This window comes from Cryptomeria japonica, chromosome 1 (assembly GCF_030272615.1).
Source record: "Cryptomeria japonica chromosome 1, Sugi_1.0, whole genome shotgun sequence".
Taxonomy (NCBI): Eukaryota; Viridiplantae; Streptophyta; class Pinopsida; order Cupressales; family Cupressaceae; genus Cryptomeria; species Cryptomeria japonica.
The window spans coordinates 583,604,296-583,676,384 of record NC_081405.1 but is presented as its reverse complement, the minus strand read 5'-3'; the positions used below and the strand labels follow the sequence as shown (position 1 = coordinate 583,676,384).

At 35.9% G+C, this 72,089-nt stretch overlaps 1 protein-coding gene across 1 annotated transcript; it reads left to right on the top strand.

Annotated features, from left to right (window-relative positions):
• The first annotated feature begins 55,917 nt into the window (after window positions 1–55,917).
• On the top strand, window positions 55,918–57,795 carry LOC131028030 (alpha-amylase). The gene is made up of 4 exons (XM_057958151.2): window positions 55,918–56,229; window positions 56,307–56,442; window positions 56,594–57,405; window positions 57,508–57,795. The coding sequence occupies exons 1-4, from the start codon at window positions 56,095–56,097 to the stop codon at window positions 57,763–57,765; spliced, it is 1,341 nt and encodes a 446-aa protein (XP_057814134.2). The 5' UTR covers window positions 55,918–56,094; the 3' UTR covers window positions 57,766–57,795.
• The last annotated feature ends 14,294 nt before the right edge of the window (window positions 57,796–72,089 follow it).

Sequence of the window (72,089 nt, the reverse complement as noted above, 5' to 3'; positions counted from 1 at the left end):
AAGTGAATAGGGTGTAGCTCCTGTAGGTGTGTGGATGCTTGTGCGGTAAGCCCAAAGTGCGGGATTAAGTTGGATATGCCAATTACGGCCAGCGTCGTCGACTGTCTTTTTCAAGATTTTAAGGATTGTTTTATTAGATGCCTCAACTTGACCATTACCTTGGGGGTAATATGGTGTGGAGAAACAATGGTAATATGGAAGTGGTCACAGAGTTCACGAACATCCTAATTTTTGAAGGGACGCCCGTTATCAGTGATGATGGAAATAGGAATACCGTATCGACAAATGATATAGTTGAGAATGAATGCAGCAATTTTTTTTCTAGTGACTTGTGTAAGACGCACCACTTCGATCCATTTTGTGAAATACTCTGTGGCAGTGATGATGAATTTATGACTGTTGGAAGATGGAGGGTGAATCTTGCCTATGAGATCGAGTCCCCACTGACAAAAGGGCCAAGGAGTCGCAATTGGTTGAAGTTCTTGTGCTGGTGCATGGATGAGATCTCCATGAAGTTGAAACTACTTACATTTCTTGACAAACTGATATGAGCCTTATTCCATGTTGGGCCAATAATATCTAGTCTTGATGAGTTTCTTGGCTAAGGTAGGACCACTAGAATGTGGACCACATATACCTTCATGTACTTCACGTAATGCAATCTGAGCTTCATTGCTTTCTAAACATCTAAGAAGAATGCCATATAGACCTCGATGGTATAGGATATCGGCTAAAATGACGTATCGAGAAGATTGGCAAATGAAAGTGTGCGACGTTGGTTATTGCATAGGTCAGGAGGTAGGATATTGTCATGCAGGTATGCGAAAATGGCACCATATAACTAGGACTTGAGACCAACAATACATATCATCTCGCTAGGAGTGATTTCATATGAGGGAACCAAAAGGTTATCCACCAAGAACTCATAGCAGGTCTCATTCAGTGGTAGATCAATTAGTGAAGCAATTGTAGCCATGGCATCCGCGGCTCAATTTTGCTCTCTTGGTATCTGCTCAAAGTCTATCTTCATGAACTGTTCTTTCAAGTCATCCACCATTCTTTTATAGGGAATTAATTTCTCATCCTTTGTTTGGTAGTCATTAGTTTCTTGACGAATTATAAGTTGAGAGTCCCCAAAAACATGAAGTTCCTTGATCTTCCACTGAACTGCAATCCATAATCCAGTTGTTAATGCCTCATATTCCGCTATGTTATTAGTGCAGGGAAATGATAATCGATATGATTTTGGTATAGAATCCCCTTGAGGAGTTATGAAGATGATGCCAGCTCCTACCCCATTCTGTGTGTATGAGCTGTCAAAGTATAGTTGCCAAGGCTTTACATGTGACACTGTTAAAATGGATTCATCTAGAAATTCTAAAATTAGAGGAACATCATCTAACATGGGAGCGTCTTCTAACTAATCTGCGATAGCTTGTCCTTTTATTTCTTTTCTGTCCACATACTCGATGTTGAATTCACTCAGGAGCATCACCCATTTGGCTAGTCACCCAGTAAGTGTTGCTTTATTGAGAAGGTATTTCAATGGATCGATCCTTGCAACCAACTTAGTCTTATGAGTTAGCATGTAATGTCATAATTTCTATGAAGCAAAGACCACAGTGAGACATGCACGCTCAGTTGGTGTGTAGTTTAGCTCATATCCCACCAATGTGCAACTAATATAGTATACTGCCTTTTCTTTGCCCTCAACAACTTGTTGTGCTAAGAGTGCCCCTAGTGATATTGAAGTAGCTGATATGTATAGTAATAGAGGTTGATCTGGAACTGGTGGCATCAAAACTAGTGGATTCAGAAGATAATCTTTGAGTGTCTGGAAAGCTTGTTGACAATTATCATCCCATTTGAATTTGATGTTTTTACGTAGCAAGTGCTGAAAAGGATTACACTTATCTGCAAGTTGTGCTATGAATCTTCGTATGGACTGGAGTCTCCCTTGCAAAGATCGAAGTTGATTGATATTTCTTGGCGGTTGCATCTCTAGGATGGCCTTGACTTTTGCTGGATCGGTTTTGATTCCTCTTTTTGATACAATGAATCCCAGGAGCTTCCCGGAGGTTACTCCAAAGACACATTTCTTGGGGTTTAATCTAACTTTATACTTTTCCAACCAATCAAAGATGACTGAAAGTATGTACAAAAGTGTATCTCTATCTATTGATTTACCCAAGAGTTCATCAACATAATCTTCCACAGTAACATGCATGAGATCATGAAAGATAGTAGTCATGGCTCTTTGATATGTAGCGCCTGCATTTTTTAGCCCAAAGGGCATGACATTCTAGCAGAAGGTTCCCCAAGGACAAGTAAATGTCATTTTGTGTTGATCCTTGGATGCAATTTTTATTTGATTGTAACCAGAGAATCCATCCATCAAAGATAACATCGCATGACCTACTGTGAGATCGACAATCAAGTCAATATTTGGTAATGGAAAATCGTCCTTAGGACAAGCTTTCTTGATGTCTCTGAAATCTGTACATATTCTGATACTACGATCTGGATTACTGACAAGCACTAAGTTGGAGATCCATTCAGGATAATCAATTGGGCGTATGAATCCAACATCCAATAATTTCTCAGGCTCTGCTTTGACTAATAATGCCACTTGTGGATGCATCTTTCTTAATTTTTGTTTCATTGGTTTTGCCCTCGGTTTAACTGTCAAATGATGCATTACCAAATCCAGATCCAATCCAGGCATATCAGTGTATGACCATGCAAAGTTGATTTGTGGTTTTGTGAAGAAACTTATGAACTTTGACCTTTCTGACTTTGTCAAAGATTGAGCCAGGAATATGTTGTGCGGAACTTCTTCAGTGTAAATTTTTGTTTTGATAGTCTCCTCTACCAACATGGATGACTTTTCTTCATATGATGTTGGGAGAATGTCGAGCCTTCCATATTTGGGTGCCTCAAAGAGGTTTTTGCCCTTAGATACGTCCTTTCTTTTTACTTTTTTGGGGTCAGACAGTGCCACAATGTGGTTTTTTCCATAAGGCCCTTGATTTGCTTTTATTTTTATATTTTTGCCATTGGAAGGCCTGACACCCTCACCAAAATATGCCACGCCATTGAGTTCTATAGTGTATCCCACTTTATGGTCCCTAGGGGGAAGATCATCTCGTATGCCAGGATAGTCGATAAAAGCTTCATCATTTTGGAATGTGTCAAACTATGCAGGTCCTTCATGGTCCCAGTCAATAAGTTGGTGGTGAACAAGGGGAAGGCCTTTGATGTCTTCGAAGTTAGCAGGGCTAAGGGTGAAGATGCAGTTATATTCAGGTATGTCAAGGTAGTTATCAAGGTCATCGTTGGCACTCTCCTCATCAGTCTTGATCATGAACAAATCCAAATTGTCATCACTAGTAGCGCATTCTGGGACAGGTTTTCTCATTCTATGTGATTTCAACCTGGAACCTAGAGGCAAGGACTGTTTGGGATCCTCTAAGATTTTTTCGTGACCAACTTTCAATTTTCTATAAAATTCATCTTCTTCTGTGGGTTCACCTGGTTCTCTAAATGTCTCAACGAGCTCATAGTCACTGGAGGATTTGTCTGAACCCCATTCCCATTCATTGGACTCCGTGGAATAGCTATTCTCTTGTTGAATTTTGGCAGCTTTGATTTGTAATGCTTCTTCTATCTTTTGAGTGTGGACCTTGGAAGTCATGAAACCAAGTCCCTTCGAGCATTCCTTTTTGAATGTCAATTCAGGTTGTAAAGGTTCAATTATGCCTTCCTTTCTTAAGCCAAGAGGGATTTTGCCATCATACCCAAATTTTTATAGGATCTTGAACCCTTTGCCATACTTTTCACATGGTATGCTAATGTGATCTTTTGTATCATTTTTAGGGTCTTTGTAAAGAATTTTGTATAACTCTTCCTCTTCCAGTTCATCCCATCTTTGAAAGATAGTAGGGTCCCATTTGATTATAATGATAGATACCTACTTATTAGGATGTGGTCTTCCATATTCTTTTGGTGAACTCATAACTTGTTGTAAGAACATGGTTTGATTCAAAGTGTATTCACCCATGCCCTTGTCCTAAAATTTCCCTTTAAGCTCACCTTGTTTTGAGGTCGAAGGTTTTAATGATTCAGGATCAATGTATGGAGAAGAAGGGACAACTTCCCTATTACTTGGAATAATCATCTCAGTTTTCGGTCTCAAGTTATTGCAGTATATGAATGGATTAGGGTCACCATTAACTGTTATCTCAACCCCATTGTGAGGAAACTTAATGCATTGGTGATATGTAGATGGGATTGCCCTCATTTCATGAATCCAAGGGCATCCTAGTAATATATTGTATGCGAGATCTAGGTCTAGGACTTGACAAACCACATCCTTCATAACTAGCCCAACTCTAAGAGGTAAGGTGACTGTGCCCTTGGATGAACATTCTTCATCATCATATGCCTTGATGGTAATTTTGTTTGTAGAATTCACAGCTTTATCAGAATATCCCAATTGTTTAATAGCACTCAATGTACAAATGTTTAGATTTTCTCCTCCATCTATCAGGACTTATTTTATTCGATGTTTGTGTATGAAGGCTTCAATGTGTAAAGGTGCATAATGTGGCTGACTTACAAAGGTGTCATCGATTTCTGTGAATGTAAGGGAGTGTGGAACAAAAAGGTATCCCACCATGGCTTGAAACTGGTCCACATTCAGATCAGTAGGGACAACAGTGTCTCTCAAGATTTTGTCAAGGATAGCTATATGCATGGGGGATATGCGTAAGAGCTCAAGGATGGAGATGAGCGTGGGTGTCTTCCCTAACTGCTCTACAATGTCATACTTAGGCTTGGTTGTCGAGGAAGTGGTGTTTTTAGCTAGAGCACCTTGCAAAGTGAATTTACCTCGATGAGTTGTAACATTACATTCAGAGGTAGGTTCAGTAGAAGATCCAATGCCTTTTAGGACAATCTTGGGTCTTTGGGTAGAATTCTTAGGCGTTTTGTCCTTGATGATAATGGTAGAGACATAATTATCCATCAAAATGTGATTGATAGTTGAATCATAGTTATAGGATGCTCTGGTATAGTTGGTTTGGTCATCTGTGGCTTTCGATTTTCCTTTGTCATGCTTTGGGAATGGTTCCTTAAACACCTCATGTTCTTGATTAGATGAGTGTCCTTCAATCTCAATGTCACCTCTATCAATGAGATCTTGTATGATGTTCTTCAGTCGATGACAATTACCTATTTTATGTCCTTTGCTCTTATGAAATTCACAATATTCATCATCATTCCACCAATTTGGTTTGACCTTTGGCTCATATGGAGGAAAATCTGGAATTGTGATTATCTTGTTTGCCACTAGCTTCTTGAAAACTGACTCTAGTGGTTCTCCCAATGGAGTGTACTTCCTTTGTGACTTTGAAGTTGTTTGAGTATTCACTTGATTGTTTGTAGAGCTTGATCCAGAAAAAACAATTTTAGGTCACATTGTATTGGCATCCACAACACCATCATTGACTGTGTTCTTGTTTTTATTCCAAAATCTTGGCCTATCTTTTCCTTTAAAGTCGTCTTTGTTTTCTTTGAATATCTTAATGACTCCTTGTTCAATTAGGACTTTCTCTGTTGCTAAGCCTTTTTCAATGACATCCTTGAAGGTGGACAAACAAGCTTTCCTTAGATCATAGCCAATGTCTTTGTTAACATTTTGGGTGAACATTTCTACCATTTGTTTTTGTGTAATTTCACAAGAGCATTTGCTGGCTAGATTCCTCCATCTTTGTAAAAATGATGAAAAAGATTCTCCATCCTTTTGCTTGGTGTTGCACAAGGTAGTGACTGATATGTCTGTCTCTATGCTGTATGAGAAATGTTGAATAAATGCCTCTGCTAAGTCACCCCATGACTTAATTCCAAGTGGAAGTTGGGAGAACCATTCCATAGCTTGATCACCTAAGCTTTGTGGGAATAATCTCATCAAATATGTCTCTTCTGCTGCTACCTCAATGAAAGCTATGAAAAACTATCTTATGTGTGCCTTAGGACCCCCTTTGCCTCTGTATTTATCAAACTTAGGCATCACAAAGTGTGTAGGAAATGGAGGCATTGGAATGCTTTTGTCAAATGGATAGGGACATATGTCTCTCATTGTGTAAGATAGCTTCGGTGTATTTATGTCCTCCATTTTCTTTTGTAAATCCTTGATTTGGTGTTCCAAATTGTTCTTAGGTGGAGACCGACTTCTTGGACCATACCCCATGCTTGAACCACCGGGTGGAGGAGGAGCATATTGCATATATGGATGATATTGATCATACACATGTTCATATGGAGGAGGTCTATAATGATGTTGTGTATATGGACCACTTGGTATAGAGTCATGATGAGGAATGGAATATCTGCTTTGTCCATGTATACCATACTCTATAGGCATGTCATGAGTTTTTTCTAATGTGTTGCCCCCAAATTTGACACAGGGTTTCCTTGTGTCCAAATTTTGAGAATGCCTTTGGATATCCAATTTCTTTGGTGGTTGATCCTTAGCATTGGTATGTGATTGAGTATATTTTTCTGCATAAGAATTCCATAATGGTCTGTGAAGGTGAGTATCATATGCTTGACCATGTGTGTATGGGACCTCCGATTTTTGAAACAAAGATTATGGTGATTCAGGAAAAAGATGTGGTCCTCTATTGCCTCCACTATTAGGCCTCCTTTGATCCATGTTGGAGTGAGTTTGTTGCAAAGGTCTATGTTCCATTATTTGAGACATGTCAAAATCATGAGGGATCTTGGCTCCACTTTGTGCCATCACTTGTAAAAAGTATTGTCTATCTCTCCTCATTATTTCCTCAACCAATCGATTGAAATGGGGATTCATAATGGTGTCTTCCACTTCTTCCGAATGTACTGAAATATTGTCCATATTGTCATTGTGTGTACCATTGTTGTTTGTAGTGTTCATGTTCTCAACATTTGGAATGTTTCTATAGGCATCCATGTCAGGTAATGTAGTATGATCATAATTGAAAAAGATATCATTGTTATATTCATAGGAACTCATGTTTGTGGAATCTTGAGCTTCTTTAGTTTCTCTCCTAGATTTTTGGGAACAGGTTTCAACCATGAACTAGGTATTGAGCAAGATGTGTGAGACTAGATGAATATGGAAAGAGTATGGAAGACCAAGAGTTGGATGGAATGTAAATGAATCTAAAGTTTACTTGCAATGTCCAAAGTGTAAGACCAAGTATGTATGTAGTGGAGTAGGTGTGGCTTCCACAGAGATGATAGTTTCTCTTGATGAGGTAAGTTGACCTTGACTCTAAGTAAGACCAAATTAGACCCGAAGGTGATAGACCTTGATGAGGGACCACTTAGCAAAATGTTGTTGTATGTAGTGTGTTGACAAAGTATGATGAGGACAAGCAAGTGACTTTTTGACTCAAGTTTAGACAAATGTGAATGTAATGTAAGGTGTAAAGCAATGATGGACTTTGTGAGACCTAAAGACAGGTTGAATGCTAGATGGAAACCTAGAGAGATACCTAGAAAGCTCAATAAGTCTAAAACTGACTATTCCTTGTTTGCTGGATTATGAAAGTTTTTAATTTTGAATACAGATGTGCCTGTATACTTCACAGATGCACTTAATAACACAGACACTATTCTATCAGACACAGACGCGTTTCTGAGATGTTGTAAGTGCAATGTTGCTCAAAAGACACAGACGCGTTTCTGACCTTCACAGACGCATTTAGATGACACAAACGTGGTTCTGTCAGACACAAAACGCGTTTTTACAAACTTTGTGCAATTTTTCCAATCTGTGAAGTTTTTTTGTTGTGACCAAATCTGAATGTTTGACTATTTTTCGTGACAAGAGGACACAGTGTTGATGAGGACTCAATGTTTGCAAGTGTTTAGACTCAAATTGACTCAAAGAAAAGTGTGTTGTTTGATGTAAAATTGTTTTTCATACACTTGAAGACACAATGTTTTTGTGTTTGGTCTTGAATATTTGATTGTTTAAAATAAGTCAAGCACAATTCTTATGGTTGGCCAAGACAATAGTTGTTGATCCCACATGGAGTTTCCCCTAAGGCTATGCTATTCAGAGTGGATACTTAGATGCTCAACCCCACTGGCTCCACCCTCGGCACTCACTTCTTGGGGTAGCCAAGCATGAGTCCCCATTAAAACTCCTCGTGGAAAAATTTGTATCTCTACTAAGAACCATATGTGTGTGGGCTGCTACCAGAGGTCCAACCTCCTACCCCAACAACTAGAAGGATTTTGGCTTCTAAAACAAAAAGGTGATAGTAAGGGCATCCGCTCGTGTGGCCATACATGCAGCACTTTCAGCTCTATAAATACAGAAGGCTCCTAGTTGGTAGGGGTTACGCCCTACAACTGATCAAATAAATTTGATCAAACGGGTTTATGGGGAGACATAGTGTCAGTATGAACTAATTAGCACATGTTATCCATAGTTTTCACCATGAATACAGTTATTTATAGTGCTTTGGAAGAAGTTGGCTTTTCTTTTGCTACCACTTGGGTCGTTCTCTCCTCACTAGTAGTCCTAATGACCACACGAGGAGACAGGCCCTCTAAAGATTAAACAAAAAGAGCCTATTTCTCAAGACACAAAAGACAATGGTTCAATTTTAGTGCACCAATTGAAGTGTTTGCTAATCTATGAAAACAAGGCACACAATGAAAGTTCAAAAACCCTTGCCAAGGTCCTGCAACAAAGATCTATTAGTAGTTTGAATTGCTTGAAATAATCACCCCTTCCTGCAAGCACACAAGTTAGGTAAATTTTAGATCCAAAAGACTTTGTGAAATAGGGGCCTTCGACAAAACGATTTTGCTTTCAAGACAAGCTGCACCAATTTCATTAGCTAGATCTGAAGATGTTAGCTCAAAATAAACCAAATCTGAAATCTAAATGACACAAAACCGAATCAAAGAAAACCCAAAATGTAACAAATTCACACAGACATGGTTATTTGAAACACAAATGCTATACAATTTCACAGACATGCTTAAAGCTGACACAGACATGGTTCCAGAACACAAACGCAGCTCCTAGATGGAGACGCACCTGAAAACTCCACAGACGCAACTTTCAGAATCTATAGAAAAATAAAATACTATCGAGGACGTAGATGCGATTCCAGATGTCACGGATGTGGCAGAAAATCAATAACGCGATCTAAAAGTACACAGACATGAAAATATCAAAATGTTGTCGGAAATGTCAGATCTACAACTTCAAAACACAAAATCTGCAACAAAAGATGTTAAATGCAAAAGGGACAAGGGTCCCACCAGGTGTGCCAAAATGTATACGGTGAAAATGGGTAACAACAATAATGTTGAAAGACTAAATGAATTCAACCACAAAACCCTAGCCTAACAATCAACAAAGATCCACCATAACATATGAATATTACCTAAGATAATGCAAATCAAATGAAATCACAAAGATTATACCATCACATGTCCAATAGGGTTTGGATCTCCATTGTTGCTATCTCCATTGATCTTGCTTGATATATTTGCTCTCAAATTTTATTGTGCACAAGAGCTCAACAAAGAACGGAAATGTGGTTGCAAGTAGGATCGCATATGAAAGTGCAAAAGGCGTAGTGTAGTCGAGTGCGTAATTGAGTTAGGGTTTGATAATGAAGGAATCACTCCTTATATAGAAGACACCATAAGAAATGGAGGGATAAGATTGAGAGGTGTAAAAGATAAATGGTCAGCTGTGATTAGAGGGTAGGTAGTGTAGAAATTAAGAGATGAATGACATGTGTCATAGGAGGAAAAGGTTAATGAATTAATTAAATAAATAAAGATTTATTTAATTAATAGAGGAAGTAGGATCAATTAAATAAATAAAAGTATTTATTTAATTTAGGAAAAGGATAATTTAAATAAATAAATGTATTTATTTAAGTGAGAAATAAAGCTAGAAGAGGATAAAAGAATTAATTAAATAAATAAAGATTCATTTAATTAATAGAAGAATTAGGCTTAGATAATTAAATAAGTAAAATATTTATTTAATTAGATAGGACAATTTTAGGTGTCTATAGTTTCCACTTATTCCCTGCCTCCAGACCCCTTTAAAAGTTGCCAAGGATCACTACAACCCTATCGCAGATGTCCACCACATAATAAGATTATTCATTTCATCATACTCCCCAAATCTCAGTCTTCATTTGTTCACTAGGATAGCCACACACTATCTAGGGACAGTCATAAAGTTCTTGATGATTTTCCCTACCCAAGGGCCACAATAGATTGTAAAGGGTTTGCAATAACCCTTTTCACCCCTCACTACCTTCCTCCAAACACCAAGGGGGTCTATCTTGCACTTACAACTTCAAATCTACCCTCGATGCCGCATTAGGTTTGATACATGACCAATATCATACCAACAGTCACCATTTGCACGTGCCAATGAATCTTGGAGACCTACAAAGCATGAAAACATGAAAGCTAATACCAATATACATGTTCCCACCGATTTGGGTGACTTTTCACTAGTGGGGATATGATTTATACATTTATTTTTATGACTAGATACCCTAACAAGGGTTTATGACAGTTTTTAGAAAAACTATGATAACTTGCTCAAATCAAAATGAAATTCAATCAAACCAAAGAAAAATGTTCATGGATTCATTTTTCTCTCATTCCTAGTAGGTTTATAATACCAACAAAAATAATTTCACAACAAAAAAATGATGGAAAATAGATTGTAACGTTTTGAAAAAATAGTGAAAATTGCAGAAAATCTCCAAATTTTATTGACTTTTCCTTCGATACCTCCAACAACTGATCCTATGGTCGATGAAACAAGGATATTTATGTGTCTCATCAACCCTCCAATGTCCATAATCGATATTTGAGTATTAACTAACATTGAAACAAAACTAACACACTTTTTACAACTTTGCAACAAAAGTTGCATTCACATATTTACGGTGATCTCTTGGTGACCACACAAAAATTAGGACAATGATCTCAAACACACTTTTTACCGTTCTCTTGGTCATTGTGCCTAGTTGATTATTTCTTTCTTATGTATGAATCTTGTTCGAATATACAAATCTTAAAACAAAAAGAAATTTTATTATAAAGATACAGAACGTATTACCATGTATACTAATTCATTTAGTTCAACAATTCTATTTTGAAAAGTACTTCTTTATTTTGAAAAATACTTACAACCAAAGGGTTGTAGCTCAATTGGTTGAGCACAATTGGTGAGGGTGATCGTATGTTTCTTGATTATACCATCCAAAAAGGACTCAAAATTAAATGAAAATCTTTTATGGATATAGAAAGCTTACTATTATATATACTAATTCAATAATCCAACAATTTTATTTTGAGAAGTAATTCATTTCTTTAAATATTATTAACAACCAAAGGGTTGTAGTTCAATCAATCAAGCATAATTGGTGTAGGTGATGGTGTGTTTCTTAATTATACCATCCATAAAAGGCTTATACTATTATATATATTAAAAATCAATAATTCAACAATTCTATTTTGAAAAGTACTCCCTTAATTTAAAAATTATTAACAATCAAATGGTTGTACTTAAATCAGTTGAGCATAATTGGTGAGGGTGATGATATGTTTCTTGATTATACCATCCACAAAATGCTCAAAATTAAATGAAAATCTTTTACTCAAATACATCATCGGTGGAAAGCTGCAAAATGTCATTTTCATACATAAGCAAGACATACTCAATTGGGCACAATCACCAAGAGAATAGTAAAAAATGTGTTTGAGATCATTGTCCTAATTGTAGTGTGGTCACCAAGAGATCACCGTAAATTTTTCAACCTTTCCTTCATTTAAACCAAGTAAACCTTTATGTATATGCATATGGATATGTATATGTATATGTATATGATCTTTTATGAATATAGATAGCTGTTGGTGTAAATAATTATTCATCATGGATATTATTACACTTACTTAAGTTTACTTAGGATAATGCATTACATAGTAGTTTGGATATGAGACACTTGGGAGTTTGTGCCTCATTGGGATAGTGTGTGTAGGAGAAATTCCACCTCTTATGGTGTTGATCTTGTTATTACACTATCATATCCACTTATTGTGGAGTGATAATTCCACCTTCGGTGGATGATCCACCTCATGTGGAATATTATATTATTTCTCCTACCTACCCACACCTATTTCCTACCTACCCTTGTTTCTCATTGAGCCACTTGTCATATTTGTGTGCTCATACATCCATATGGCCTTGCCTATATAAGCAGGCCTCTATTCATTGTATTGGTTAATCCAGTTGATCATTTTTACATTGATGAGAATACAGTTTGTTCTTGTCATTCTATTGTCTCTTTTATGCTTTTCATTGTGCCCTTGATCTTGGTAAAATCCAACATGGTATCAGAGCCATTGGGGCTTCGTTGATTAGTTTTTTGGAGACATCATGGAAGGCTTCTATTTTCGGATTTGGGGATCTTCATTTTTTGGAGGCATCTTACAGCGATTTGGACATCACCGTTGAATCCGGGAGGCCATTTCCATAAATTTTGACTATAAAGTCGACCTATTTTGGTGAGGAAAATTTTTTTCCCCAATTTTGCTATATCGTACGGATTTTCGAATTTTATATATATTTTTTTCAAAAAATTTTTTTTTTCATTTTTTCAGAATATTGTTTTGAAAATTCAAAAAATTCAAAAAAAAATCAAAAAAAGAAGTTGAAAAAAATTCGAAAAAAAATCAAAAAGAAAAAAATAAAATCAAAAAAATCAAAAACTTTGGTTTTTGGGGGGTCCGCAGACCCCCCCCGTACGCCCGTGACCTGTAGGTTGTAGGTTAGACAGATCTGCAGTGTACCCTTCGCTGCCGAAGACCCTGTCTGTGCGCCGCGTGTACCCTGTCTGCCGCAGACCGTACCTCGACCCCGGCTTCCGCTCCTGGCTGTACCGTCACCGTCCGCCGCTTGGAACCTGCAGACTCCATTCACCGACGCACCGAAGTCTCGCCGAAGTCTCGCCGGCACCGCTTCCCGGCCCTCCGCCCGCCTCCCGGGTCTCCCTCCCGCACCGCTGCCCGCAGGTTCTCCTCCCGGCCGGCGCCGCTCCGAGCCCGCATTCCTCCGGCAACGTCCGCTCCGGCCTCGGCTTAGTCCTCCCGCCGCTCCGCTGCTCATCCCCGCCACGCGGACACCAGTCCCGAAGACCGAAGGACCGCGCCTGCCACAATTTTATTTTGAGAATTAATTCATTCCTTTAAATATTATGAACAACCAAAGGGTTGTAGTTCAATCAATCGATCATAATTGGTGTAGGTGATGGCATGTTTTTTAATTATACCATCCATAAAAGGCTTATACTATTATATATATAAAAAATCAATAATTCAACAATTCTATTTTGAAAATTACTCCCTTAATTTAAAAATTATTAACAATCAAATGGTTGTACTTAAATCAGTTGAGCATAATTGGTGAGGGTGATGATATGTTTCTTGATTATACCATCCACAAAATGCTCAAAATTAAATGAAAATCTTTTACTCAAATACATCGTTGGTGGAAAGCTGTAAAATGCCTTTTTCATACATAAGCAAAACATACTCAATTGGGCACAATCACCAAGAGAATGGTAAAAAATGTGTTTGAGATCATTGTCCTAATTGTGGTGTCGTCACCAAGAGATCACCGTAAATTTTTCAACCTCTCCTTCATTTAAACCAAGTAAACCTCTATGTATATGTATATGCATATGCATATGCATATGCATCTGCATATGGATATGTATATGTATATGCATATGCATATGCATATGAATATGTATATGTATATGTATATGTATATGTATATGATCTTTTATGAATATACCAAGCTTACTGTTATATATACTAATTCAATAATCTAACAATTTTATTTTGAGAAGTAATTCATTCTTTTAAATATTATTAACAACCAAAGGGTTGTAGTTCAATCAATCGAGCATAATTGGTGTAGGTGATGGCATGTTTCTTAATTATACCATCCATAAAAGGCTTATACTATTATATATATTAAAAATCAATAATTCAACAATTCTATTTTGAAAAGTACTCCCTTAATTTAAAAATTATTAACAATCAAATGGTTGTACTTAAATCAGTTGAGCATAATTGGTGAGGGTAGTGATATGTTTCTTGATTATACCATCCACAAAATGCTCAAAATTAAATGAAAATCTTTAATGAATACACAAAACTATATACATATACATGTGCATATATATATATATATATATATATATATATATATATGTATATATATATATATGTATATATATATATATATATATATATATATATATATATATATATATATATATATATGTATATGTATATGTATATATATATATATATATATATACATATACATATACATACATATCTATATATATATATATAGATATATATACATATACATATACATATACATATACATATACATATACATATGCATATACATCCACAAAATGCTCAAAATTAAATGAAAATATTTAATGAATGCACAAAACTATATACATATGCATATACATAAAGGTTTACTTGGTTTAAATGAAGGAAAGGTTGACAAATTTATGGTGATCTCTTGGTGACCACACCACAATTAGGACAATGATCTCAAACACACTTTTTACCATTCTCTTGGTGATTGTGCCCAATTCTGTATGTCTTACTTATGTATAAAAATGGCATTTTGCGTCTTTCCACCGACGATGTATTTGAGATGTCTTTCATTTAGATATGGCATGATCTTAGTTCTAGAGTGAGAATAGGGAGTTGGATCATCTCAACCATGGTGCATCTGATCATATTAGCTTGAAACCAGTGTGCCTCATATTAGCCTCAAACCTATGCCCCTTATTGGTAGGTGGTGGGGATAGAATATCATTCCCTGTACATATCAATGACTGGATAATAATACTTTTTTTTGATAAAAATATTATTATCATCAGAATTACGATGGATACCAAGCTTTCCACCAACAATGAAATCGTCGGACATACAATGTTCTCATCGGTGCAAAGGTTCTGGAGTCGTGTCACTTCTGAATCAAATTACACAAACATCCGATGAGGATGTTGTACATGCGACAACACTTCGTAGTTGGATGGTCGTCGATGCATATTAATGGACTGGTGACACAAGCATCGGACAAACAACATCATCATCTCTACAAAGTTCTGAACTTTCATCGACTTTTCGACGAATTCTACAGAAGCATCCGATGGGGATGCTACATGTCCGATGACATTTTTGATTGGAAGAGCGATCATGCCCACCATCAGCAAAGTCCATGGGATTATCATATTTCTGACGGTCAGGGGCATTGTCGACAAGTTCGATGATGAGTTTTTGACAACTAATTCTGTCGACACTCCAACGAAAATTAGTCGCAATTCCGACAATCGACCGTCAGAAATTAGCTCCGAATGTACTAGTGAGCTCTAGGCAGTGTGCCTGAATGCATGTGCATTCCCCTTATGTAATATTTTTATACTTCTAATAGAGTATATTATTATTGTGGGTTTAAATATCACCGTGGGTTTTCCCTTAACCGGGTTTCCACATAAAATCTTGGTGTTATGGTGTTAGTGTTAACTACTTTATGTGTTTGCATCTTTCTTTCATTCAGTTGCTTTATATGGATAAAGAATCAAATTGAGAATGTTAAAAATTGCAGAACACTGATTCACCCACCCTCTCAGTGTTCCTTAATTCTAACAATTGGTATCAGAGCCTAGTTGCTCAGAATAAGCCTAAAAACTTGAGGTAGATCCGTGAAAGTGAATCAATGGATTCTAGTAGTCTTTGAGAGAAACTCCTTGTTACACTTGATGATATTGATCAATCCAAAGCAAAGGTCAAGCAATTAAAAGCAAATCTGAAAGATTCTCAAAACTTCATTGAATCATTGAAAGACTAGTTGAACAAGTCAAGGGATACGAGAAAGGAACTTGTTGATAAGCTAAAGGAGAAAGAAAGTCAAAGCACTGATGCAGATGCCCTGAAGTAAAAATCAAAAGAATGTAAAAGACTTTCTAGAACCAATACAGTCAACAAGAATGAGATGGAAACTACTGTGATGAGATTGACAAAAGATATTGAAGAAAGGAAGAAGAATAAGGAGAAGCTTGATCAGTTGTTGAAAGACAAATCTGAAGAATGTTGTAGACTTGAATATGAGAATGGACAGTTGAAGAATGACATACAAGATGCTAGAGAACATGAGGAAGATCTTGGAAAGAAGGTTCTACTTCTCAAATTTGATCTTGATGTTGCAAATGAGTATAAGGAGAAGTTCTGAATCAATTTAGTCAAACTAGATGAGATACTTGAAGTGTGGTTACAATTGAATTAAAATATTAACTTCACATATGTTGACATCAATGACAACATATCAGCCAATATCCAACAATCTCCCCCTTTAGCATTGATGGAAATGTATGAATGTGAAAAATAATCAATGCAAAGAAAGAAAATAATCTCACTCAAAATTACAAGGATCAGCTCCCCCTTTCACCAATAACTCAATATCCTCTGGTCATCACCCAAAATTGCTTCAGGTTTTTTCAAATGCTTCTCTCCCCCTTAGAAATCAATGACAAAGGCACATATAACTTGAATTTCTCCCTCTTATAATTATCACACAAATCTGAATATCTGAATCACAACACTGACCACTCCGCTTGAGTAGCAAATACTACTCATCAATCTAGATCACAAGATATCTCTTTGAAGTTCACTTAACTAATGCAAATCCATGCATCTTAGTTCTCCAAGAGAGGCAATCACCCCTAACTTCTCCTAGAGATACTCAAAAGTATCTTTAGGAAAAGGCTTCGTGAAAATATTTTCAATCTATTCCTTTGTAGATACATACTCTAATCTAACTTCTTCCTCATTCACCTTCTTTCTTAGTAAATGATACTTGATAGATATATGCTTTGTCTTAGAATGCAGTAGCCAATTCTTAGAGATATTAATAGCACTTTAATTGCAACAGTATATAGCAATACGCCCATCATAAATAACTCCTATATCCTTCAACATTTGCTTCATCCAAATTAATTGAGTACAATTGATAGTAGTAGCAATGTATTCAGCCTCTTTAGTAGATATAAAGAGATAACATTCTACTTCTTACCCAAAAAGAATGTACCACTAGTAGTACTTTTTTTATCATCAACATCACCTACCCAATCAGCATTTGTAAAGGCACTTAAGCTAAAGCCATCATTCTTAGGGTACCATAAACCAAAATCAATGGTCCTTTTCAAATATCTAAATATCCATTTAACAACAATAACATGAGATTTCTTAGGATCTGCTTTAAATCTAGTAACAAGACATACAACATGCATAATATCTAGTCTAGTCCGAGTCAAATACAACAAATCACCAATCATAGATCTATATATGGTCTAATTAGATTTCAGAAAGTCATCTTCTTTCATTAGCTTACATCCGATCATCATGGGTGTACCAATAGGATTTGAGTCATCCAAACAAAATTTCTTCAATAAATCCTTCACATACTTGCTCTAAGATATGAAGATATCTTTATCCAACTGAGTAATTTGCAAACCCAAAAAGAATTTCATTTCACCAATCATAGACATATCAAATTCATTTGGCATATCTTCAACAAATTTCTTACACAAGCAATAATTTCCTCCAAAAAAAATGTCATCAACAAAAACTTCAACAATCAAAATTTAATCCTAATCAATTTTGAAATACAAATTACTATCAGCAGGACCTTTATTAAATTTAAGATTCATCAAGTACTTATCCAATCTGGCATACCAGGCTCTAGGGGCTTGCTTCAATCCATATAATGCTTTCTTTAATTGGTAAACCATGTCCTATTCATCTGTCAATTGAAATCCATCAGGTTGTTCAATGTAGACCTCTTCTTCCAACTCACCATTAAGAAAGGCACATTTGATATCCATTTGATTAAACATTGAAATAATTATGAGCAACATATGAAAGAAATAGTCTAACAACTTCAATTTTAGCTACTAGAGCAAAAGTCTCCACATAATCAATTTCTTCTTCTTGAGAGTATCCCTTACACACAAGTCTAGCTTTGTTTCCAACAACTTCACCCTGTTCCTTCAGCTTATTCCGAAAAACCCAGTTTGTACCAATTACATTTCTATCCTTAAGTCTAGGAACAAGTTCCCATGTCTCATTATTCTCAATTTGATTCAATTATTCTTTCATAGGTTTAATCCAATTTTCATCTTTACATGCTTCATCAATATTTTTAGGCTCAATCTTAGAAATCAGACAAATTTCTTCTACAAGTCTTTTCTTATCCATCATACCTCTATTCTTATCACCAATAATTTGATTCTCTGAATTATTCAATCTCACATACCTCAGAGTTTTAGGATTTCCTTGATTTTTAGGCTCTTGAACTCTTTCATTATTTGCAAGTTCTCCTTGATTCTTATTATTTTTCAGATCAATCTGAACTTGATTTTGTATCTGCACTTGCTTTCCTTTATCTGTACTGACATCTTCATCATCTAAATCATATTCGCAAGGTCTCACCTATCTCATATTTACTTCATCAACCTTCACATTAGTATTTTCAATAATTTTTCTCAACCTTTTGTTAAAACACTGGTAGGATTTACTCTTAGGAGAATAACCAAGAAAAATTCCTTCATCACATCTAGCATCAAATTTTCCAAGATCTTCATCTTTTTTAATGTAACATTTACTTCCATAAATTCTAAAATATCTAACAATATAGAGAATGACCAAACCATAAATCACAAGGAGTCTTACTAGTATGACCTTTGATATTTACCTAGTTAAGAGTGTATACTATAGTTCTCACAACTTCTCTCCAATACACATGTGACACATTTCCCTCAATCATCATGGTTCTAGTAGCTTCTTGAACTATTATATTCTTCCTCTCCACAACATCATTCTACTGTGGTGTTCTAGGAGTAGATAACTATCTCTTACGCCATGTTCTTGACAATATGTATTAAACTCACCAGAAGTGAATTCTCCACCTCTATAAGATCTCAAACATTTCAACTTCAGTCCAGTCTTTGTCTCAACCATAGCTTTGAAAATCTTGAACTTCTCCAATGCTTCAGATTTCTTCCTTATGAAGGTAACCCACGTCATCCTTGAATAGTCATCAATCAACAACATGAAATATCTATCACCCTACAAGATTTTCACTCTATAAGGACCACACAAATCAGTATGCACAAGATCCAACAATCCATTAGAATTATACTATTTGGTCTTATATGTAACTTTTGTCTGCTTACCTAATTTACATTCCCTACATACCAGAATAGAAGGCTTCATCAACTTAGGTAGATCTCTCACTACTTGATTGGAACTTATCTAAACCATACTATCAAAATTTACATGACACATTCTTCTATGCCATAACCAACTTTCAACAAACAAGCAACTTTTACCACCAGCATTGAAGTGAAAGATATTACCTTTATTCTTAGTACTTGATTCAATTTCAATTCTGAAGCTACTCAAGATTTTAGATTTGCCATTTTTGAATTGCAAGTTATATCCCTTATCAACCATCTGACCAACACTCAAAAGATTATGCTTCAAACTTGTTAGTTCCCCAAAACACACTTGGCAGGGTTTTTACAGTGCCCCTAGGAGCATAAACCAAGTTGAGCCCTCGAATCAAGCATGAAGGGGCTATCCTCTAGACCATTTAGGATACTTAGGGACTTGGACCAACAATATAACAAGGATTTTATTATTATCCTTCTACAATTTGGGCTCTGCAAAACCCGGGAGGGTGTTCCCTTAATGCTTATGCAATCTCCACGCCACACTTGTAGTTGGCATTAAAAAAAAGAAGATGGTCTCACTCCAAAAAGGGGGCTCAAACAAAGAGGGAGTATGCTACAGAGTGGCTAGCTCTTAGTGATCCTCAACTAGCTTTGGAGTGTGCGACAACTTTTGGACAAACAACATCATGTAGAGAAAATGAAAAGATATTATCATATTATCATAGCTATAGCAAGTTGTCGATGAGTTATGAGTAAGGAAATGTCATAGAAAAATGACTGGAAGCAATGATCAGTGTCTTATCCATTGGGCAACTGAAATTGCAGAATGTAAAGATAATTATGAAACAAAAACCTTAATCTAATAGCCAAAGATATCGAGATAAGACTTCCTTATAATGTATCTCATATGTCTATCCCAACTCAGAATACTTATGAAAATCCCTGTATGAGCCCTATTAGTCTACAAATCCTATCTAAGCAGTTTAACTGACCCCTTAGGTTAGAGCATAAGATAGAAGAAACATGCATCACAACAATGTAACAAATGAGAAAAACTCTTGATCTTACTCATTTAGAAACATAACAGAGTTATACATTGGAGAAAATGATTTTAGACAATATTTTCATTTATTTCATAAGCTATTTTCTATTACAAATTATATTACATATAACTCCTTCAAGAACCTAAAACAAACTAAGACACAAAACCTTCTAGACCAAATTTCTTGACCTCTATCTCATGGCCCTAATTTCCCTTTTATAGAAACAAAGGAGCAACAAGCTTCAAGCCAGAGGAAACACCTATCACAAGCTTATAGGATCATTGTTTACTTGGTTACAAAATATTCCTCATAGTCTCCCAAAAGAATTTCCATGCTGGCGGTTATGATGAAGTAGAACCAAAATTCCTAACTACATTTGGGTAGAAACAAAAATCTTTGAATTGTGCCACTATCTCTGTAGATGCTTCCAAATGGATTGTGAGATGCATCATATTTTCTCTATAGAGAATTTCCCTTTGGAAAAGGAAATTAAATCCTACCAAGAAGTAAAATAGCCCCTAAACTAGAGGAGGATCTCCAAACTTCATGACCATGATCAGAGAAAATGGAAAGAGGAGCTCTCAGAGGAAAAAAAAGTGATGGGAAGGTGTTGCATCTTCCATTCCCATTCTGAGATGATTGGCTGACACCCCAATCCCAATCTTGTTATGATCCTTCTCCTCTGTAAGGCTTCTCTTATAGCCCTTTGCCAATAAGTGATAGAGGAGTGATGGATAATGAATCCTGCAGGGCGTGTTCTGATAAGAAACTGATTTCAAGCCTCCATTGACTATCCTCCTCATTTTCAAGACTCCATTAACTATAAGCATACTCCCTCCCAGGAGGGATCCATCTGGTATCACAAAGCCTAGTATAACTCCTGGCACGATACTACTCAAAGATCATTTTCATCTTGTTCAAAACCTTCTGAGAAGATAATGAATTCTTTGTTCTTTCTACCAACTGGAGACACAAACGAGTTGTGTTTATATAGGAAATACTTCTCTTAGCGGTGTTTATGCATGGAAAAATCACCTTTCCAATGCTTTTCTACTCATCCTACCAACAAATGGAGTCAGGAAACTATATCCATAAAATCAAGAAATCGTGAGACTTAAACTACCAATTCAATGCTTTTCTGACCAAGTTCACCTTACGTGAACGATCTTGTTTCTAATCTCTTGATTTCTTGATTTTCTGTCTAACTATGAGAATCTCTGATAGTATGCATCCTATGATTTTGTTGAAAAGTCCTTGATCATCTCACTTATAGCTCAAAAAGAATCATCCTTATTCATTTCATCTTTCTAAAAAAATTGATTTTCTCTCTGTGGTGGCAATGAAAACATGCAGATGTTGCCACCTCAAGTGTTGCCAACTTTGTCTTGCAAATACAACTCGACTTAACAAAACACCCTTTAAAATGACATTTTGAAAATTAGTCCGTATCCACTTGTCTCAATTTGTCTTTGTTTTCCATGTCGGCATACCTACTTCCTTTGTCTCTATTTTCCCATGTGAATGAGGAATAAATAGCCTCATTTCACCTCTTTTAAAATATGTTCTATATCCATCATAGATATATCTAGCATGGCACATCACACGATCACCATCAGTCAATGTTGATATTGACCCTCCTACATAGCAAGTGGGCCCCTTTAAAACTTGACAAAGCATAGCCAAATCATCTTGGAATCTTCGCTCTGTCAGCTACCCTATTATTTGACTTGCTCAGCCCGCTTGGGACATGTGGCATCATCCCATGATGCCACGGTCCATAACCTCCCCACATCTTTCATCATGCTTTTGTGAGAGTCATCTGATCTGTTTGCTCATTATATGTCGCTTACACAGTCCGCTCAACATTCACCGTTATTCCCCGAGCATCGTTTCTACTTAAGTCAAAACATCTCCATCATTTTGAAACTCATGCAAATTCATGGGACCATTAGTTTCTCAACATTTAATCAAGGAAATAAAACCTGAAATATGAAAGTCAGACTTAGGGAATTGAAAACCTGCAAAAATATAAAAAGGGGGCCCCGACCATAATGAAAAAGACATAGCTTTATTAAAAGGTCAATAGGAAATAACATCTAGGGAAAGAAAGCGGTCCCCTTTTTGTGATGGTAAAGACCCTCAAGGTTTAAAATGAAAAAGGTAACGTGAAAATATAACAAGCTTGTGGTTTACAACAAAATTTCATCTAGGAACTTATAAACCTGAAAAACCCTAAACCCTGAGGGCGAAAACATAGAGCAATAGAGAGTAAAAATAACTAAAATAATTGTCAAAGACACCAAATTTTGCATAGTCATTTTCAGGACTATCAAAACCTTTAACATATAAGACATCATCAGTGTTATGCTTACCATCAAGATAAATATAACCTCTGTCATGGATTACACAAGCTTTGTTATCACCAAATCTTACCACACCACCATCATACTTTTCCATATTCACAAACTTTCTATTATAACCTGTCATATGATGAGAGAAACCACTATCAATAACCCATTCATCTTTCTCTTCAACTTTAGCAGCTACGACTTTCTCCTCATTAATGCAACTTCTAGAATTTGTAGTTATCGGATCATTTTCCTTGATAGCAATTAACAAAAATTCATCTCCAGAGTTTCCTTTATAAGACTCATCATTTGTTACACCTTCATCAGCAACATAATAACACTTCTAATATTTAGGCTTATAAAGCTTAAATGGCTTCTTAGGATTCCTATCTCTTTCTAGACACCTTGATGCAAAATATCCTATCTTATTACATGAAAAATATTTAAGAGGCAACTTCCCTTCATACTCATCGGCACCTTTAGGAAATCTTCTGGCAATAAGTTCTTCAATCTCCTAAGCTCTCTCTCGTCATCTTCCATCTATTTCATCTCTTTCTCATATCTAGAAACTCTTGTAGAAGTTTCGCCTAGATCATATCTCTACTTCCCAGATACAATAGCTTTGAATGTAGACTCAGTCTTAGGAAGAGGTCACCAAACTCACTCAAATCAAAAGCAGTAAGCTTTCCAACCAACATGTCTACTGTCAAATTTGTCACAAACTCAATCTCATCAATAGCAACAACTTTATGTTTGTAAGCAAGAGGCAAGGATCTCAACAATTTAGCAACAATCTCAGATTCTTCAAGGATTCCACCGGCACATCTAATTTTTTAGATAAGCTCATTCACTTTATGCATAAAAGAAGTAATATTCTCATCTTCACTCATCTTCAGATTCTCATATTTTCCTTTCAGGATCTGCAGCTTAGCAACTTTCACATGACTTTCACCTTCATGCAAAGTCTCCAACTTTACCCAGATCTCATGAGCGGTCTCAAGATCCATCACATTATTCATTTCAAAATCTATTAAGGCACTTAGTAATGCTTCCTTGTCTCTAATATTGTATTCTACTTCCTTTAGCTCATCTAGAGTGGTAGGAGCATTTTGAGGAACATTGTAGACATTCTTAGTGAACTTCCAGTATTCTTCTCCAATGCATCTCAAATGGCATTACATCCAGCTCTTCTAGAGAGTGTAGTTCATTCCATCAAATTTTGAACTATCTTTCTTGAAAGATAAGGTTGTCATCCTAGATCTTCTCAAGCCGTCAAGCTTCTTCCGGAGGATCTAGCTTTGATACCAATTGTTGGCAACAATGCAACAAACTAAGAGGGGGGGTGAATCAACTTACACCAAAAACTTATGCAAATTAAACCACAAATCAGATTTGATAATGAAAAGTTAGAGCATAAAATAATACCACATCAATAACACACATGACACCAAGATTTTTGACGTGGAAAACCTGATTAAGGGAAAAACCACAGTAGGAACCTACCCACAATGAGATAATTGTTGGAAATTGACACTCAATTTGATTGGTTTCAATATGTTATCATTCATGGCAACATGGAAACATGTTCCGAATTTCACATTTTGTTCTGGTTGATTACCGACAAACACTTCACCGGCATCGACATTGGCACCGACGGGTATCTTCACTGGTTGGAAGGAATTCTTTGGGTATCGGCATTGCAGCCCAACATGACTTCATCAGGTTATTAGTATTGGATGCTGACATCATTTTGGGAGATCCGATATCAACAATTGATTTTTCTATTTAAGTATATATGTTATTGAGTCAACATGTATATCCATTTTATAATTGTAGACACATAAATCTGTCCACTTAATTAAATGAATATATAGTATTTATTTGATTATTTAACCATCAATCAACAATTAATTAAATAAATATTTAATTAATTCATCTTGAAACTCTTCTCCTATTAATTAAATAAATTATTTAATTTATTTAAATTAATTCATTAAACCATATTCCAACATTTAATTAAATTAATAAAGTATATTTATTTAAATTAACCCCCACTTTCCTCATTTAAATATTTATTTAAATCTCTAAAACCCTCCCACTTGCATTCTCCTACAAATACAAGTTGCACAATTTTAGTTGAAATAAATGAATTTATTTTAATTAAAATCCTATTTTCTCTCACCCACCAAACCCACTTGCATCCTAAACCCCTTCTAGATTCTTCTAATCCATTCCAAATTATCCTAATTATATCCCCTAGTTATTGTCACATTCCTAAGAAAAGAGAAGTCACTTCTCAAAGCCTCCAAAGTCTTTGAAAAGAATTAAAGGCTTTTATCCTTCAAACAAGTTAACCCCCAAAGTCTTCATTACCATTTATGGTTGTTACATAACCATTAATGGTTAAACTCAACTCACCCACATGGTTAGAGACTTTCCCTCTAACTCAACCCTCATTTAACTCATGGGTCTCTTCAAGCATTCATTTCTTTGACCATGGCTATCTCTATTAACTCTTGCACAAGAGTTTATCCAATGGATAAAGGCATTATTCATTGCATAAAAGCTTTATTCACTAGCTCAAGCCTAACCAAACCCTCCCAAGGTAACCTTCATGTCATCTCAAGCATTTAATACTTCTTCCCTCTCCTCTCAAGCCATCCCATGTTGACATTTGTCATCATGAGATTGGGTTGAAATCCCTCACATGGATCATAAACCAATCAATCTTGGCCCTTGTTAAGATTACTCAATCTTGACCATCCATTGCCCTATCTTCCCTATAAATATAGCTCTCATTCTTCATTTAAAAAAAGGATAAGTCTTTATGCAACAAACTTATAGTCATTTTAAGAGAGAATTTTAGAAACATTAGAATAGTTATTTTGATAAAATTTACATAGACTAATTAGGTGCTTTCTCATAGTAAACTATTTACACTTGCATGGGCATTTTTTCTCATTTTCATAAAAAACTTGAATCTTCATAAGACATCCATGAATAGTGCAAAAATCTGAGAGCTCAACTCATGTGGAACTTGGAGAGGAGAGGAACAAGGGAGGAGCAACTATGATCATTGTGAGGAGCATCTTAGGGGTTTTTCTTTCCCTCTTTCATTTCTGTATGCTTCTTCTTGTATGCTTTTTATCTCTCCTTATATGCATGTTTAGGTTCATAAGTTCATTTGTGTTTCATTTTTATTATCACTAACATATTAACGTTTGAACTTGTGTCTTGTGGCTCCTTTTTAGCATGCATAATTTGGTGAACCTGATGTGAATCGAACACGCAACCTTCTGATTTTTTGAATCTAACTTTTTGTGATTTTCTTATAATTTTTACATATTGACAAAATGTTTTTAGTGCTTTTGTCTAAGTTTTAGCATTTTTCCTATATTTTTAGTGCTTTATTCATAGTTTTAGCACTTTCCTTCATTTAATTAGTGCTATTGTAATAATCTAGCACTTTTGCACTCTCTGTCTATCAGTCTGTTAATTCTGGTAAACCTATTAAATTAGCATTGTTGTTCATATTTTAGTGATTTTGTTAGTTGTTTTGTGTGTTTGCCAGTACTTTGGCGCTTTTGTCCAAAGTAGCACTTTTGTGTTCTCACATAGTAGTGCTTTTGTAATAGAGAGCTAAAAAAAAAATTGTAACCAAAAAATTAAAAACTTAGGCTGGTGGAAACCCACCAAAGGATTTCTATTTCACTAATTTTTCTTCTTAGAAGTTACTAATGATTTCTTGTAGGATTCGAGGAGTTAGAATTAGGAACATTTAATTTCTTTCTAGCTTTTTAAAGTTGGGTAAAAATAATTCATTTCCTTTTTGTTTAAAACGAATCTCATCTTTTATTTTGGGCTAAAAATCAACTACACCTTCATCTGGGCTTAAAAAGAATCTTATTGTAAGGTAAAAAGAACAACAAATCAAACAACTTTTCTTTCTTTCAAGTTAGGGAAAAACATATCAATTTGGGCTTAAAAAGAACCAACAATCTTTCATTTTTTGCAAGGATAAAATTCACAAATCAATCTTTTATTTGCAGGTTCAAAAGAACAATCAAAACTTGTCCATTTTGTCTACAAAGTGATTTTACTTTAAGAAAATGTGCTTTCATTTTGTTGACCAAGATTTCACTTTCCTAGTTAGAAAACAAATTGCTTTGTGGAATTAAAAAGAACATCATGTCTATTGGAGAAACATCTCCAAATAGAAAATACATCATATTGCAATAAAAGGCTAAAAAGAACAAGTGTTTTTTGTGATTGGCATGCTTGTGCAAAAATGTGGAGTGGTCCCATTTCTAACACACACTATACTCTCCCTTGGCTCTCATGGTCCTAGGTGCAAGAGAAAAGTGTTAGTAACACTCTAAATTTTCTATTTTTAAGAGAGGCCTACCAAGAGACACATCACTCTTGGGAACGACCTTGCGGGGTAAATCCTTCGAGCCGCTATAGAAATCAAGTGAGAGTGAAAGTGGTAGCCTTGGGTGTAGTTGTTTCTATAGTGTAACTTGCCGAAAGGACATATGGGCCCCACCATAAGTTACAAGGCTCTTAAGTGAGTCACTACAGAATAAACTTACGTCCAAAGACATCAAACATTACTAGACACCTCTTATTTTAGAAGCCCACCTATTCTATTGATTGAGGATATTTGTGAAAAGTTTAGTGCAAGAGCATACATGGTTTTTCTGCCAAGCTACTCACCATAGATATTTCCTTGAGTAGAAATAGGGATTTTTGAAATGATACTTGTAGCTTAATGAAAGTTTTGACTCCCACATCATAGGGATCATCTATTAGTTATGCCTACGCAAGACTTTGTATATCACATCCTTACCTGCCACGGCGTGATACATAAGGGATGTAGTACCAAAGTCGAAGAAATATCAAGATGTGGGCTGACAATATCCAACTCACCATGACCTTAGGGATAAAAAGTGTTTGAGTTGTCTTCGTCTTATTTCAGTCCAGTAATAATTTGGGCTAACTTCAGGCTTTGGGAACATAAAATACATTTATAAAGGGTCAAAAAGTTCATGATTGGGTTGATTTAGACCCACACCTATTGTGCCTTTATTGAAAAGGGGAAAAATTATTGTTCTTGTGTGCTTACTATGTTTTCTTGTCAAAGAAATTTAAAATAATTGAAACCAAGTATCCATCCAACAAATCTACATCAAACATTGATAAAGAAAACAACATCAACAAGTGAAAACAAAGTATCAGCTTGTATGACCATCACTCATATCTTGAGAAAAAGGAGTCTTCATCAACAGACCAAATTGAAGAAGAGACAACTTGGTTCAAAAGCCTTTATCAAGAAAAAGAAATTTTTCTATCTCAATAGACAACTATTTCTCTCACATAGGGTATTCTTGCATCATATTCACTTGTATCTTCAGGGCAAATCGAACAAATTTGACAAAGAGCCTTTAAGCAATAGAGCTTTCACTCAGTATAGAGCTTTTGATTATCACAAAAACAAAGGGGGCAAGATCAATCCTGCTTTCTTTCCTCAAATCTGTATCACATACAACAAAGCTCGAGGGGAACTACCAACCCCTGTCAAAGAGGAAGAAGTAGAAACCCCCTTCATAACAGAAGAATTTTATTGAGACATATATCCTACCCACTTTCACATCCAAGCATCACAAATCCATTCAACTCTCAAACACAAAGAGGTTTTTTGTCCTTAGTACTTTCAGATATTGCTTAACCAAACCAACAAATCATTTTAGAGTGTCTCTACATCTAGGATCAATCATCCTAAGGGGCATTTCTACACATCTAGATAGGTTAAAACTAGTTTATGAGTGCATCCTCTCATTACTAGGTAGCTTGGTTTGTAACACATCTCAAACCTCGGTATACCTCATCAAATCAAAATTGTTGAAAAATACAAGAGCAAATGACAAAGAACTCTATTGACATCCAGCCTTTAGTGTTAGAGATCTATCTTCCACCAAATATTTCACAAAACTTTTCTTCCATCAAATATTTCATCACCACCTCATCATAACTTTCACAAACATCAACTTTCAAAAACATGGCTCGAACAAGATCAATGAGAAATTGACAACCAGTAATTGAAGAGGAGGAAGAAAACCTCAATGACTTTCATGAGGCTGTTGGAGGAGGCACTAATGATGAAGATCCCAGCACTCCAACTCTAGAAGATATCAAAAGAGCACAACATAATCCCAAATTCAATAGACTCTTTGATGAAATCCTTAGAAACAATGCCAACACTCATTTCTTGAGACTTGCTCAAGAGGGTGCCAAACTTCCCTCCAACTTTGATACAACATAAATATGACAAACATCTGACAAACATAGCCATCACAATGGTGGATGAGTTAGAGATTACTTTCGCTATGACCCTAATAATCAAAGGAATCCTCCTCCTCCTTCCTAAATAGACATGTTGAGGCAACAAGTAGAAAATCTCGCTCAACAACTAAACAATGGTGTGAAGACCAATCGTTTCTCACTTACTAAAATTTGTCCCTATCCTTTTGATAGGAATGTGCTTATGCCACCTTTTCCACGAGGGTTCAAAACACCCAATTTGAAAAGTATAGAGGTAAAGGAGATCCTAGGGATCATGTGCGATAATTTCACTCAGCTTGTTTAGAGGTGGCCTATGAGGACACATATCTAATGTGCCTATTTCCTCAAATTTTGGGAGGCACAACCACACAATGGTTTTCATGACTACTAGGTGGCATTAGAAGATTTGAAGAACTGGTCCAAAAACTCATTGCTCATTATACACACAACATAGAATGAGATGTCACCATGGCAGATTTGTGCAACACCAAACAAAAACCAGGGGAGTTGTTCTCAACTTTCCTACAATGGTGGAGGCAACTATCTAGCAGATACTCCCTTCATCTACTTGAGCAAGAACTAGTGGAAATTTTCATTTCCAACTTAAATGATGAAATGGAATTTCATTTAGACATGAAGGGTATAGAATCATTCGATGAAATGATCACTCGAGGATTAAAATGTGAAAGAGCCCTCATCAAAAAGGGACTTACCAAAATTTATAATGAACCCAAAGATGGTCCTCACCCACATTATAATAGTGATAAACCAAAATTTTGTAACAAAAACAACAACATTGTCAATGACAGGATAGTGGACACAAGAACAATAAAAATTGCACAACCTGTGGTCAGCTTTGCAAGATAAAATCCCCCTCCTAAAAACACCATCAATAATCCACAAAATCAAGGTCGCAATACACAACAAGAGGAACCAAAATAAAAGAAACAAAACTACAAGCCAAAAAGCACATATACACCCTTAGGGGAGCCTATTGAAACAATCTTACATCAATTGGTATCCTCCAATCTTGTGATGTTACCAAAAACATCCAATTATAAGCCTCAGATCAAGCCTCCATGGTGGTGATATCATGAACATTGTAAATTTCACAAAGGAAGAGGGCATCAAACAATCAATTGCCATCGACTAAAAGATCTTATTGAGGATCTTATTGATAGAGGAGAAATTGAAATTGAAGGACATGACCCTAAAACATCTAATGATGATCACTTAATGTTAAAGAACCCACTTCCATCACATGATCAAAGGGGTCCTTCCAACTCAGAGAGAAACACATATACCACAACCAATTACACCCAAGTTGCATACAATTATACTGTGAATCACCTTTATGATGTGGATGGAAAAGTTGCAACTCTTACCATAAAGGATCCAAATCCTACATGCAATGTTGTTATGCGTGATAGCAAGATTACCATTCGAGAAGCACCCAAGGAACGACACCCCTCCCAAAAAGGGAAAATCTTGTAGAAAAATTGGATAAGACGCCAACCCTCATTTCCATATTAGAGATTTTATGCTTATCCCCCTCACATAAAACAATCTTGGATCAAGCTCTCCAAGAAGAGTCTGTCCCCGTCAACCTCAACACGGATCAATTTCAAGCCATGGTTGGTAGTCTAAAGTCATCACCATGTCTCACTTTTACTAAAAGTGATAACACATCCTTCCAACAACCCCATAATGCCTCCCTCTATATTGAAGGATTTGTAAACCAACATAGAATCAAGCGAGTCTTGATTGACAATGGGGCTAACTTAAACATATGCACCTTGCACTTAGTCACAAAATTGGGTTATGCAGTAGAATCAATGGATGTCAGCAAGAAAATAACCATCAAAGAATATGATGATGTAGAACGTTCTTCCAGGGGAGCTGTTATATTACCCATCAAGGTTGGGCCAGCGGTGAAGCATAAAGTTTGTCAATTTCTAGACCTTCCTTTGCCATATAATCTCTTGTTAGGAAGACCTTGGATACATGCCATGCAAGCCGTTCCATTTACCTATCACCAATGTATCAAGTTTCCACATAATGGGCTAGAAATTACAATCCTCGTCGATGCTAATCCATTTGCATATTGTAATAATATTAACCATCAGCCAGAGATCACCGTACCTAACAATAGAGAAGCTATCCCTTCCTCATCAGATGTTAATCCAGCCTCTCTTTCCATCTGAACAACCCCTACACCAAAGTAGGAGAAATTGAAAATAAAATGGATGAGGAAGGTCCAGGGGAATATAATCTTAGCCAACTCTTTTGTGTTGGACAGTTACTCACATCCCCTAGAACTCATGAAAAACCCCAAGGTTTACTTCAAAAACTACTGGCCAAAAGAACTTGCACTTTGGCACAATTCACCCCTAGTAGAAGTCAAGAGGAGGAAACCATGGATGAAGACCTAGCAGAATGGATCTACACAAACCCTATTGACAAAGAAAGCCTAAAAGCTAAGCTCCCCACTGACAAATATGGAAAAGGCTTCACTATAATGAAAAGAATGGGCTATGATGGCCATAGTGATTTAGGATCTTGCAAATAAGGATGACAAGAGCCCTTACAACTAGACCTGAAACCAAGAGATAAAACTGGAGTAGGTTTTAAAAGAGAATCTCTTCTCAAGCTTCTATTCAAAGGAAAACCCATCAAACCCGTCTATTAGCCAATTATTCCAAGGATCCAATCCTTGACTATATCTATAGAACCAACAACCCTATCAACGGTACCAACAATATCAGTAGCACCAACAACTCTAGCAACACCAACAATCCCACCTTCAAAAGTACATAAGCCAGTAACTAATGCACTATTCAATTCAAAAGACATCCCAACTTGATACAGTAATTACATGCTAGAGAGTGATTCAGAGACAGACTCACATAAGTGGGAATGGGATTCAATGCATTTAAATACTTCAGACGAATGAAACATCACCCCCTCCACCTTGTAAGGATATCCCAATTTATGGAGAAGCATGGATTAAAACCTTTTGGGTTCTTGAGGTAGAAGCAACTTCCACAAGCCCTACGTCAAATCCTATGCCTGAATCTGACAAGGAGAGTACCATCAATGAACTTCATGCCTCCATATTAACCCTCACTGATGCCTCCCATGAACTCAACTTAATCAATGAAGTAATGCCTAGCATTCCTCTCAGACTTATTGAATGGAACCAGCCAAATCCCCCATGCCTTGACCATTTCCAAAACGATGAGGCACTAATAGAATTTCTAGAATTACGGGATAACATACCAAGTGGGGATCATAAAGCTAGGTTTTCCATTGAACTTAACAGCGCAGCATACTTTGGGGCAGATGCCAAACCTTTCAGCTACAAAAATATTACAATAAAACATGGATCTTCTAGTGAAAACCATACTGTGGCACTTTTTGATCCCAGAAAAGTAAAAATAAAGACTGTATCCAAAGGTGAAAACCTCTCCAAGATGCCTGAGGATGGAAGGTTTGACATCCTCCCCTTTACTACAAATCAGGAGAGATCAACCATCCTAATAGAGGAAACAAAATAATTCAATGTGGGGACCCTTGAGACTCCTCACCAAATACATTTGGCATCTCTATTAACTCCTGAGGAATGACCAAAATTTGTTGAATTTTTCCAAAAGCACCAAATCAACTTTGCATGCTCTTATGCAGACATGCCTGACTTAGATCCAGATTTGGTCATGCATCACCTAACTGTAGCAGAAGGAGATAAACCTGTCAAACAAAAGCTCAGAAAAATGTACCCATAGATTGTCGTTCTTGTCAAGGTTGAACTTAAAAAGCTCTTGGATGTTGATTTCATTAGACCAATTGATTATGCAGAGTGGATCTACAATACTGTACTTGTTGGTAAACCTAATGGGAGCATCCATATCTGTATAGACTTTAGAGATTTGAACAAAGCATGTCCTAAAGATGACTTCCCATTACTAAATATCGACATGATTGTCGATCTAATAGTAGGTCATGCAATTCTTTCTCTTATGGATGGCTTTTCAAGATACAACCAGATTAAAATTACTCTTGAGGATCAACACAAAACTTCTTTCACATGTCCATGTGGAACATACTATTGGAATGTAATACCATTTGGTCTAAAGAATGCAAGGGAAACATATTAAAGGGCCATGACTACCATCTTCCACGATATGATGCACACCATAATGGAAGATTATGTGGATGATTTACTAGCTAAATCATTGACAAGAGAGGGTCATCTTGCAGTACTGGAGAAAATCTTCAATAGGTTAGAACAATACTACGTCCATCTCAATCCAAAGAAATGTATCTTTGGAGTAACCACTAGGAAGCTATTAGGATACATTGTCTCAAGTAAAGGAATTGAGGTAGATCCTACAAAATTTAAGGCAATCATGGACATGCCACCTCCAAAGAATATCAGTCAGTTGAGGATATTACAAGGGTGACTACAATCAATCTGGTGGTTCATTGCAAAATTGGCTAATAAATGTCATTGCTTCACCAATTTGTTACACAAAAGTATCTGCTTTCAATGGGATGCAAAATTCTAGTAAGTATTCCAAATGCTTAAAGACTACCTAATGAATACACCATTATTGATCCCACCAGATCCAAGCAGACCTCTATTGTTACACATTTTAGCTACAACCATGACATTAGGAGTACTGCTGGCACAACATAATGCGGAAGGAAAAGAATGTGTTGTCTACTACATCTCTTGAACACCGGTAGGCTATGAACTTAATTACACACCTATTGAGAAAGCTTACCTAGAAGTTATCTTGGTAGCCACCAAATTGAGGCACTACATGTTAATGCACAAGGTAGAACTCATTGCCAAGATAGATCCACTCAAGTACTTGCTTAGCAAGGCATAATTAACAGGTCGCTTGGCCAAATGGGTTATGATCTTGAGTGAATTTGATATAAAGTATGTGGACCACATAGCTATCAAGGGACAAGTTATTGTAGATTAGTTGGCTGATGCACCACTCAAAGGTGACCATCCTCTGATTTCAAACTTTCTAGATGAAGAAATCTTCATGATCATAGCTACACAACCCTAGAAGCTATATTTTGATGGCTCATACACTAGACATGGCTTGAGGGTAGGTATTCTTTTTATCACACCTCAAGGTGACATGCCCCAACTCAAGAATTACAACCTATCAGTACACCATGGCCCTTTTGTCAATGGGGACTTGACCTTGTGGGTAAAATCCATCCATCTTCATCCAACGGTCATAAATTTATCATTACCACCACTGAATACTTCATAAAGTGGATCGAATCTATTCCACTTACCCAAGTCACTGGCAAGCAGATCGCCTCATTCATCCTCAATTATATCATTTGTCGGTATGGTGTACCCATGTCCATCATCACAGATAATGAGCTTCCTTTCAAAAATTAGGATGTCCATGAACTCTGTGAGAAGTTTCACATCTAACACCATTTTCCCACTCCATATTACCCACAAGGCAATGGTCAAGCCAAAGCATACAACAAGAATATATTGAGGATCCTCAAAAAGATAGTCAATGATGCTGGTCATAATTGGCATAGTCGATTGAATCTAGCACTATGGGCATATCGAACTAGCATTTGAGTCCCTACAGGTGTAACCCCCTACTTATTGGTTTATGGAGAAGAAGCCATCATGCGTATTGAGGTTGAAATACCTTCTCTACGAGTCTCCTTACACAATCTGATAGATGATGAAACATACCAAGTCTATCGTCTTCAGGACTTGGAATTGCTTGATGAAAAGAGACAAGCTACCTACAAACACCTAAAAGCCTATCAACAGCCCATGAGTGGAAGCTACAATCATAGGGTCAAACCTCACACATTTGAGGTAGGAGATCTTGTTCTCAGGGAAAATCCTTGCAACCAACTGAACAAAGAACATCAGGGAAAATTTGAATCCAATTGGCTAGGTCCTTATGTCATCATTGTCGTCTTCAGGTCTGGGGCATATAAGTTAGCAACTTTAGAAGGAGAACCACTAGCAGATCCGATCAACAACATGAATCTAAAAAGGTTTCATACATAAGATGTGTAGAGCATGAGGCTCCTCCAATCTTAGAAAATACCAAAAATATTTAGAAAATAGTCCTGAGCAAAATACCAAAAAAAAAAAATCAAGAAAATAGTAAAGAAAAATCATTCATCCAAATGGTGAAAACCTCTTCGGTGGTGCCTTGGGTAAGTAGGATGGTGAAAACCTAGCAAACAGATGCCATTCTTAAAGGCTATGGCTCCATTGTCTTTCAGATTTGTTGCGATCACATCCATTGCATCCATTCATCCATCATTTATACCATGGCTTGTTATTGATTTGCAATCAGGGTTATTACTTCATGTATCCCACGTCACGCTTTTATAGTGACATCTAACTAGTGGAAATTCTCTTACCTACTGATGGAAGTGGATTCTACATTTCTTGTGATTCATTGAGTTTCTTATTCAAAAATGTCTTGAAATAATACCAAAAATATTCACAACATTCAAAAAATCCAAAAAAATTGACAAAAACATCAAAAATCAATCAAAAACATTGCAACGTATATTATTCCTTGTCCATACACATCGCAACAAACACAAAACAACATTTTGAGCTACTCAAACAAAGACCACTTATTAAATCAACCAACCAATCAAAACATCTACACACAACCGTCTTCACAAGGATGCATCCTTCCTCACAAATAAGACATGGTAATATTTTCTTGGACAAGAAAATTTTGTTTGGTTGATAAGTACTTAGTCAATTTGTTATTTGTTTATTTATATTAGGTTCCTACGCTACTCTAGGATATCCACAAGTGATTAGAGTAGTTGGGATGTCTCCTGATATCTTTTTCTTTGTTTGTTGTCTGCGGATTGCTCCAATGAAGTTTTGGGGCATGTACTAATGGTGTCTATGTCGAAAATTCACTAAGCTACATGATACTATAAAAAATAAAATCCATGGATCACTATAGCTTACTAACTACAGCTTATACCTCAACCATTTGTACATGAACCGAAAGGGAGGGGAACTTTCCTTATCTGCGATGTTTGCTTACAGGTGAAATTATCAACCGTGGTTCGGATACCTCAGCCAAGATCGATACTACCATGCTCGATGATGAAAATTAGGCACTATGAATAGTCCATGGATCATCATTTCATCTCATCTATTTATATTCCATTCCGTTACATATCACCCATCCATTTGCTCCCTCATTATTCATATCTGTTGTTTGCATACAAGTAATTCAAGTTTCTATGAGAAAGCACCTAATATAAATTTGTCTTGGGTACAATCACGATGGATTTCTTTGATACATCATCTCACATCTCCATTCCACATCTACAAATTCTCACCAACTTGCATTCATATATCATGAAGGCATGCCATTATCATTTAGTTGCATCAAATGCATTCAGTTCATTATCATTTACTTGCATTTAGATTCATTAAATCCATTCAGATATTCATTTAAGTGCATTTGTTTATTCATCAATTTAGTGTATTCAAAAACATCAAGTGCATTTATTATCATTTACTTGCATTAAGTTCATTTAGATTCATTTAGATGCATTTCAAATCATTTCATTCATTTACTTCCATTTTAGTTACATGTTAGTCATTGATGTACATTCACTTAGTCATTAAGGTGCATTTACTATAATTTAGTTGTATCTCAATCATTAAGTTGCATTCATCTAATCATTAAAAATCATTCATCATCATTTAGTTATTTAGTACATGCATTTATTATCATTTAGTTGCATTTCACATCATTTCATTCATTTAGATTCATTTAGTTGCCTTTCAAATCATTCCATCATTTAGTTGCATTAAGTGCATACATTTATTATCATTTAAATTGCATTAAGTACATTCAGCCATTCATTTTAGTGCATTCACCTAGAAGCATACATAACATTTTCATAAACAATTCATTCATTTTAGATTCATCTTAAAAACATGCATCATTTACTCATATCATCATCTTATCATATTCAACATGTACATTATTATCTATCACAATATCATTCTTCATTATCTCTCCTCATCATTTAGCGTAAATCATCATCATTGTGTCACATTAATATCATTACAAAAGCATCATCCATCTATTAACCTGCATCCACATGTTAGAAATCCTTATCATACATATAGAAATCATATCATCAACATGTACATCTCGAAAATAAACATCTCCATATCATGTATCTAAGCATAACTCATATCATCATCCTACATAAATTACACATATCATCACATGGATACATATCATATCATCACCACAAAAAATGGGATATCATCATATATCGCATCAAAAAGAATACATGTATAAGAGTACAATGATGTCTACAAATATCAACTACCAAGAGCTATCCAAGTATTAGTCTAGTAACAATGTAACAATGCATAGAAACACCTCAAATGACACTCTGGCCAGATGCTGCTCCCCCACCACCCTCACCATCTCATCAAGGAGGACCCATAACACCACCGCTACTCCGAACCCTCTGAGACCGCTCTGATATTTCCCACCACATCTGGGAGTAGCTCATCACTCATTGACTAACCGGCACAACCTGCTCATATAATCCCCGTCAGTAGTCAATATCTCCCCTTGCTTGCCGCATCTCCCTCAGCACCTCCCCAGTCAGACCCTATCCTTGTGCTCCCTCCAAAACCATAACTCTATCCTATATATCCCTCACTCTATCCACCAGATCATCTCTCTCTCGCATGACTACAATCAATTCGGCCTCACGTACGAAAAACTGGATATCCCTAGCTACAATCTCTGCCTCTCTATCCTCTAACTGTGCCTTAGCTGCTGTCAGCCGCATCTGCAACCATAATATCATAAAATCTCATAGGTATCCCTCTCTTCAAACTATGGCTCCCTCTCCCATCTCCATAGGATCCTCTCCACCACCTGCAGCTCCCTCTCCCATCCCCATCACCTCATCACCACCCTTTCCCCCACCAACATCTGTCCCTCCTGCTCTCGCTGCTCCTTGTACCAGCGGACCCAGTGATAGTTGTAAAGGCTTCCCACCTCTTCCTCTCCTCTGTAACCATCCTCTTCCACCACCTCCACCTCCAAATCCACCTCCACCCCCAAATCCACCTCCCCTACCACCTCTACCTCCTCCTTCTCCTCCCAAACCTCCACCTCCAACTCCACCTCCAAATCCACCTCCACCCCCAAATACACCTCCTCTACCTCTTTCGACTCTCCTCCTCTATCTCCGTGCTCTGTCATCCTCAAACAGTGGTACAGGCTTTGCAGGATCTGAAATCAACGAAATCAGATGAGTGGCACGATACTGTGTATACTCCTCTGTCACCCTCACATCTACAATCTCTGGCCTCATCTGCAATGGTCTCGCATGTAATGTATAGAACTCTGCAAGGGCCTAATCATAGGGCAACATTGTCCCCCACTGCCATCTCTCTCGCACTATCCATGCATACTCCCTCGAACCTCTCAGCATACTCTGCCTTTGCCCAAACTATCTCATCACTCTCTTTGGCAACTATCTCTCCACAACATAGGATGTTCTACCAATCAAAAAATGAGTCACATATACATACGACAAGGCCTCTCCATCATCCTCCCAGATCTCACAATTAGTGTACGACCTCCATATGACCATATCTAAGTCATCCAATGCCCGCCACCAAAAATCCAACTTCCCTAAATGGGGTTGGCTCATCAAACCTCCATACATAAAAATATAGGGCTGATCGACTGCCCTAAACCTCAAACATACCGACCATGTGACTAGGGAGTGCTCCCAAGCCCAGATATGTAATAAAGTGATCCCTACCCCTAGTGATCTAATCTCTCGATACACTGCCTAATGTAAATCCTTGTAAAGGTGTGCTAACACACATGGCCCAATGCATAGAGAGTCCCCTCTATCACCATATTCTCTATCGCGTAGCCCTAACCAATGGCCAATTCATGTCAACATCGATCGGGGCAAAGAAAACTGCCTATGATACCTACTAGTACTAATGGTAGAGGCTCATAAAGCACTACTATATCCTCCCACGCCACAGAGCCATCCTCAATGTATGTGTCCTCGACAAATATCCTCTGCACGTTTGCTATCCCCAAGTGTTGATCATATATCATGAGCTCTCCTCTAATCGGGATATGAAGTATCCTTGACAAATCCTCCAGGGTCACAGTCATCTCTCCCATCACTAAATGAAAGGAGTACATCTTGCTGTGCCATCGCTCAGCCAACACTGTCAATAGTTCGTGATTCATCTGAATCATGGGTAGGTACATCATGTCATATAAACTAGCTGCACAAACACAATCAATCTCTACCTTCGATAACTGCTCATGCAACTGTTGTGTCACAGGGTGTCACTCCCGCATCTATAAGACGAGAAGATCCTCCGACACATATCAGCACATATCAGTTGTTTTGCTACAAAATTTCTTAAGTTTCAACCTAGCCTATCAACATATACTTTACAATCAAGTATCTTCGGGTCTCAACAGGTAATTGATTATGGCAAACCTAGACTACAAGAGACATTTATTACAATGACCTAGTCTCAATGGGGCTTCTATGATTCACCAAAACAACCAATCAATCAATCAACATAGGAATCACGAGATATTTTATCTAACACTGAGGTATTTTATCACAATCATGCTATTCTACTGACAATAGTGCTATTACTATGATACCAAAGCGCTAAAACAACAATAGCACTACAACATATATACCATTGCACTATTTTATCGCAAACGCACCACAACACCTACACAACAACGCTAAACTACAAAAGTGCTATCACTAGGGTACAACAACACTAACACAGACAACAACACTAAAAGAACTATGCAATAGCACCATTACGACACAATAGAGCTACTTTAAGTGATAAAAGTGCTAAAACACAGGTTTAGCGCTATTGTCTTACTTGGACTTTGACACTTGAAAAAACATGACAAAAGTGCATAAAAAGAAAAATTCAAGATTTGCGTATTCTTGGTCCATAGACCTCTGGCCATTGGTATCGATAGATCCTCTCTAGCCGGTGATCTGCTATAGGCATGATCATGATGAGTGATGCTTACTCCTTCACCAAAAGTTACTATCAGAGCTCCAAACTGCCAAGGAGATAGGTGCAAATGAGATAGTTTTACCCCTTCCCCTCCAAATAGACCCCCTCAGCCCTAACCCTAATCCACCCCGCTCACCGTCGTGGTCCCTGTGAACTTTGAAAGCCTCTCATTTATCCGTATTAACTCCATTTTCCCCCATTATTTCACCATTATTTCTAAATTCTTCTATTCTACCTCCCGCCAACTTCTTTCTCTTTTTTGAGAGATTGCCCCTTTTTTCAAATTTATTCGGCCCATCTCTTGAGGGGGCATACCACCCACTAAATTAACATTTATGGGGACAAAAATTTATTTACAGCTGAGACAAATAAAAGGATTAAGGATATTCAGGAGGAGATTGTAGGTATAGTCAATTCTTTTGATGGTTCACATTCTTTGACTACATATATTGATGGTCAAGTTTTGGTTTTGGAAGCTCAAGTTTCTGCTCTTGAGAGGGATAAAGATAAAATCATAAGGAGAGAAAGAAGTCTTAGAGGATTGGTGAGTCCCCGATTGGATTCATTAAGTGTACATAAGAAGGAGTGTATTGATATGGTTGGTAAGCCCACACCAACAAAACTTAAGGATAAGGAGTCATATGCCCATATGCTTAGTGGATTTGTATCTACTTCCGACACATTGAAATCAGGTTGGGATACCTATGAAGAGATTTTGTTGAAAGCCTATCTAGATATTTTCAAATATATAAGCTTCGGTAAGGTATTTTGGGACATTCTTTGTACAGTTTTTCATTCTTCATCCCAGTTTTTGTTATTTCTGGCATTGATGTCAAAGGGGGAGTATAGGTGAAAAATATATTCTTGGCATCGGGAGATATGGAGTATTTTTTATCATGAACACAAATGGATATTTAGCTCAAGGGGAGAAGTCTTAGGATGGAACCGACAGATGGTAATCATTTTCATTTTTCACATGATTGTTGCCATCAATGCCAAAGGGGGAGATTGTTGGCAATTGACACTCAATTTGATTGGTTTCAATATGTTGTCATTGATGGAAACATGGAAACATGTTCTGGTTTCACATTTTGGTCTAGTTGATTACCAACAGACACTTTGCTGACACCGACACCAACACCGACGGGTATCTTCATCTATTGGAAGGAATTGTTTGGTACCAGCATTGCAGGCCGACATGACTTTATCAGGTTATTGGTATTGGAGGCCCACATCATTTTGGGAGATATGACATTGGCAATTGATTTTGATATTTATGTATATATGTTATTGAGCCAACATGTATATTCATTTTGTAATTATCTTTATAAGCCGACATAAGGCATGATGGATTGTAAGGGTATATAGGTTAGTTGGTTAGATCATTTTGAGATATGTAATGAGTAAGATGATGGAATGTAATGTAATGTGAGATATGAGAGAGAGATCATGTATGTGAGGAAATTTGTGTAAGAGGGTATTCCAGTAAGGGTTTAGGGTTTCAGACCGAACAAACAAAGCTTAATCGGAACTGTATTCAGGCATAGGAGATGTTATCTTTGCAGTTCACTCATTTATCTGGATTGTAGTCTGAATTTGTATGTATTCAATGAGGCTCCTTTTGTGATTGGGAGGTGTGCATAGGCTGTAAGCCTTGCTGCATGTGTAGGCCCCTATATTTTTTAATATCTTTTCATATGACCAGTGGATTGATATTGCGGGTCACAAATCCCACTGTGGTTTTTCCTCTTTGAGGTTTTCCACATATAATTATCTGTGTTATGGTATTCATTTGTGTGATTTTCTTATTGGTTGATTTACTTCTTTCAATCTTATATGTGTTGGTATACTGGTTGGTGAATGCATGTTTTAATAAGGTTAAAATTAATCATTCCAGTAGAACACTGATTCACCCCCCCCCTCTTAGTGTTCTTGGATTCCAACAATAATACCCTGTTAGGAGTAAGTGAAATATTACAATGGGGAATGCACATGTATTCAGGCACACTTCCTAGAGCTTATTTCTTAAATTATAAAAACCTGAAAGGGCTACAACCCTTAGGGAAGGTTCACTACCTTACAGGATCAAGTCTCACTGACTTACAAAAGAATTCAGATTACATCCGCAGAATCATGAACTGATGAAATAGAATCTCCACATGCCTAAGTATAGTTTTGGTTAAGCACACTGTATAATCTGCTCTGCAATACTTCTTCACACTTCTAAAGGATCAAATCACTTGTTCACACACTTATTGAGACACACATATTCAAATTCACTCATAGATACCTCTTACAATGATTACACTTATTTATACAAGTCATCAACCCATGAAAGATAGTTCGACTCACTATATGCTACATATTACAAACATATAATCATACATGCTACAATAATGCATGCAGACCAAAACAATGTCGGCTAAGACATAGTATGGACCTAAACAACCACCACAAATATAAAACACCTCCAAGAATTATGCCTCGATCATCCACAACATGCTACAATACCATGAATGTCGAAAAACATCGCCAAACTAGAAAAAAATTCAATAAAACACACAACAATCAATGCGGACCACCAACACGCATAGCACATGATCTACAAACATCCATACACAACTTGAATCGCACTGCAACAACCACAATGACTCACATTACTAGAATCACCATCATCGTTATATCGGATTACAAGAATACCAACATAACTAACTGTCAAACTATAAGATTTTCTTATGGATCTTCAAATCATGAACTACTCGAACTGAGGATACACATCAATGTATAGAACACATTCCACACATCCGTAACCAAAGATATTACAATTTTGGAGCACAACATACAGATTCACCAAAACTACCAATACTGAATAACTAAATAACCAGGCACAAAACAAGATCTCTTAACCTGAATCAAATAATCAAGCAAACCTCTAAAACTATAACTTAATCAACTAGAGATAAGTATAACAAAACCCATTAAGCCAAATTAGCTCACCTACAATGTACAAGTTCAACCAACTCAACCAATCTGACTACAACATTGAAACACATATTGACTTCACATATGTTGACATCAATGACAACATATCAGCCAATATCCAAAATGTAGATGTTGTTTATCAGTTTAGACATTCTAATTTCCTTATGTAAACATTTTGTAAGGTAGTGAGCCTTCCGGGGTTGTTGCCCTTATTATAATTGAGCATTGAGCTCTAAGCAGTGTGCCTGAATGCATGTGCATTCCCCTTATGTAATATTTTTATATATTTCTAACAAATTATATTAATATTGTGGGTTTGAATCCCACCGTGGATTTTTCCTTCACCGATTTTCCATGTACAAATCCTAGTGTTATGGTGTTAGTGTTAATTGCTTTATGTGTTTTCATATTTCTTTCATTCCATTTCTTTATGTGGATAAAGAATCAGATTGAGAATGTTAAAAAATTTAGAACATTGATTCACCCCCTTCTCAATGTTCCTTGATTCTAACACCACTAACTCTAGGGTCAGTAATGTACTTATGATAAATAATGTATATCAAGAATAATTATATTGAATTGACCTCATCCCCCAAAGTTAGTGGAACTATGAACACAATGGAAGAAGAGCATACAAGATAACAAACAAATGTCTGTTTGATTCAACATGGAAGAGACCAAAAAGGAGATCTCAACACTTCACATCATCCCCAAGTAGACAACATGGAGACACATTTATGAATAATAGAACATGCATGGCATAACATAGATATAAAATATAGAACAATTGAGATACAAATAGAGGAATGTCACAAAAAATTGAACTTCTTTATTACCTTGCACTAATAGAGTAACAAGGGTCATTCAAAGATAACCTAACATAACACAAAAACATAACAATCAACACATCATGGGGGAGGCACATTATGAACAAGAAAATACATTAAAGTGAATCTACGACATATATAAAGCTAGTAAAGAAAATAATTCACCTCCCAATCTTGCTTAACATAATTTATGGATGGTAAAAAAGATACAAGAGGAGCCACAATGATAATGATATATATAGCTACTAAAAGTTACAAACAAGGACATGCTCTAATGATAAATCATTTTGTTTGACACTAGGATCTAGGATTAATGCTTTTGAAAATTTTGAAGATAAGTCATGACTAATCTCAACAATCTCATACATATCATCAAAATCATTAGGATCATCAGCATTAGCATGAACAATATTATTATCATCATCCATATCATCATTTCAATTAATCATAATAGGATCATTAACACAAAAAGAAGTTGAACCATTTTTATTAAGCATTTTTAACTTAGGTGATTTTACTTGAACTTCCTCCTTAGTATTAGGCAAGGTTGGACAAATGGGACCAAGTCAACATTTGGTGTCTTTGAGGAGGAGAAGGTTTGGGAAACAAGCTCATGAGACTCAGCATGATGACTTCATTGATGGTTTCTTGCAGAATGATTCCTTTTAGTTTTAGTTAAGACTTGTGAAGGTTGGGGATCAATTGACATAGTCTTATTTTATTACCTTATAAGGAGAGAAACAAAAGAAACCCCAATGGGTTGAGAGATACATGATGCCAAGTGCTTTCCATTATAGGATGTAGGAGGTAAGACTATGACATATATCAGAGGAATATAAGGAGTAGGAAGAAGGCCATGTTTAGAATGAGGAAGATGAATATCCATGGGTGTAAGGCCTCTTGGTTTTCTCAAGGCCAATATCATCTCATTTTTCCATTTTTGGTAAGATAAGAAAAGAATGTCATTTAGAGGCTTTAAAGGATCATGTTGTTTAGGCCAAAATTAGTCAAGAGTGAAATTTTTGTGCTTCGTCGTGGGTTGATAAAGGCTATGATTAATTGTTATAATAGTTCCATTATGAGGAAAATTCAAACATTTATGAATTGTGGAAGGGATAGCTTTCATGGAAGAGAGCCAATGATTTCTCAACTTCACATGAAATTGATTTGATGTAGGGATAATAGAAAAGGTGACATATAAGAACTTAGTACCAACCTCAATGGTAAGAGTAATAGAGCCAATAGTAGATCAAGAAAAACCATCATACACCTTAACCAAAACATCAAATTTATTATAGGTTACTTGTTGTAATTGTTGAGTAAAAATATGTTCTTTAGTAATCACATTAACCACACATACCAGATAAATGAGTACCCTTTTTGAGAGTTTGTCTTTGATCTTCATAGTAATATATAATAGGCCATCAGGTGCAATAATAGTATCGCTAGTATCAAATGTAATGCATAGGTCTTTTGTAGTTTTAGGTTTGTCGATAAGGTTCACAATATTATTAGATTCTATACCAAGGTCATTGGGGAAGGAGACAAGTGGCTCAAACTCAACAACATTGATAGAATGGCTGGAGATTTTGATTAGGGGGAGCTACAAACTTATTCCATTTGTCATTCACACTATCTATGTATATAGTATTGTTATCAATAAAGTCTTGAATCTTATGCCTAAACTAGTACCATTTATCAGTTTCATGACTTGGTTGATGATGATATTGTCAAAAGGCTTTAGGTTCATAAGAAGTTGAATTTTTTTAGAACGGTCAATTGGTTTGATGACAGGAAGTTGTAACACATTAGCATTCACCAACCTCAATATTATACTATGCAAAGACTCAGAAAGAGGACTTAATTATTTTCTAAATTTGGATAAAGGGGCCACACCTGGTGTTGTGGTTGTCACTTGATTGTTGATGTTTTCATTTATCTTGATGAAACCTTTGTTATGTTTGAACTTCATAAATGATTGTTGATTTCTCTCATTATATAGCCATTGAAGAAGATTATTCAAATGGACTCACTTGAAGTTGATAATAACGAAGCACTCCACACAATTGCTCGAAAGAAGTAAACTCAAAAACTATAAGCTTATCTCTAAAATACTTTTGTAAATTAGCAATATAAATTATTTGATCATCATGATCAGGCACAAGATATAAGAAATTTGTGAATGCAAATTATTATATGATATACCAATAAGATAAACCACTTTTTCTTTGAATCCTTACTTACAATGAATCAAATTAGTCAAAGTAATCCTAGGACCAATGTTATTTTGAAACTGTTGAATGAAATAATTAGCCATTTGTTGAAAATAGGTAATAGAATAATGAGACTAAGAATGATACCATTGCAAGGCTTTATCTCTAAATTCTTGAGTAAATAACTTGGCCGTGAGTCTTTGATCATGAGACAAATCACTACACAAGGTTTGAAATATCTTCACATGAATCAAGGGGTCACCTTTTCTACTATATAACTCCAATTGAGGAATTTCCACATGTTTAGGAGGAACAACATAGACAATCTCATTAGATAGTGGGCTCACTACATCAAACGTGGGAACATTAAATTTAGATTGAGTTAAAGAAGCCAATTAGTGATGTAAAGAAGAAACAATTTTAGCTAGGTTATTGATAGTTTCTTTGATGGATAAATTGGAATTGGACATACTGAATTGTGATGGAGGAGTAATATTGTCATAAGTGGAGGTTGAGAGTAAGGAGGGTGAACATTATGGTATGTTGGTATGGTAGATGGTTTTGAAACAAATGAAAGACCCATAGAAGGAGGTATGTGTAAATATTTATTAATAGGATTTCCCCAATGACTAACATGTGTAGTACTAACATTCTGTGTGGAAGTAGTCATGATAGAAGATGCAAATTTAGGCACACTAGGCAAGGATGTAGGCATAGGAATGGAACGGTTAACGTTACTAGTGGTATGAGAGTAACCAGGGACTTATACACAAATTTTGATTAGTATAATATTGGGATCAACAATATGATCAATTCCAGAGAGCACATCCACACCTACATTATCACTTTGAACCATTCTTTTCAATCCTTCAATCAAGGCATTGCCTCACCATGTGGGTGTTATCGACCCATCCATTGTCAAAGGTTTTCAAAATTATTAATATTCATGAATTAGTTAATATTAACCATAGTTAGTAAGTCATGTTCATCATGAGTAGTATGAGGTGAATAAGTCTCCATGATGTGGGGTACATGTCATTTGTGGGATTAGAGGAAGAACCAACATTCACATGGAATAGGTTAGTCAAGTGGGGCTCCATATCCTTAGTTTTTAAACCTTGGGAATACTCAAGTCTATAATGTCTTCTCACTATAATATTGGATGTAAACTCATGCACAATGAGGGAAATATTGAGTACAAAGTCTGGAAATGTAAACTATGATCATGAAATGCAATTTTTTTTGTAAAATGATTGATTAAAAAATGTGTTAAATACTAAAGTAATATATTTAACACTATAATCATATAAATATGAACATAACATTGCATACCAATTATATTTGAGCATACGATTGAAAAACTACGCAACCCACAAGTTAAATTGAGAAGAATAAACTAGGGTTTTTTTTAATGAATTTAACCTCTAAATTTATGTAATTCAAGTGCATATATGATCTAGATGATTGCAAATATGAATTTTTAAATGCATACAAATAATTTTTAAGAATGAAAAATAGAAATAAGCATGAGATATGTCAAGTTCGTCAAAATGTTTGGTGAACTAGCTATCAAATAAATGCGACTATGAGTGCATAAGCTATATGTTTCAAAAATGATTGTAAATATGAATCAATAGAATGTATACAAATGAGATTTGAAAATGAAAATAAAAATTAAGCACAAGGCACGATGGTTTTACTCAAATGTAAGGTAGGTGAAATTAGGGTTTCACCAGTTATGATAGTAAATCCACCAATTTCACAAGATCAACCTTACATTTAAAAGAGATATAAACCCAATAGATCTAGCCACAATTCAATTAGAGAAGAGGGCTGAGATATTGATTAAATTTTTTTACTTTTTGTTTCTCCTTTTAGAGAAGTGAAATTGGATTTGAATTGTAGTTTTCCAATATAAAAAAGTAGAGAATTGGAAAAAAATAGTAAAAAAACTGTTTTATAGACTTCACACAGAGACACAAACAAAGATCTGAGAAGGGAAAATAAATCAAACCCTGTAGCTAAAAATTCAAGCCAAATTGTTGAGACCAAGAGGGTAGGGCAACCTGGTCCTACAAATTTTGAGTAGACAACTGAGATGTTTTCCAGATTAGAGAGATGTACAAAATCCACTATCAGAAGTTCAAGCAAAATTATTAAGACTAGGGTGGTGAGCGATCCTAGTTCTCCGCTTTTTGCACCCATAAAAGATACACCTATTCATCATTGTTTGTTCTATCAAAATATTTGATTGCAACACCTAAATCAATTACTTCAACATAAAGAGAGGGAAAAGGGTTGTTGATAAGGGTTTTACTTGGGCAAAACCCTTGTTTAGGAATTAACCTTGAAATTGAAATTATAATTGAAATGGAAATGGAATTAAATTGCAGCATAATACTTTCCTTTTAATGGAAAGGCTAGATCTAAATTTGAATGCATGTAATTGAAGTTGGTACCTTGATGAAGCTTTCTTGAATCCTCATGCAAAGGGTTTAGGATGTTATGTAGAATGTCTTCATGGAAGTTTGATCATGGATGCCATCTTGAATGTTTGAACTTGACTTGACTTATCCTTCAATTCTTGACAAATTCTTAATGTCTTATTCACTTGAATTGAATTTTCTAGAGTGCAAGTGAGAGGGAGACCCATCCATCTTAGAATTAAAATGAGAGGGGTAGACCTCCTTTATACTTAACTGTCCATAAATTACTTGAATTTTTAGCACAGGTGGACATGGGACCTAAATTACTACCCACTTGAAGTGACTATTGATGGGACTAAATTTGGGTCCTGATTAGGAGGACCAAGGTAGTAGGGGAACCTTGGTCATGAACCAAGACCAAGGCACCCCCAGTGCCTTGGTATTATTAATCAGGACTCATATTTGAATACGGGTTAGAAAGGAAGATGAAAATGTAGATTGTTGGAAGGTGTGAGTAGAGTCCAAGTAGACATTAGGAATTGAAAGACATAATGCCAAGGTGAGGTCTAGGCAAGGATGAAATTACATGTGAATACAATTTACGATGCTAAAACATGATATCATATCATTTGAGTTTATGAGAATACATACAACATTGAAATTCCCTTCAATGATTTGAATAATTTGTGTATTTATACATATGTATGAGAAGGTACACTTGATGTCTGTATGTTTCAGTGACTATAGGAATAGAGCATCAAATCCACCTGGATCCTTAGGTTTTAGTGTTCTTACATCCACAACGGTGGTGAACATGAGATCGAACATTGGCCAAATGCTTGAGCCTAAACCCATGTCCCTTGATTAGGGAAACTCCCTTGATTTTATAATTTGATTATTTTATTTTTTTTTAGCCCTAATTACTATAGTTGGTACCTTTCAAAAACCTATTCATCACATTGAGTCAACCCGTAATGATTGTTTGTGCACATTCAGTTAGTTGGTCATTTATCATATGCTTTAATGGTATTTCAATATCTTAATGTGGAATATGCCTTATTTGCGATTGATTGAATGAGATTTTAATAATTTATCATGGAGATATTTTGGGAGGCCAATTGGCATTTTGAATTTAAATTATTTTTTATTAATATTAAACCACTCACTCAATAAGGATGTTTATATTTGGTCATTGAGTTTATTTTTGAACAATTAGTCATTTTTCTTCGTCTCGCTCTCTCTCAAAAAACCCTCTTCTTATTTGATTTTAAAATAAGGATTTTGAATTATTTGGTGGGTGGAATTGGATGTTGTTTGTTGTAATGGAGTAGGAATTTGGAGATCATCTAGATAGCCAAAGGGTGTGTGAATTGGTCGGGTATGTTGGATGACCTTTGCATTTTTCCAATTTGGGGAAAATGAGGTAGGACTCTTCAAATATTTTTGTTTCATTCTTCTTGAATCTAAAAATAGTGCAAACGAATTGTAATGATCCAATAAGTATTTTCAAATTTGTTATGTTTCAAATTGGTTGTGTACGCAAGATTTATGAATCAATCTTAGTATATGTGGGATTCATATGGGGTGTTCATCAATAAACATAGTACAATTAGCTTGGGAAATCTTGTATGGATGTTTTTATTGTGCTATTAAGGTGGAATTGTGTATTCCTCAAATGGGTTGGTCTCCATCTTGGCCTCCCATGTGTTATTTTTTCCAAACTTAATGCCATAGTTGAGTCCCTGGAGTAGATTTACACATCTGCTTTTAGAATCTTACATCTGAATGTAGAATTTCATATCTGGTAATTCAATTTTGCAAAGTTACTAATTGAATTTTGCATTTTTTGATAGAATTTCACATTTTCTATTTTCACTTTAGATTTTCTTGCAAAATTTTACAATTGCTCCTAGAATCCTACAATTGGTTGCTCTAATTAGTCTTTTGGGTTTTTGGCCTTTTTTGTGTGTTTTTTGGCTTGTATAGCTATCTAATTTCCTTAGTGTTGAGGTCCAATTGTCTTGTGATATGATAAATTGTCCTGTCAAGGCATACTTTGATGAGATGCCAAAGTGAATTTGCATTTATAATTTTGAATTGAGATCAATCCGAGATCAAATTCTTGACTTAGAGACCTAGAGGTTTCTCCTTGAGTTATGTCTTTGATATGCATTGTGTTAATGACCTCTTGAGATGTTATTATGATTATTTTTATGTGTATGTATTCTTGAAATGATGCTTTTGATGTTCACATGTTGATTTGCATTGGAGTTGATAGCGTTGATACTATTGGTTTACTCGTGCCTACCTTAGTGTAATGAATTTGATAGGTCTTGATATGGGCGATTGATATGAATGTTAAATTAGTACTTATGGATACCCTGAATAGATTATTTGTACCTACTATTTTATTGACTTTCATTATAGAATCAAGTGGATCCATTCTGTTGGTAATATGACCAATTGAGTATGTCTTATATAAGGTTGATATGACATTATGTAAAAGAGATGTACTTGATGTAATTGAGGGTTTGGAAAAGAGATTCAGTGCATTGTTTATTTTGACACCTCATTGATTTTATGGGTTGAGGCTAGGTATCTATACTAAAGTGGGTTTAGGGAGTGACTCACAACATGTTGTTGACCCAAAATGGCTCACTAGCAATCATGGTGTGGGGAGTTACTTAAGTAAGTGATAACATAAAAATAAATTTGGGATGAGATTAAAAATTAATTAAGGTGATTGGCACTTTGAACATTCCCCGAGTGATGTTATGAGGCCAAGGATGTATTGAGAAGACATGCCCAAACATGTAAGTGCTCGATCTTACCTAGAGTGGTATGACCACATATGTGGTGTTGGATGTTACATGATGGTCATTCTAATATAATGAAAGAATGCTCAGTTCTGTGTGGTGTGTCCTCACAAGGAAACATGATCTCACTCCCTACACTATCACTCTAGTATCTAGGTCTAGATAGTAGAGTAGTATCATATGGATTTACTATGCTTGATCTTTTAGTTATCTCATTGTAATATATGTCATATGGAAATTTGGTGTCACACTTTTGGGTGCCTCCTTATTCTTCTATTTGTCGATTGAGTATGCTTCTTCATTATTTTGAATTTTACTTATTGTTTCTCGAGAAACTTCTCTTATTTTATTGTTTCTCTATGACCTCAGTGATTCATAGTTGATATTTACATCTTTCTATGGCTTTATGACTCTAGATTGGGTGTTATGTTGATGTTTAGCAATTGCTCCATGTTTGGCTTGTGTGTATACCCATTGCTCTCCCTTATATTAATATTGTATGGTTTTTTGGGTCATGTGACTATCTCTCCAAGAATGGTAGGGTGGACCTGATGGTACCACATGGTCAGGTAGCATTACCAACCAATATTGGGGATCAGAGGACTTGGTCCATGACTGGCTCAATGGATTTACCTCCTTCCTTGGCATTGTATTATTCTTGTTATCTTCTCTTTCTTTTATCATGTAATCAATTATATATTGAGACATGTATTGTATCATTGATTATGTATGCATTAGAACACTCCAATTGGAGATAAATGTGATAATTATTAATTAATATGTATTGGTATTGCTTTACATTCTGCAATGTTGGAATTGAGCATGAATTATGATCTCTTGTTCTTCTTTATTATTGATGTATTATGATGTTATCATAGAAATATTTCAATTGGTGTTTTAAAATAAACCTAGATGTGTTTGGTTTAGTGGGTCAGTTTGTTTTGGTCATTGCCTAGTGGGTCATGAGTTATTGACCTAGTCTTTTTATTCTTTTATAAGGAAATGACATCAAGGAACCCTTAGAGGTGACATAAGTTATCTCAGATGGAGTTGCAAGTGTTTAGTTATCTTCATGTGCATAGTTGGTTAACAATTGATTGATCATATCCAGAGGTTAAGCCTTATACTTGTATATGTCATGCATGGTGATATTTAATTACATTTAAAAGAAAAATATTTCCATTCTTCCTAGTATAGCTTGCCTTATCCTCTAGGGTTCTTTGGTAAGGAATTACACATGAGATGAAATGATTAAAATAAATTGAGAGTTATGCCTTATATAGGGATTTTATAGTCAAAATAACCTTTAGACTAACTTAGATTTGGTGTATTTTTGCCCAGAGCAAAAAATGAATTGATTAAGACTACCAAATTATCCTCCCAAAATTTGGGGAAATATTGTTAGGACTTAGGGCAGAGGATATTCCTAGTCCTGATAGCTTTATCTTGAATTTCTAGGAATGCAAGATAATGAGGTTCTAACGCTAATGCCAACTTGATGGCTTGAACCATGATGTATAGATATACAAAATGTATTTTGGAATTTGTAATCAGGGTAAGATTAAGGATAAGTTAGGATAATAAAAGATAAAGGGCAAACCTAGGTTTAAGGGAACAAATAAGAGTGTGATGATGCAATAAAGTGGAATAAGACTCATAATATTCAATTAAATATTATTTAATTACAATAAAGGTCCTATAATGCATAGAAGAATGGGAATAACTAATCTGAGTGCTAGGGGAGAGTGAAATTGGACACACTAATAAAGGTGTACAATTTACGATGCTACAATACCAAAGCACTCTGAAAATGAGTATAATATTTATACCTTGATTCACACACTTGAACTCATATCTAGTCCTTATTGAATATACACCTACACAATATTTTCCATATTCACCAACCACCTCTCATTGAAAATAATCTAGATCAATAATATATATGCATTTCAAAATTAATTACATCTACATGTTTGCCAAGAGAATATATACAAAATCCACAAGATGAAAATGAGAATAAACATTAAATTGAATTTGTGATAGGTTTGTTCTAAAAATTGACATGTTACACCAAGAGTGGAGACACACTATGTGTTGCCAAACATGAACTCAATTGGTCCCAAAATAACTTCACATGGTTCCTCCAACTAACACATGTTATCCTTCTCAGATGCATCCATCAAGTACCTCAATATAATCAAACACCATCATAGTGTGCATTCTGCCACTCAAAAGTTTTTGTCACCTGAAGCTCAATCTCTAATACTCTGGAATATGGTACTCCATATGTAAATTCACTTTACTTCCAAACCACAAGCCATAACTCTCAACAATGATAGAATTTGAAGCAAAACACCATGATAGTGCAACTAGATGAACAAACTATTTTTGAGCAATAGACCTCAAAAACCTAGTGTAGACACTTTGGAGCCCCCATAAACATGCTAGACAATCAGTAAAAACTAATACCAGACCATTATGACAACATTAAGAGAGATATCAACATAAATCAAACTTTATGACATAAATGACAACATTGATCACACCTTTGACATCAATGACAATACAATATCCAACAACACCTTCAAAGCATGATGAGAAGGAATTCTGTGATGTAATCAAATACCGCTAACTACAGACCACATCAATATATCCTCTTAGGAGAGACAAAGCCATTATGCATTGTGGAAATGAAACTGGAGCCTAAACTAAAAGCCAAGATGCAAAGAAAATGTTTGATGCAATAAATATTGCTAACTAGAGACGATTTTAACATCACTTTGAGAGAAGTAAAGCCTATTATGCACCACACAAATAAAAGTGTGACCCACATTTAAAATTATGATGCAGAAGGTTATATCATGCAATGAAATGTCATTAGCTATCATAAGATGAAAAATAATTATAATTAGTTGGTGAGGTGCATACATAAGAATTAATGGGTGAATCATAAGCTTTCAATTCATCGACATTAAATGAGTTGGAAAGTATGATTGTACACTTAGGGACACCTGGTATGATATTGCTAGCTCGTAGTTCTAACAAAAAATAAAAACCACGATGTAAAAGAACCTCATGATGAAATAAGAAATTGGCACATGAAATGTTAGTGGGGCTATAAATACTTAAACATGAATTCAACCATATAACACAAGAAATAAAATGAGCACATGAGAAAACATACGTAAGTGAAAGCTAGGGGTTGATAATAATATGTCATTCAAGGAGATCATGTTGTAAAATTCAAAGAAATAAACGTAATAAAGTAGTGAACATTAGAATAGAAGAATACAATAGTGACATAAAGAGTCAAAACACAAAAGGACTTGGGTTTTAGTCATAAACAAATAAAGAAAACCCCTTTGAATTAGAATGACTAGAACCTTAAAATATTTCACTTAGAAATTATGGGAACACTCAACAGTACCAAAGCATTTTTTTTAGATGAGACAAACCAAAATTGATCTACTTATAGCTGCTAATTCAATTTATTCATAGAAAACAAAAAATAGGTCTAAAAATATCAAGGTGTTAGAGCTACAAGATTCTTTAGCTCAAGACAAGATTTTTGTAGCCTTTTAAATGAAAATATTAGCTGCAAGTTAAAATTTGTTTTCAGGTGTGAGGTGAGGATTGTTTCAACTAGTTTAAAGTATTTTAGGTGAGAGAACTATTTGAGTGAAAGATGCTTAGTGTATAGTTTATTGGCCAATCAAGTAAGAATAAAAGAAATATTGCATGATGATTTTAAGAGCATCCAATTTTAATTTGTTTTTTCATATTAAAATGGATATATAATTGATTTTTCCAATATCTAAATATATAAATTTGAATCACATTTTTTCATAATTCTTAATGTCATTCAATAGACAGAATATATTTATAGAGTTGAAATTTTTTAACACGATTTAAAAGTCAAGAATGTACTATTTTTTGGTATCAAATTCATATGGAAATTTTTTTTCCCACATTGGAAGAGATAAAGACAAAAATAAATAAATATCAATATAATTGAAATTTTATTAAGTACAACGTGAAAGTCAACTGAAATAAAATTAAAATAATAATAACAATTCATTTATGCACTACATGTTGACTTACAAGTGGCAATAGAAGATTCATTCAACAGCGACGCTGGTTTCTCTCAAAATATGTCCGATTACTTCTTCGCAGTGCATTCTTTTCCGTTTGTGTGCGTTTATCTCTCCAGTCAATTTCCCCCGTCAATGCCGCCATGAATCACGAGTTACTTCTTTGACACGACACTGCGCTTGTTTTGTTTGAAAAGTCTGTAAAGAAAAGAGCAATCAAAAGTGTTTCATTTTGACGAACGACTTATTTTGTTTGACAGTCTGTAAAGATCTAGCATTTGACGGTGCTTTGTATTTATTTTCGTTTTATCATGAAGTACCTCAATTGGATGTATTTTAGTAATAAGAACTGTTTGAATTCAATGTTTATCTCTCAATTTTATTTGATTTCGTCAAAAAAAGAAACTGTGTGGACATGACTTTGTCCAGACTGTATAAAAGCCCCCCATTGCAAACATTGGCTGTAACAATCTGAATAATTTGCTGGTTATTCTTTACAATCTGTACAGCCATGGGCAAGAATGGAGGTAAATTACTGGGCGCGGTCATATTACTAGGGTTGGTCACGTATGCCTGGGCGCAGACACCCTCTCCGGCTGGTGGAGGCAAAATCGTATCTAATCCTCTGGATATTATATTTTTTCAGGTATAGAGCAGGCAATTTTTATAAAACTAACTAAATTTAGGTTGAATAATATTTCTGAAATATGGGGTGAAATACAGGGGTTCGTTTGGCAATCATGGAAGAGCGATTCATGGTACAATGTGCTGAAAGAGGCTGCATTTGAGATCGCGGATGCCGGCATTACAGACGTCTGGTTCCCTCCGGCTTCTCAGTCCGCGGCCGACGGTCCACAAGGTATGCAAAAAACTGTTCTTTTAGGGTTCCGTTAAGTAGTTGTAATTCCAATGGTAGCAAAGGATTGCCGTAATGGGGGTCGTTAAACAGTCACCGGCGCTAGAGTTTGCAATTTTAATGGCGGCAGTCTCGTGAATTTAATTGTGTATAGGTTATTTGCCGGAGAAGCTTTATGATCTGGAATCCAATTACGGGACTTCGGAGCAACTGCGACAGGCGGTGCAGGCGTTCAAGCAGAATGGAGTGCGATGCGTGGCCGACATAGTCATAAATCATCGGATGGGCTCAAAGAAGGACGACAAAGGCTACCCTTGTATATTCGAGGGAGGAACGGATGATGAAAAGCTAGACTGGGGCGCTTGGGCCGTTCCCATGAACGACAAACCCTATTCGTGTGGCTCGGGCAAGGAGGAAAACCCTAAAGACGATTTCACGGGCGCCCCTGATATCGATCACACAAATTCGCGTGTGCAGAGCGAGTTGTCGGAATGGATGAAGTGGCTCATGTCCGACATTGGCTTCGACGGGTGGAGATTTGACTTTGCCCTAGGATACCCTGTGAGTTCTCTGGTTCAGTACGTGCAAAACACAGGCCCGGCTTTTTCTGTGGGAGAGGTGTGGGAAATAGGGAGTTTTGGAAATGGAGGGGAGCACCTGGAGGATGCTTCTCGGCAGAGACAGGCACTGGTCGATTGGGTTCACTCCGCCGGAGATCGCACTACTGTTTTTGATTTTACTACCAAAGGACTTTTGCAGTACGCTCTCAAGGAAAACGAGCTCTGGCGCTTACGGGATTCGAACGGCAAGCCCTCCGGTATGATCGGCCTCTTGCCTGAAAAGGCCGTCACTTTCATTGACAACCACGACACGGGCTCTTCTCAGCAGAATACGTGGCCCTTTCCTTATGATAAAATTACTCAAGGATACCTCTATATTCTCACTCACCCTGGGATACCCACCATTGTAATGCTTTTCAATCTCTTGTCTTGTTTGTTTGCTGTTATTATTAGATTGATTTGGGTTGTGATTTGGTTGTAATTCTGATGGGTGACTGTCCGCGTGCAGTTTTATGATCATTTCCAGGACAAGAATTTCAAAGAGAACATAAAGAAGTTTGTTGAAATACGAAAGAGAAACAAGATCAGGGCCAATAGCGCTTGCACCATCTTGACCGCCGAGAGCGACCTGTACATGGCCAACATTGAGGATAGGGTTATCATGAAGATTGGATCCAGACTTAATCTGGGACAGTTTCAGCCTTCAAATGATTTCCAGCTTAACACTTCTGGACAGGATTATGCTGTCTGGGAGAGGAAGACTTGAATTTAAAATATTAATAAGACTTTTTAATAATTTTGTGGGTTTTTGTTATTAAATGTTTTGATTATATTTTATAATTTGTCATCATTTAAAAAAAAATTGATGGTAGATCATAAAATATGATCCAACAAATTGATAAAAAAACTCTACAATATTATTATAAAAATATTTTTATTTACGTAAGTGGACTATGATAATATCAAGCCTCTTATTTCAATGATTTATAATCATGTGATTCTAATTATTAAATAAATATAAGAGGCAATTATAAGAATAAGACTCTGATTTTGAATCACATGTGATGGTGTTTTACACACTTTTTATTTTTTTTACATTTCAAGTTGTGTAATCTATCTATCTATATGTGAAATTGAATTATTCTACATATTTCTAAGATACAAGTTATATGATTTGATATTTTATTTATAATATAATAAAATAAAAATATTGCACCAATGTTTACCAACAAAGGCTAACACTTTAACACTAGTCACCTAATTGAAGTCATTGTCATTACAATCAGATATCTTAGATTATCCCTTGAAGTAAGTCATTATAATAGTGTCTTTCCGAGGAAGGATTTCCTCAAGATATATTTTATTCTCCTAAGCAATTACAAAAGGTCCAATGCGAGCATTGCCTTCTACCAAGACATAGCTAACCAACATAAGAACTCAATTATTAAACCAAATAAATGTTACATTTATAACAATGGTAAAAGTCTCTTGAATTTCAAGACAATAGTTAACAAATGTTAAATCATATTCAACAAAAATGGTGAATAACATCTAACAATTAATTTCAACCTTGTATATTGATGTAAAATGCATTTGTATTTATAATCACATGTATACTTAAGATATGCATATATGAAAAAGAGAATAAAAAATTCCCTACTTAAGGATTATTATTTGGTTTAAGAGCATAGTTAATTTATATGTTTATTCACTGAATGGGTTGCAAGTAATAATTAAACTAAGTACCTTCACAAGAATGATGGCATTGTAGATAATGAATGAAAAATTAGCAAGTTACATCTGATGGGGTCTTTATTTATTGGCAGGATTCATAATCAAGGGTCATGAATTTCAAATGAGTTTCTCAATCAATGCTTGTTGCTTACATCAAGAATTAGATTTTTATAAAGAAGTTCTATATTTTTACATGAAAATTTGTCTAAAATAATGTCACATAGGAAGAGCTTTAAGGCAACCATGTAGACTTAGCTATCTTCTTCTCTTTGTATACTAGCACTTGCTAAACAAGGATGACTTGTTATATGAAGATGCCTAGATAAGGGAGGTCAAATTGGAGGCCTTTCTCTTGCCTATATTTTTTATAGGTAATCTTTTTAAGTCTTTTCAATGATTTCTTTTGGTTCCTTACTACATTTAATGTTTTTATGAGCCTGTGTTTCCTTGAGGAATTCTATGAAATAGTTCATAGTTTTTATCGATGCTTCTACAATATATGTTTAGTAGCTCAAAATTTGTAAAAAAATATGTTTTGTTCAGCGCATAGAACTTGTAAAGGAGAATGTGGCAAGTTATCATGACCCGAATAGATTTTTTTTAAAATCACAATCAAGCCTACATGATATTAAGGCTTAAATTTTATCAATAGCCCATGCTTTTAGAATAAATGGAAATATGCAAGCAATTATTTAATTTTGCATACAAAAAATATCATCTAGAGAAGGCCAATTGTGGTTTTTGCTATATCCTTATTCACCTATATATGAGTAAATAATATTTCAAACCAATGGACTATTATCATATCAATTAATGATGTTAATATTGCAATATTTCAAAATGCATAAGTTTGTTATTTTTTTTAGTGATCATCGGTTCCTTCAAACAAGAAAGGAAGTTGCTTTGCCTTCAGCTTGGAACATCTCAAGGGTCCCTTAATGATAAGCTTCTTCATGAAATAACATAGAAATCATTTTTTTATGGCTCAACTGGAGAAAGAGGCTATGGACCTTCTTAAGAATTTTTCTTAGTTCTGTTGGTTTGTGCTTTTGGCTGTCCCTTTAGTGTCATTGTGTTGTCCTTTTGTTACTCTTGGTTCTCTTATTGGCTTTTTGTTTTTGCCAACTATTTTTGTTTGTTGTTATGTGCTTTCAAGCTGGACCTATCATGTTTTATCTCTTTTCTAATTTGATATAAAGGGTTTCAGGGCCCCTTCAAAACCTGTTTTCCACGTAATCAAAAACATAGAAATTAAATTTCATGCGATTTTAGTTGCTTGATATCACTCAATGATTATGCTTGAACACATGCTAATAGGTTGGCCCAAAAGAACTAGATCGTAGTCATTTTATGTCAAATAATACCTATGCATGGCTATAACAAGTGGAAGTTCTTATTATGTTATATGAGCTTTGTTCAAAACATATTAAATCATATCTTGTTGTTTTGGCAAGCCTTTGAAGAAAGACAATGTAATATAGGTAATTTGTTGATTCAATTTTAGGTGTGAGGAGAAAAACCAATTCATTATTGAAAAATAGGATAGAATAGAATTGTTACTCATTTAATATTCATTAAGTAATTGCATAGTTATCCTTTTTGATATCCTTCAATATTGGTTAGTTATTTATTTGATGTACATTAGCATTTTTACACCTTCTTGATGAGTAGTTGGATCTCTTTTACTGTGTATTAAAGTCATATGAAATATTAAGGTTATATTGGATAGATGTTTCAAGTGATATTTCAAATATTATTGTAGAAAAAATTTATTCCTACCTTTTATTTATATTGTAGTTGGTAATTAGATTATTATTTTGATCATTTACTCATTGAATTCTCCCACTCTAATGTCCCCTTCCTAATTTTCCCTAGAGTTTTCCCTAAAATTAAAATTGCAACAAATTAGGGTTACATCTTAATAGATAAATATCTCTTTAATAACACAATCCCTGGGATTTTTAATCCCGTAATAACATCATGAACAACATATGAACATATACGAAGGGCTTGGCGATAGTGATGAGAATGACAATGTGGATGGAGTGGGTGGGGGTTTTTCCTATCTAGAATGGGTTTGTCGTGCTGTGTTTGGTGCTTTCCCCTACGTTTTGGCATGTTCCTCAACTGGAAGTGGTAGTTTGTAGACTTGTTTTGGTAGCTACTGGGTGTTCAAGGGTTCTTTTGGAGCTTTTCTCAGGGAGGTTGATGTATTTCCCCCGCCCATCCACGCTATTGCTTTTGATGGTGGTGGTCTGGCCTTGGGGTTTTGATGTGATGTGTTGGTTGTTTTGTGCAGCCTCTACCCTCTCTTGTGTGCTTTGGGGGATCCCTTCTTCTCCTCTGGTTTCTCTATCTTCTGGAAGCAGAGCTCTGCTAGGTCACGAAAGTGTGTGGCTGTTCTGATGGATTTTTGGTGTTCTAGGGGTGAGAAGACCCTCTAGTATCTTCTTGCATTATTTTGGGTCAGGGTTTTTGCTTCTCCTTCCCCTCATTTTTCTTGTTCCCTCGTTGTTATGGTGTTCTCTATTGTGGCAAGGGAGATGATGTCCTTTTTTTTTTGGTGGAGCAAAGACTGTTTGGGCACTTTGTCTCCTCTCCTTCCTGGCCTATCGAGGTGGCCTTTTCTCTTATTGAGGTGGAGACCAAGTGTGAAGGAGTGTTCTGGCTTGTGTTTCTCATAGCCTCAAATGGTTTAACTTGTTTATTGGTATGTTTCCCTCTTTGTCTTATTGAAGTGAACCTATCTCTTATTGAGGTGGAGATTTGAGGTGAGGATGCATGTCAACTGCTTTTGCTTGTTGTGTTGGTTTTGTGGATTGAGGGAGCCTGTAAAAACCCTCTTGTCTTATTATGGGTTGAGGGAGACAATAAAAACCCTCTTGTTCTCTTTTATAGTTGGTTTTGGGATGGCAAGTTGGATGCTAGCAATTTTAAAGGGCCTAGACTGGCCAGTTTTGGTTTTTGGTTAAAGATTATTTGTGTTGTTAGCAAGATGAATATTTTGTTTCAGGTTGAGGGATTCTAGGAAAACCCTTGTTTGTTGGTTTTGGGAGCTAGTTTAAAACCCATTATGAAGGTTAGGGGAGCCTTTCAAAACCCCACTAGTCTAGATTGTGAGTATATGTTGATCTATTGTAATCTGGTATTGTTGAAGGTGATGGGTGCCTGGATACACCCATGGAAAAATCAATGGGTTAAGGGAGCCTTACAAAACCCTTATTTATGTCTTAGGGACATTTCTATGTCAAGTTTGTGAGTTGGCTACTAGTTTATTAATATTCTTTTCTTTCAGCAACGTTGTATTGTGGGTTCCAGATCCTAGTAAAATCTGAGGGTTTTGGGTCCTTTCAAAACCTATGGGGTTTTGAGTCCCTTCAAAACCTATTGTACGGGGTTTTGGGTCCCCTCAAAACCAGTTGTATGGGATTTTTGGTCCCCTCAAAACTTGTTTACCCTTAATCATAAACATATGCACACACACACACACACACACACACACACACACACACACACACACACACACACACACACACACACACACACACACACACACACACACACACACACACACACACACATGTATTTATGTATGTGTATGTAAAATGCATTTGTATTTATAAAATTTAAATTTAGATTCATTAAATCACACATATACTTAAGATATGCATATATGAAAAGGAGAATAACTCATTCCTTATTTAAGGACAATGTTAAAATCTCTCTCCCATATATATATATATATATACTCATCTTTAATGATTAAAATAGTTTCCTAATAAAGTTATAATATGTATATAACAAACATAATAGATTCTTTGGTTTAAGTTCATACTTAATTTATATGTTTATTTACCAACCAAGTGACAAGTAATAATTAGTCTAATTACCTTAATAAGGATGATGGAAATGTAGATAATGAGTGTAATATTAAAAAGTTACATCTTGTGGGGTATGTGTATGTGTATGTGTACATGTAGATAATCTCTTATTGTTTGATTATTTGTTTGCTAAATATGTTTTCTAATCTTCCTTGATTGTTTTCCCTTTATATTAGAAAAAAGTTGTAAATGTTGTATTGATATACTCATGTTACATTTCCATCCATAACCTAATAAATTTAGCCTGATAATATTAGATCAAGTTCTCTTATTCGATTGCTTTCTTAATTATTAGACGAATTTCTTATTTTCCCTTTTTATGTCTTCAATAAACAAATTATATTTCCTATTTATATCTTATGAGAAAAAGGGCCACAACCCTTCATCCAAACTATTTCCCTCTAATACGTTGAGGATGAAGAGTGGATCGTGTGCTAAGGTTTTAGGCAAAGAGGGTGTTGTAGGGGAAGAACAAGATGAAGATGGTGATAACGAGCACGATGAAGATGGTGGTGGATCTCTCTTATCTTGTGGCATGGCCAATGTGTAGGTCATTCTTTTTGTGTTGTGTCTAACCATTGGTCCTTTTATTTTTAATCCCTATTGGTGGGTTGTGGGTGTTTTCTTGTGGTTATTGGTTGTAGGCGCTTTGGTTTGTGGATATTTACATTTTTATTGGGCTTTTCTGGTATATTATTTCAGTGCCTACTTTCATATGGCTTCCTAATGATTGTGTACAATAGTTAAGGGTTTTAGACAATTTTTATTTTTCCCTGTGGTGGGTTTCGGGTATTCCTAGCCCCTCTTCTTGTTACTAACCTTTCTTCTCCTTAAGGTTTTGTCTGTAGTTAGGTTGGTGTTTGAGGGTTTTCCATGCTACTCAAATGCATTTGGGGCTTGCCTAATCATCTTGTAGACTGTAAGTCCTCTATTTTGGATGAGGGGTAGGGGATTCTCTATGCTTTGGTACCTTAGTGTCTGGGATGCTCTTGCTTCCTCCCATTGTGGTTTCCCACTTGGTTTTCTAGGTGGTGATGGGCCTTGGATTTTTCTCCCTTAGTGGGGTTGTGGCTTCCATTGTGTTATTTTTTGTAGTGGACCTTTAGATAACAACTCTTTTCTCGACATTGGTCCTTGTGAATCTTGCACTATTGGTCCTATTGGGGAGGATCATGCGGTGGGTCCTATTATGCTCCTCATTGTTATTGTTCCTATTATGGTGGATGCATTTGAGTTTATGGGTTTTGTGAATCTAGCACATGATCTAATTGAGGCAGTTTTTTAGGTTGATTATGATCATGTACATTGTAGGTCCTATGGAGGTGGATCATGTTGTTTCTGCTACCATTGGTAGTTGTTATTTTTTCATAGTTTTGGTTTAGCTAGTAATAATTATTGGTTATTTTTCCTTTGGTTTGTTTCAACTATTAATGTTAGCTGGTTATTTTCCTCACAACGCTTCTGGATGCTTACCAAAACTAGTTGGTTTTTGAGATCTTTGTGGTCTCCTTCCTTGTTTGAGAATGTCTCTATGCAAGGTGGTGCTTTAGGAAAAAGGTTTTGAGGTGCCTTTCAAAACCTGCTATTATTTTTATGTCTACTTGGTTGTTTTGTTTCCAGTGTAAGGATTTTTGTGTGGTTTATGGTGCGGGGTTCCTTCCATAACCCCTCTATTGTGATTATCTAAAGCTCTATTGGGTTGGGACCCTTGGTCCTATCGGCATGAGGTTCCAATATACAACATCTCTTTCAAAAAAGGGCCTTCTCTTCTTTGGTGTTCCATTTTGGTGCTCTAGTTAAAAGCCTCTCTTTTAGAAAAGGGGTCCCTCTTTTTTGGTATTGGTCTAGTCTCATTTCTTGCAAGTTCCCCCCTATTATAATAAGGGTTCATTCTCTCTCCCACTTTAATTAATCAGAACTATTCCCCATTAATAACTTATAGTTTATTTTAATATCCTTTTTTCCATTTCTAATTGCTAGTATGAAACTAGCATTAACTTTCCTTAATTTTTATTTCTATAGATTTATATGATACTATGCTACTTTACATGATTTCCTTATTTTTTAATTTTGGAGGATTATCATTTTCTAAAGTAGGGGGAATAATTTGTAACGTAGACAAACTTTATGACACTAGTAGTCTTTGTCTTATGAGAAGTGACATTCGTATCTCCACTTTCTTAACCATAAATCTACTACATTATATATCCTTCAACAGGAAATAAGGAATTATTTTTTAACCATGGTCACCATCTTTCTAAGTATTGTGTCTCTTCAAACTACCTAATGCCACTTAATTAGAAATTGGCACTCTTTTAAATTTTTGTTTTAAGCAACCCATTGACTAATCAACAAGTCAATATTAATAATTTTAACTGTACTAACTATAGTAACAATAAGATTGTCAAAAATGGAGAAGGTGAGTAGAGGAACTAGGGTTTTGGGAGGCGACATAGAGGAAGGGGAGGATGGGGATGATGATCACCCCCTTTTGGTTTGGCTCCTTCTCTCCTTCCTTGGCAGCTTTTGTGTTGTTTCTTGTGGGGGTTGCCAAAGAGGGCTTTTGATTGACAAAGGTGGGGGCACTAATGAAGACAATAGTATCGAAGATCCTAGTGATGCACCCCTATTTCTTTCTTTTCTGGGAAAATTATTTGGGGTTTCTCCTATCATGGGCTTCCCTCTTCTCCTAGTTCTATTGTTTTGGCTAGACCTTTTGTCGCTGCATCCATGCATGGTGTTCCTAGCCCTGTTTTGAGCTTATTGTTTCTTATTTCTATTGGAACATAGTTGTGGGTGTTATGTTTTTTGCCTCCTTTTGGGGTTTTCTTTGTTCTGCTCCTATGTTCTTCTTGTCTTTTCTTTCAATTAGATTTTTTGGTGCTAGGGATTTTGGTGGCTTTGTTCTTGTTAGTGGTCAAGCAGTTACTAGCAGTTTACAAGGGCTTGGGCTGGCCACATTCTATAAATCTAGTTTTGGTTTTGTTCTCTAGGGGTTGTGCTCATCCCCACTATTTCTTGATGCTTTATGTTATTTCTTTTCAAGTGAGATTTTTCTTTTTTGGGCTAGGTTCTTCTCTGTGAGGCTCCTATCAAGGTGGAACTTTCTCTTTTGGTCATGGTGAGGGTTTTTTCTCATTTTTCTCTCCTTTACCTCTTTCACATTTCTTATCGAGGTGATGGAAATGCGTATGGAGGTGGTGTTTTTCATGGTGGGAGAGGTTGGTTGTTTCTCTATGTGGTCTAGTTTTGTCTCTAGCTACTTGTTTCTGGGGTTGAATCAAGTTATGCTCTTCCAGCTATTGGTTTATTTGTATTTTTCTCCTATTAAAGTGGGTTCCTTCTGTATTGAGGTTGAGAAGAGTTTTGTTACAAGGGAGATGTCTTTTTGCTCGAAAGTCTTTCTTTGTTTCAACATGTTTTTGGGAGCCATGACAAAACCCAATCTAAAGGTTTTTAGAGCCTTTCAAAACCCCTTGATCCTTGCCTTGCATTTTTTGTCTGGGAGGATTAGTTATTTCTAGATTGTTCTTTAATTTTTTTTTTTATGATTCTTGTTATTCTGGTTTTGGGAGCCTTGCTAAAACCCAATGATGAAGGTAAAGATGTCTGGAAAAACCGTTGGATACTGATGCATGTTAAGGGTACCTTAGTTTACCCTTAAATCTTGGATCTTAAAAGGTTATGGGAGCCTTATCAAAACTCATGTTTCAGGTTATGGGAGCCTTGTCAAAACCCATGTTTCAAGTTATGGGAACCTTGCAAAACCTTATCTCTAGTGTTGTTGACTTATCAGGTCTAATGGCTTAGGTCTGGTCGGTGGATGTTCTTGTTCTTAGCTACCTACTAATGTTTAGTAGATGGTTGGCTATTGTTAGTCCAAATTTATATCCTTTTGCAACATTTTTTTAATGGATTCTAGATTCTCATTAATTTCAGAGGGTTTTAGGTCCCTTTCAAACCTATTGTATGGGGTTTGGGGTCCTCTCAAAACTTGTTTTATCCATAATAATTTTCTTTTTGATGCCTTAGTTCCCCTAGAAAATCACTAGACACGTGTCTCTTTTTTTAATTATCCATTTTTGTTGTACCCTTGCTTGGAGATGGTATGGGAATGTTCATAGGTGGAGTATGATAGTTTTCCCTTCCCAAGATATTTGTGATCAAGTAATAGTGGAATGACCATGGGGAAAGTAATCAAGATGACCCAAATAGAAAAAGGCTTGAATATAAAATTTCTAACCTTTCTAGAGGTCTAATTCATAATCCATCTTCCACTACACTACTATGATATCATCTCAAGTTGCAAATTTGATTTGGCTTATGTTTTTGCCCATAACTAACAACATAACTTAGATATTGGAGATTGGAAAAGTTTGTCTCTCATTGTTTTGATAGAAGAAATAATGATATCTTGAAATAGAATCACTCATATTTGTAAGAAATAATTTGGTTTGTGGACTATGTTTCCATAATGTCATGATTATCTCTTCGAAGTAAGGAAAACATTTTCCCATATTAGGACAAGGATTAATATCATGACACATGTTTATAACCTTAAATATAATGTTGTAAAATGAAATTATATTTTCTTTGGGTTACTTTCTTCTTTTCACATTATATAACTAATCCAATCAAGAAGCTTCCAAAATTCTTCTCATACAGTATTAGCCATTGGCTTTAATAATATAAGGAGATTAACTTTATCATGTTTGGCTAGACAATTTTGATCAAAATTTTCTTCCTTAATTCAATAACATATATCTCTGAGTTATGCCTGACAGTTGTTTTGCTAACACTTTTGTTTGATTTAATCACAATCTAATTCAAGGGTATTTGGTCATTCCCTAGGGTTTCTAACTTATGGATATGCTATACTAAAGCGTACATGACTCACTTCATAGGGTCTAATTTATCTTAGTAGTTAATATGCAATGTAGATTATGCTTGTTACAACTAGGCCTACACATTTAAATAATTGATTCAAATCACTATTTAGTTCCATCTTAGTTTTATTCTCATTAATAATAGTGCACCAAATATGTCAGTTTGCAACTTCAGTATAATGATTAATAGGTAATATGTTTCACATTTCTATGGTATCTGTAATTGGAAAACAACAAAGTCTCCCCACAAAAATGTGATTTGGGTTTGGTCCTAGGATTGTTGGATGGTCTTTGCACAAGTCAGATAGAATTGTGTTATATTGATGTCAAGATCTAGCCTAACTATGAATAGTTTTTTTCAATTAATAGTAAATGATTTTAATTAGTTTAGTGGGTTTTGCTAGAGTAATTTCTAACTATTTACTATGCTTCTTAGGTACCTATTGATGGAAAGTAGTGCATATGAAGTCAATTAATTTGGATTTATTACTTGTACACCCCTAGAGTTGGACCCTAGATATAGCAGTCACTACCAATGTTACTTAGGGGATTGCAGGACTCCTATTTGTAGAAAGAAGGGTCTTGACAAGGGTAAGTGTACCAAGATGGTGGGCAGAAAAGTGGCCACATGCAAAAAAAATGGATTTTTTCATAACCCGTGCATGTTATGGAGATTCAAAAATGTGCTAGGTTTGGTAACACCAAGCCTAGCCAAAAACAATTAAAAAAATAAAAAAGTTCTTCAAAACCAGTATGGGTTTTGAGGAACATTATATTTTATAATAAAAAATCAAAAGTTGGGTTTTGAGGAACATTATATGTTTTAGAAACCCGTGGGTTATGCATAACTAGAATTTTTGGCCTTAGTTATGCATAACCCATATGGGTTATGTAGAACTAGGAACCAAATATGGAGTAGGGAGAGAGAGAGAGAGAGAGAGAGAGAGAGAGAGAGAGAGAGAGAGAGAGAGAGAGAGAGAGAGAGAGAGAGAGAGAGAGAGAGAGAGAATAGGATTAAGAGAGGGACAGGAAGAGAGAGAGAGTAAGGGGTAGGATAGAGAGAGAATGGGATAGGAAGAGAAAGAGAGAGAGAGAGAGAGAGAGAGAGAGAGAGAGAGAGAGAGAGAGAGAGAATAGGAGATAGGAAGAGGGATAGAACAAGATAAGGAGAGGGAGAGGGAGAGAGGAGAGAGAGAGGGAAAGGAGATTGGGAGAGAGGGAGAGGGGAGGGCGGAGATGGGGAGAATAGGATAGAGAGAGAGAGAGAGAGAACAAGATAAGGAGGGGAAGGGAGAGAGGAGAGAGAGAGGAGAGAGAGAGGGAGAGGGAGGGTGGAGACAGGGAGAATAGTATATATATAAAGAGAGAGAGAGAGAGAGAGTAGGGTTAAGAGAGAGGGAGGGGGAGAGAGAATAAGATAAGATAATGAGATGGGGAGGGAGAGGGGGGAGAGGGAGAGGGAGAGAGAGTTAGAGATAGAGAGAGAAGGGGATAGAAAGAGAGGGAGAGAGATAGGGAAAGAAAGAGAAGAGAGAGAGGGAGGAGAGAGAGAGAGAGAGAGTGAGAGTGAGAGAGAGAATAGAATAAGGAGAGGGGGATGGAGGGAGAGGGAGAGAGGTGGATTTGAAAAAGGAGAGGGGAAAGGGAGAGAGAGGGAGATTGGGAAAAGGAGAAGGGGAGAAGGAGATTGGCAAAAGGAGAGAGATAAATAGAGAGAGAGAGAGAGAGAGAGAGAGAGAGAGAGAGAGAGAGAGATTGGGAAAAGGAGAGGGGGAGAGGGAGAGAGAGGGGGATCGGGAAAAGGAGAGAGAGAGAGAGAGAGAGAGAGAGAGAGAGAGAGAGAGAGAGAGAGAGAGAGAGAGAGAGAGAGAGAGAGAGAGAGAGAGAGAGAGAGTAGGGGGAGAGGAGGTAAGAGAGATAATAGGGGATAGGAAGAGAGGGACAGAATATGATAAGGAGAGAGAGGTGTAGAGAGAGAGAAAGTAGGATAAGGAGATGGGGAGGGAGATTGGGAAAAGGAGAGAGGGAGAGGGAGAGAGAGATTGGAGAGAGAGAGAGGGGGTAAGAGATAAAATAAGAGATAGAAAGAGAGGGAGAATAGGATAAGGAGAGGGGGAGGGAGACAAAGGGAGAGAGAGAGAGGAGATTGGGAGAGGGAGGGTAGAGATGGGGAGAATAGGATAAAGAGAGGGAGAGGGAGAGAGAGACGGTTCGATAATACTAAAGATTCATTATTAGGTATCAGGCAACCTAACGACAATAAAAACAATTTGACAATCTAATCATGCGACAGTTCGGGCGTCAAATGCTTGGTGAATGGAAAGATTTGAACTGATTGACCAATACGATAATACTAAAGATTCATTATTTTATATCAACCAACCAAATGACAATAAAAACAATTTGACAATCTAATCTTTCCGCTCGAAGATCAACCTCAAAAAACCATGTATGATGAAGAATTGTGTCCCACGTTAAGTTATTCAATCCCATCAATAGCCACCCATAGGTGGCATACCATAAGCTGGCATGGGAGGCATTCCCATTCCACTCATACCTAGATAAAAGCAACCTCCCATGCCCACTCCCATGCTAGGCATTGGAGGTGCTGGCAAAGCAAAGGGGAAGAAGCCAAGCATACATATTCTGTAGACAAAATAGGCACAAACTTAAAATATTCAAAGAATCATCAAAGTATATCAAGAACCTAAAGTAGGTATGGAAACACAAATTCAATCATATTATTCATCCAGGCAAGTTCCAAAGCCACATCTAGTCCGATCAAGTCATAGCATATGAACAAGCATGAAGCAAAACATTATTTCTTGCCCTACAGTTCCAAATGCAAAAGTAAGCCCCATTTCAATGCCCCAATCCAAAATGAAAATTCAAAATATACTTTAGCCTATGAGAGAGAACAACCAACTATATGTTTTACCAATTGTATACCTGTTCCACAAAATACACCAGCAATTCCTCTGCAAGTTCACGATCACCCAATTGAGAACTAGTTTCCATTGCATCCTTGTAAAGATTATCCTTTTTAGACAATGCAATATGTTAGCACATAATTTTTCTATAATTTCTTGAAAAATGCTATTTTTCTATAATTTACTTCATTATGCTTTTAAAAATGCGCATTCTATTTTCTATAATTTTCTTAATTATGCTCTTAAAATGCTATATTATGTAAACAAAATAGGCACATATTTATTTGAATTTTTAAAAACAGTCAGTAGAGTAGAACAAGTGCTCCTTGAGGCTCAATTAAGAAAAATGCATACCTGTTGAACAACAAGATATTTCTCTTCTTTCTCCTTCGATTTCTCTTCTTGAACAACCTCTAACTCGTTCCAAAAAATACCTATTCCACAAAATACACCAACAATTCCTCTATAAGTTCACGATCACCCGATTGAGAGCTAGTTTCCATTGCATCCTTGTAAAGATTATCCTTTTTAGACAGTGCAATATGTCAGCACATAATTTCCTTAAAAATGCTATTTTTCTATAATTTCCTTAATTATGCTCTTAAAATGCTATATTTTGTAAACCAAATAGGCACATATATATTTGAATTTTTAAAAACCACCAATAGAGTAGAACAAGTGTTCCTTAAGGCTCAATTAGTAAAAATGCATCCCTATTGAGCAACAAGATCTTTCTCCTTGGATTTCTCTTCTTGGACAACCTCTAACTCATTCCATAAAATATCTATTCCATAAAATACACCAGCAATTCCTTTGCAAGTTCACAATCACCTGATTGAGAACTAGTTTCCATTGTATCCTTGTAAAGATTATCCTTTTTAGACAATGCAATATGTCAGCACATAATTTTTCTATAATTTCCTGAAAAATGCTATTTTTCTATAACTTCCTTAATTATTCTCTTAAAAATGTGCATGCTATTTTCTATAATTCCCTGAATTATGTTCTTAAAATGCTATATTCTGTAAACAAAATAGGCACATATTTATTTGAATTTTTAAAAACCATCAGTAGAGTAGAACAAGTGCTCCTTGAGGCTCAATTAAGAAAAATGCATACCTATTGAGCAACAAGATCTTTCTCTTCTTTCTCCTTGGATTTCTCTTCTTGGACAACCTCTAACTTGTTCCACAAAATACACCAGCAATTCCTCTGCATGTTCACGATCACTTGATTGAGAACTAATTTCCATTGCATCCTTATAAAGATTATCCTTTCTAGATAGTGCAATATGTTAGCACATAATTTTTCTATAATTTCCTTAAAAATGCTATTTTTCTATAATTTCCTTAATTATGCTCTTAAAAATGTGCATGCTATTTTCTATAATTTCGTTAATTATTCTCTTAAAATGCTATATTTTGTAAACAAAATAGGTTCATATTTATTTGAATTTTTAAAAACCGTCAATAGAGTAGAACAAGTGCTCCTTGATGCTCAATTAAGCAAAATGCATACATGTTGAGCAAAAATATCTTTCTCTTCTTTCTCATTGGATTTCTCTTCTTGGACAACCTCTAACTTGTTGTTAACAAGCTCATCAACTTTTGTCGTGTATTCTTGAATGAACTTTGAAAAAGAAATTTTTTGAATATTAGC

Excerpts from the sequence above, each read along its gene's own strand:
- LOC131028030 (XM_057958151.2), top strand. The coding sequence starts at position 56,095 with ATGGGCAAGAATGGAGGTAAATTACTGGGCGCGGTCATATTACTAGGG. Across the intron at positions 56,230-56,306 it reads TGGATATTATATTTTTTCAG|GGGTTCGTTTGGCAATCATG; the intron begins GTATAGAGCAGG and ends GGTGAAATACAG. Across the intron at positions 56,443-56,593 it reads CGCGGCCGACGGTCCACAAG|GTTATTTGCCGGAGAAGCTT; the intron begins GTATGCAAAAAA and ends AATTGTGTATAG.